A 70127-nucleotide genomic window follows, 5' to 3' on the forward strand; every position below is an offset into this window, starting at 1 on the left:
TTATTTTTTTAAAATATTATTATAATTTTCTTAAAAATGGAAATTAGATTATGCAAAAATAGTAAGAAATTGTCAAATTATTATGCCAAGATAACCTATAAAATGAATTATGACATGGGAGATGATTTTCTTTTTGAAGGTACCAGAGAGAGATGATTAACAATGACCATTTTATTTTAAGGGATATAACAATGATAGATTATACTTGTTTACGAATAAATAATAGATAAATGTTGGCTCAATGCAATCATATTTCGATATTGTATCGGTCTAAAATGATTACTGAATTACTGATCAAAGAAAAAGACAGATAATCACACAATTAATTAATAAAAAACAAATTCTTTTATGAAAATATAAATTATTGACTAATTAATAAAATAATTCACTGTGAACTGAGAAGATATTTAGAATTAACAAGTAGAAAGAAAAAAAATTTAAATTTTATAATTTTTATATTCCTTTCTGAATTTTTATATATTTAATTATTTCATATAATTTTTAATAAATTTTAAATTTAAAAATGATATTTTACAAATTTTTATAAGTTTCTTTTACCATTTTTATAGTAATATTGTTAATTTCAACTAATTTCTTTTCATTTATTATATATTTTTATAGTTTACATGTTCTTTTTCTAGATTTTTATATTTTCTAAAAAAATTATTTCTATTTTTATATTTTATAATTTTTATATATTTTTTGATAAAAAAATCTATATGATTGAGCTCCTAAACCTTAAGGGTTAGTTCTTCATTGCTTAAAAAAAACACTTCTGACTCCAAAAGTACTTTTGAAAGAAAAGTTGTAAAGAACAATCTGTTTTTGGCTAAAATTTTTAGCTTTTCAGAAGTATTTTTCAAAAGCATTTTTGAAAAGAAACTGTAACTTAAAAGAATAAACTAAAAATTTTAGCTTTTCCTCTCTTAAAAGCACTTTTAGTGTTTAATTACTTTTTCGCCCCTTCAATAACATAATATTTTTCTTTTTTTTGTGCTTAATTACAATTGTGTTAAAATCATTAATTAAAAATAAAAAAATATTTTTTATAATATTAATTACAAATATTTAATAGTAATATTTAAATATTTAAAATATAGTTTATATATTCTAATTAAAATTTATAAATAATTAATATTTATTGCTTAAAAATATTTACAATTTATATTTCATATATTAAAATATTAACAACAAGTTATAATAATTTTTTTATATTATTACTAAAATATAATAATATTAACTAATTTAAATAATAAATTTAAATGCATATTTGTTACTTAATAATAACATGTTTAAAATAAACATTTTATTTCTCAAAAGTACTTTTTGACAGCAATACTAAAAACTCAAATTTTAAACCGGCTTCAATTTATATAGACGAACTAGAAATCTCTAGAGCTTTCTCTTGCCCTACTTCTTCTTAATTAAATCCTTGCCAATGAATGACTTCATTTCTTACGTTTTACTATTCGGCAGCTGGCACTTCTCTTCTCTACCTGTACTGCATGTGATTTTTCATTTACTCAGGTAAATTTCGTTTCATAATCGTTTAGAGTTTCGTTAGTTTATAATTTTTTATATTCATTGTTTGAAATAACGTTTCGGTGTTGTTGATTTACTTGTTCTTTATGTTTTTGATTTGATTATTTTTTATTCACCATCTGATCTGAGTTAAAATTCCCAGATCCGTACGAGATGTGGTGTCGTTGATTTACTTGTTCTTCATGTTTTCGATTCGATTGTTTTTTATTCATACCTGATCTGAGTTAAATTTCCCAGATCTGTACAAGACGTGGTGTCGACGATTTACTTGTTCTTTATGTTTTCGATTCAATTGTTTTTGATTCATCATCTGATCTGAGTTTAATTTCCCAGATCTGTACAAGATGATCAACAGCAACAATGGGGATTTTGTTACATATGCTATGATGGACCTCTAACAGCTTGAGAGCGTGACAATTTCACGCGAACGAATTTCTATTTTTACTCGATGATAACTGGGTGAACTCTATGTCGGATAAAGGCAAAATAATGTAACCGTGAAGATGTTTTCGATGAGTTCCTTTGCTTCTTTTCTGGCTTCGGCTAACATAGAGTTCACCTGGCTATCATCGGGTAACAATGGAGGTTGTTTAACTTTTTAAACAATGGGTCAATTCGTGTGGTTCAAATGTCACTCTCTCATGCTGTTTAAGGTACTTTATAGGTTGATCTAATCTCAAAGACATTGATCAAGAATTTCAAGGGTGAGTTAAAGGACACTTCTTTGCAGAAGCTGAGACAAAGCAGAGATTGCTCGAAAACACCCGAAGTTCGAACAATTCGATCAATAATAGAAGATAATGTTTACAAATCTAATTATTAGATTTGATTTTATGATCTAAATCTCAATTTAACTTTCTAACTTAGTTTATGCAGGTACTTTCTGCAGATCAGGGTTATCATTGATATGCAGGTATTATTATTTCATATCTCCTTTGTAAATCATATTATAATTATACTGTCTTTTCTCATGCACGGACCTGTTTTTAGACTTAACAAAGAAGCTGTTAAGCTTGTTAAGCCATTTTCAGCTATGGTACTTTTATTTGGTTGTTAGTTTTGAGTACAAAATTTTAGGCTTATATTTTGGATGGAGTTTAGTTAAGCATAAAGTGTGTTAACCTCTCGATATACCTATATATATTGCAGTGAACATCAATTGCCTTAAGTGGCGTTTGGGAACTCGGATTTCAAAACATGGATTTGGGTTTGCAAGCTTTATGAAATAATAATCAGATTACATGACTTGTTGTCTATAATTGTTGTTGTAGCTTTTTTCAGCATGTCCATGGATTGATATTGAAGAAACTACTGCAACTAATGATCTTGTTACTGTTAATCAAGATCATGTAAGTTTGCCAACTTGGGAAGTGTTAATGGTTAATTTTATTAGTATGAAAAGCAACAAAGTGGATCATGTAAGAACGCTTGAAAAAAATTGGTATAAGAATCCAAAAGGCTAACGGTAAAGCTATCTAGGATCTGGAGATTCGAGTTCTGGTCTATGCTGCAATCAAATAGATGGAAGATTTGTCGATTGAGGATTTCGATTGGAGTAAATTGAAAAATGGGGAGCAAAGAACTTGGTTTTCAAGTGGAATTTGCTGATAAACTATTGATGAAGAATTCGATTGCCTATTTTGCTTACTCAACAACGGTTGGATGATACTCGGGAAAAAAATTATTTCTAGTTTCTCTAAATTTCGATATTAAGAAACCAGAGCAATTTAATCTCTTTCAGTTTTGAAGAAGCGAGCAACTAAAGATAATATTTTTTATTAATTGTATATAATTTTGATTATTATATTAATAAATTTAGATTGCAGTATTTGTGTAAATGTTAAGAAAATCAAGGTTAAATTTATTAATTTTTTTCAAAATTAATGTCAATTTGACAAAATATGTAATTATTGAGATTTAAATTAGTTATAATATAATTAAAATTATATACAATTAATATAAGATATTAGCACCAACTGATAGTATTAAATTGATTATTTCGGTCACTTATTAGTTTTTCAAATTTTCAATCTACCCAACTGAAAAACCTGATTTAATTTAATATGTATTTTTAATTATTTATAATATAATGCAGTTTATAAATTTTAAAATAAATATATATATATATATTATTTATAAAAACGGTCAATTCCTTGGGGAGATGAGCACTCAAGACAAAGGGAAAACAACTTTCGATTAAAATCGAGAAAACTATTGAACAGTTTGAACCATTTGTCTTATCTTTTTTGTTAGGTAATTATTTCAATCAGTTATTGATTTTAAAATTTTCCTATTGACCCAATCGAAAAATTTGATTTAATTTAAAATATTTTTTATTATTTATAATATACTATAATTTATAATTTTAAAAACTCATAAATATATATTAATTATAAAATCTATTTTTTTTCTTTCTCCCTATTTATTCTAAATACTTTTTTATCACACTGAAAGTATTTCATTAATCAGTTAATAATTTATATTTTTATAAAAATTGTTATTTTTTTAAAAAATATATTAAAATTTTATTTTCTTAACTAAATTTATTCGTAAGTAAGTATAATCTATCATTGTTATGTCATTTAAAATGAAATGATCATTTTGGAAGGTAGAATTCTAGTTTGTGGTTGATCAGGTTATTTAGGGGATTTATTTTAATGTTTTTGTTACTCATCTCTCTCCGTCGTACCTTTAAAAAATTTCACCTCTCATTCCATAATCCCTTTTATAAATTATCTTGGCATGATATTTTGCAATTACTTCCTATTTTGGCATCTTCTAATTTATGTTTTTATTAAAATTTTAAAAATTATGATAATTTTTAAATTTTTTAATATTCATATATTTTTTACAATTTTTAATCATTTAAAAAAATAATGATTTTCACAAAATTTTAATAATTTTTACAAATTTAAATAGTTTTCTACAAACTTTATATTTTTTACCAGTTTTTTTAAAATTTTTTATAACAATAATATTAAATTCAATTAATTTTTAAATAAATTATATTTTTACAATGATACTTTTGTTCCCAATAAAAATTCAAAACAATTATAAGTTTAGGACCTAAATGGGATCCAAAAAATAAGTCCGTCTTCAAAAAGCGGTTTAATTCAAATAATAAATGAAAAGAAAATAGGCTTAAATACATATTAGGCACCAAACTTGGCATCTTCTCTTAATTTGATGTTTATGGTTTTTCGTCCCAGCTTGATACCCGAATAACTTTTCGATTTATTATTTTAGTGCTTGTTTGTAACTGCATTCATTTTCAATGACGCGATAATACCATATTGTGGCACATGAAAAATATTATTTGAAATTTTGAAAACTTCAATTTTCTATAAAAATTCAACTAGAAAGATCAAAAGTGATCATAGCTGTAATTGTATGTACTCGTAAAGAACTCAAACGCGACAACGGGATGATAATACGATATGATGACAATGCTGCCGTTGTCATTGATCAAGAAGGAAATCCAAAAGGAACTCGAATTTTTGGTGTGATCGCCCGGGAATTGAGACAGTTAAATTTCACTAAAATAGTTTCATTAGCTCCCGAGGTATTATAAATTTTAAAAAAAATTAATTTTGAAATTTATATAAAATTTAAAAAAAAATCTCAAATTTTAAAATATATGTAAAAATTGAAAAGAAAATTACAAAAAGAACATAATTTGAGAGTGTCAAGAGTTCTAAAATTAATGACGGCATTAAAAAATTTACAATTTCAAGTACAGAATAACTTATATATAAATTTACAATTTTAATTACTGAAAATCATAAAATTCAAGCCTAACAATATTAATCATCATGTGATACAAAATGAAATATGTAAAAATAACACCAACATAAAATATATCAATGTCTCAAAATCCATATAATGTTAAATATTAATCTTTCGAAGCCTATATTAGTATAAAGCATCTCAAATATGATTATAACACAACAAAATATATGAATACGGTGCAGATAAACAAATAAATATAGAAATAGATAAATTATAAAAATAATTATTTTTGTATTGAATTACATATATTAATCATTTAAATAATATCTTATTAATTTTAAAGTAAGTGCTAATCTAATATTCATCTAACATTAATCTTTAATTTATAATTTATTCGCAAATAATGGAAAGTTACATAATTTTTTAAAATATTTTAATAACTAAAGCAAAATAAAAAGAGTAAGAATCAAATTGACAAAAATTATAAAAATTGAGGGATTAATTGTACGTAATTTTTTAACAGAGTTAATAGAAATAGTTAATGGAGAAACTGAAAATGAACAAATAAAAATAAAAAATTAATTTTGAGCAAATAAAAATAGAAAAATTAACTCCTAAGTATAGGAAATTGCATGTCATTTGAGTCTAAATTTGTTCATTTCATAAACCAATTTTAGGACAACGACATCAACAAAGTGGAGTACAAAGAATTTCAAGGCTTAGAAGATGCATTAGCAAACACTGCCCGGGGGAAAGTTCTAGACTACCTCAAACCTATTGGGATCCAAATAGAAGATGCTGGTGGAAAAGCTACTGAGTTTTCTCATATTGGAATACAAATTTTGGTCTGCGCTGTAATTAAAGAGATGGAAGATATGTCACTTGAGGATTTGGATTGGGGTAGATTGAAAAAGTGGGCAGCTGCAGAGGATTTGCTAGTGAACATGGTTTTCAAGTAGGATTTGCCCATAATCTGTTGCAGGGATTTGCGTCAAGTATGTTTATGGTTTTCAATGTCTAAAATCGTGAGTTGTTGTATTGAACATGTTTTTGTAACATCTGCGTTTTAACTTGGGGTTAGGTACAATAATGGATCGGGTCAAGAATTAGTATAAAATTTTTAAAATATAATAAATAAGAATTTTGAGTATTAAATGAGGAAGTATATAGATTCAATAAGAAGATAGAAAAAAAATTACTCTTTAGATAGAAAATTTTAAAATAGATACATTAATTTAGTTGAAAGAATAAAAAATTGTTGTGGCCAAAGTAGAAAAAATATTAAGTTAGGAGATATATAATAGTAGAGGAAAGGAATGAAGGATTAAACAGAAATTTGACTAAAGTGATATACGAGTCATACTAGGAAATATGAAAGATGAGGATTTGAGGAAGGACAATTAGTTAAGTGGATATTTATTAGGTGATGCTGATGGGAACTTGGAAAGTCAAAAGATGGATCGCTTAAGGACTTAGTAGCAATTTAACCATTGTAAGAAATCATCCAACCGGGCCCTCACAAGTGCATCTTCTCCTTTTTAACTTCCATCTAACTTTTCTTTTAATTCCCTACATATCCTTCCATCATAGTTGAACCATCGAACCTTCAAACCTTTATTTTTTATTTTTTAAATTTACTTAGTAAAAATTAAATAGTTAAGACTTAATCGACTAATTTCTCAAAATTTTGAACTTCCATTATAAGCTTTTTATGAAATAATTTATTTTTCATTTAACTTTCATAATAAAATTCTATTAATTCTATATTTTTTGGTAAAAAACTTTTAAAATGTTATAATGAATATTAAGAATGGATGCAAAGTAACACAATTTTCAATTTTTCATTCATCACTTTTTATTTAGGCTCATGTTTTTGCTTTGTTCATTTGTAGTTTTCTACTGTTTTTGAATTCTCAAACTGATCATAATCTTATAATGACTAAAAAATTTAATACTAAATGTAAGCATACTAAGGGACTGAACTTGTAATTTTACCATCTTATTATGCGTTAACGTGTCACGCGTAAGCCTTCCTTTTGTATATATCACAATGGTTGTCGCTTTGTGTTTATTATGTGCTCAACCCATACATTAGTAACTAAATTGGATCCAAAAAAGTAATTCAGTCTTCAAAAAGTGGTTTAATTCAAAAAATAAATGAAAAGAAAATAGGTTCAAATACATATTAGGCACCAACTTGGCATCTTCTCTTAATTTGATGTTTATGATTTTTTGTTCTAATTTGATACCCGAATAACTTTTCGATCCATTATTTTAGTGCTTGTTTGTAACTGCATTCATTTTCAATGACGCAACAATACCATATTGTGGCACATGATAAATATTATTTGAAGATTTGAAAACTTTGAATTTCTATAAAAATTCAAATATATGTGTGTCTCATAACTTGAGAGTGTCACGAGTCTTAAAATTAATGACGTTACTGAAAATTTACGATTTCAAATACTGAAAATCATAAAATTCAAACCTAAGAATATTAGACATAACATGATACAAAATGAAACATGTAAAAATAACACCGACATAAAATATATCAATGCCTCAAAATCCATATAATGTTAAATATTAATCTTTCAAAGTCTATATTAGTATAAAGCATCTCAAATATGATTATAACACAACAAAATATATGAATACGATGCAAATAAACAAGTAAATATAGAAATAGGCAAATTATAAAAATAATTATTTTTGTATTGAATAATATATATTAATCATTTAAATAATATCTTATTAATTTTAAAGTAAGCTCTAATCTAATATTAATCTAACATTAATCTTTAATTTATAATTTATTTGCAAATAATGGAAAGTTATATTTTTTTAAAAATATTTTAATAATTAAAGTAAAATAAAAAGTGTAGGATTTAAATTGACAAAAATTATAAAAATTGAGGGATTAATTGTACCTAATTTTTTAACAAAGTTAATGGAGAAACTGAAAATGAACAAATAAAAATAAAAAATCAATTTTGAGAAAAATTAACTCCAAAGAGATTGCATGTCTTTAGAGTCTAAAATTGTTCATTTCATAAACCAATTTTAGGACCATAACAACAACAAAGTGGAGTACAATGATTTCTACGCCTAGAGGATGCATTAGAAAAAACTGCCTGGGAGAAAGTTCCAGATTACCTCAAACCTATTGGGATCCGAATAGAATATGCTCGTGGAAAAGCTACTGAGTTTTTTCATATTGGAATACAAATTCTAGGCTTCGCTGAATTACGGTAATGAACATGGTTTTCAGGTAGGATTTGCTAATAATCTGCTGCCGAGGAATGTGGTTGCCTACAATAAAAAAAGTAGCTCTATCAGCTCTTATAGTTTATATTTAATCCTGTATATAACATTCTGCTATGTTTTAATGTCTCATTTTGCGTCAAGTATGTTTATAGTTTTCAATGTCTAAAATTGTGACTTGTTGTATTGGGTATGTTTTTGTAACATTCGCGTTTTAATTAAGGGTTAGGTACAATGATAGATCGGGTCAAGAATTAGTATAAAATTTTTGAAATATAATAAATAAAAATTTTGAGTATTAAATTAGGAAGTATATAGATCCAATAAAAAATTTAAAAATATATTCTTTAGATAGAAAATTTTAAAACAATTATATTAATTTAGTTGAAAGAATAAAAAAATTGTTGTGACCTAAGTAGGAAAAATAGTAAGTTAAGAGATATACAAAGGATTAAAAAGAAATTTAACCAAAAGTGGTGGTTTGAATTATTCTAGGAAATATATGAAACTTGTAATATGACAGGTGACAAAGGGCAAAGTGCTCATTTTAATATGATATATGAAACTTGTAATATGACAGGTGGCAAAGGGCAAAAGTGTTCATTGTAATATGACACCGAAACACTGACATCATCAAGGGTCTTTATAAAAGTCCCAAACCCTCAGTCAGCACTTCCATCCAAGTTTTATTTAAATCCCCTTTCCTTACTACTTTTTATTCAATCCCCAAGTTGAAATTAAGTCATTATTTTCCCTTCAAGGCGTTGGCAGCCGGTGTTCTGCCCTCTTATCTTCACTGTAGACAAATCCAAGGAGTAGGTGCTACTTAATTTACCAGCTCATTTTCATTGCAGTCCATACATTTCTTGTTTTGATCTAGCAGAATTTCTTCTTTTATTACTTGAGGAAACTTCGTTTCGTAGGGCTTCGTTTTGATAATTTATATATCCGTGGTTTGATCTTTTTTTGTACCTCAGGTCTGTGCTAAATGAGTGAAAACCAGGACATCCCTAGCCCAGTTGGGTTTGTTTCGGGCGCTGAGAGTGATCCACTTGAAAATGAACCGGCTGATACCCAGATGCATTTGTCGATGTCGGCTGGAAGCAAGAAAAGAAGCCGGGAAATCGATGATTCAGTGGAAGCTAAAGGAAAAGCCCCCAAGAAATGGACATCGGGAAAAGAAGCTTCAACCTCCCAGCAACAGCCAAAACCGAAAAGTGAAAAGAACTGTGGGGAAGCTGTGCAAAACAGATTGAAAAATATCAACCATCAAATTGACAGACGAAGAAAGACGGTAAAGTGTCCTAATTGAACTAAGTATTTCATGTTAGATTCACATTAAAAACTAAGAATTTCATATTAGATTCACTTTTTTATTATCTTTTATGCATACGTTTTGAACATAAAAAGATCCCATGTCATCTGGTAAGTATTGGATTATTTTCTAAACAGACAATACACAACAATACATCAGAACTGTACAGTTTGGAAATCCTTGCATCAGCAATATCTTTATATCTTGTTTTTTAACACTTATTTTTTTGTATATATTTGGTGAAATGAAGGACAAAATGAGAGATTTGGAAGTTCTGACATGGGTAAAATCGAAATCCTTTCCTGTACCATTAAAAATTCCTGCCTCCTTCAAGCAAATCAAAACGCTGTGGCCAATGCGTCCTGATCTCCAAAGCATTCTCCAAAAGATCCAGGACATCAAGGCCAAATTAAAAGATCATCTTTTAACAGAAGATACGGTGAATGAGGAATTGGATACGGTAGAAGCTAAGTTAAAAGAATTATATCAAAAACGATCAGAGGTACACTAATGATTACAAATTTAATTACTAAGTTTGCTTTCATGATCTAAATCTCCAATTTAACTTTCTAAATTGATTTTTCAGGAACAAACAAGGGACCCTGATGCAGTCTTCTCTAACACTAAGGTATGCACATTTCTTATCATTGATATTAACTAGCATAGTGTTATTATTTCTGAAATAAGATAAACTTTTCTCGTTTGTAAATCACTCATGCACAGACCTGTTTTTTCAAAGGTTTTTTAACGTGTTTAGAGGAATCTTGGATGGTTATATTAAATACATGTATCTGAATGTGTCGGTACATGGACACCTCAAGCAAAAATGAAGAGTCTGAACAACCTAGATTTTAAGTATCAGACCACCTAATGTTTAGGACTCTCCCTGCTTCTCGTGTCCTGCATGGACTTTTGCATTGAAAACTATACATATTGTTGAATCTAAGCATTGTATACATACTTTTGCATGTATATATATGTTTGAAGCTACAAACTTGAATATGCATATCTTGATGTCTTTTTATTATTATTATTTTTTGGTAGTATATCATGTCTCAATGTATCAAATTCGTTCTTAGACTTACCCTTGTAAAGTTTACGTCTCTCCTTCTCAATCTTTTATTTATATTTCTCTTAAATTTCATCAGGACACCAACATGGGTACTGGGACTCTAATAAAAGAGGTATGATATATTCATACATACATATATTGCATTGGGAATCAGCTGTTTTAAGAAGCATTTGGAAACTGGGATTTCAAAAGTAGTGCAAGTTAAATGATATAATGTAAATAAAATGTATTGTTTGTAGTTATTTCTCAGATACATATATTTATTGAATGGGTGTTAGTAATGAATTTGAAATTCATGTTTTTTTAATTAAAAATATTCAAATACATAATCGCATTAGATCACAATGCTATGGAAGAAAATGTTGCTGCAAACTCTGATGTTATTCTGTTATTTTCTTATGCCTATTAGCCGTTGTTGATAAGCACCGTTTTGGTTCTATGAACCATTAATGAAACAGAGCGCTTTGCTGAAGCCTTCTCATTAGTGAAACAGTGCGAACTGGAGAGGGATTACAGCTGTCGAGTAACAGCCACAGTAACCACCTCTCCTAACTGTTGCCGAGTTTCCCATTCAGGGAGAATGGCTGGGGAAAAATGGTTACGCAGTTTTTGAATCGAAGAATTCTATTGTTCTCTTCTCTCACTCGATATTCTTCTTCTTCTTCCCCTCTCTTTCTCTGCTATTCTCTCTGGTTCTTGAGTGCATTCATGAAAGTCAACTGATTTATATATAATTATATACACATCATTTTCTGTAATTTATATGATAGATGAAATCAAAATCAAAATTTTGAAACTTCAACATGGCTACTACAAAATTATGACATTTATTCTATGTTTGTTGTTTTAGTTTTGTTCAGCATATCCATGGCTTTTTTCTCTTGATCAACATCCAGATCAAGATCATGGAAGTTTGTCAACTCTTGAAGGAATACAGTCTCTATTGAAGAGTTTGGAAAACCAACTTTATGACGAAAACAACAATAATGTGTCTGTCAAAGATTTCGAAGGATTAGAAGAGGCGTTGAAGAAAACTAATGCCTTGGAACTTCTTCCTGACTACCTCAGACCTATTGCGAACCAAATCGAAGAGGCTCGTGGGAAAGCTACTGGGATTGCCCACAGATCTGTTCAAGTTTTGGTCTGCGCTGCTATCAAGGAGATGCAAGATTTGGCACCCGTGGAGATGGATATGTTGAAAAAATGGGCAGCGGCGCTCAATTGTGCTAGGCAACATGGTTTTGAAGTGAGATTTGCTGATCATTTACTGAGGAATAATTTTGATGCCTACATTCATAATAAATTTGGGTTGGGTTGGTTCGGGATGTAAAATTTTCCAATTATTTTGGATTAGATCTGTCTCTGGATTTAGTCATTTTATGTTCTGGTTGTTTCAAGTTTAGATCGTCTTGATTTTGAGTTCAGGTCAGTTAGAGTTTGCTTCAATTTGGTTGTCCCAAAATATAGAAACTTTGTGGTTTGGTATGAAATTGTGTAGTTTGTTGTGTCATTTGTATTGTGTACGTGTGTGTATGTTGATGTTGTGTAATTGTCTTAATAAGACTTATTTTATGTTGGTGGTATTTTTCATGTTTCATTTTTGTACCAGTATTTGGAATTTGAAATATGTAATTGGGTTCATGTGTGTGTTTTGTTGGATCCAGAGGTGTTCATGGGTTTAGATTTGAGTTGGGTTTAAGTATAATATTAACGTACTTTATTTTTGTTCAAATTCGACTCGATTCAAAATTTAGGCTTAAAATTTTACTTAAGTCCATTTATATTTGTAAAAGACCAATTGAAACTCATTTTAGGTCTGTTTCAATTATTTTTAAAAAAATTTATATTATATTATTTTAATATTTAATAATTTTATACATTTTTTATTTATTAAATTTTTTATGTAGTGATCTTAACATCATTTTAATGGAGTAGTATTATATATTTAGTATAAGTTTATTTTTTTAATATGTTTTAAATTACATAATATATAAAAATAACATAATATAAAGTATCATAAACTTAAAATGGGTTGAGTTGGGTCAGGTCGGGCATTAAATATTCAAACTCGAGCTTAGCCCGTATTTTAAACGGGTTTAATTTTTTGTTCAAGTCCATTTTTCAGATCTAATAATTTTTTCAAACTCTCACAAATTTCGAACAAGCCTTTGAACCTATACGAGTAACCCAAACCATTAACAAGTCTATTCCCACCTGTGATGTATATGTGTTCAAAGGCAAATTTTGTTAGTTTGAACATGCAAATTCAATTCATGATTACGATATTATTACTCAATTGGGCTTAAAGTAAGAGGATTAGTTAGACTTTTTTTTATGCATGTGCGATAGACTCAAAAGAATTAGTATCGCAAGGTTAAAGTGGACGCTAAGTTGAAATTAAACATTTATTTTATTCTAGTTTAATATTACTTTTTAAAAGTACTTTTAAAAAGTACCATGGAAATATATTTTTAAAAAATTTGGTTTAAGATTTAGTGTTTAGTATTATTGTCAAAAAAGAACTTTTAAAAAAATAAAATATTCATTTTAGACATGTTATTATCAAATAACAAATATGCGTTTAAATAATGTTCAAATTAATTAATATTATTATATTTTAGTAAGAATATAAAAAATAATAATTTATTATAACTTATTGTTAATATTTTAATGTATGAAATATATATTTTAAATATTTTTAAGCAATAAATATTAATTATTTATAAAACTTAATTAGAATATATAAAATATATTTTAAATAATTAAATATGACCATTAAATATTTATAATTAAGCACTAAGAACAAAAAGAAAGAAAAAAAAATGGAAAAGTATCATGTTGTTGAAAAGGTGAAAAATTAATTAAGCACACTTTTGGTATTTCTTTTTCAAAAGCTAAAATTTTTAGCAAAAAAAAATTGTTTAGCACAAATTTTCTTTTAAAAATATTTTTTTAAGCAATACTAAACAAGGTCATACAAGATTTTGTTTCAAAGAATTTTCAAATAAAAAAATATTGTGATTGGAGGATCATCACTCAAGTAGAGAATGTTGATGCTTTTGGGTGATTTAGACATTTTTTTATTTATATGGTTGGGCTGTTCATCGCTTTAGATATAGCTTGAATTGAGTTGTGTTAGTTGAGTTATTATTAAAGCTTTGCTCTCATCTTATAATTCACCAAAAAGAAAAAAATTATATTTGAAAAAGTTTTAGATGTGTTTATTACGGGATTATTAGAAGATTAAATTTATTATTAGATCAATAAACAATTCAAACGAATCACGATGAATATTCAGTGATCAATGAATGTTCAGTGATCAAAATATTTGATTTTGTATAGTTTAATGACCAAAATGTAATTCTAAGCAAACATAAGAGACTAAACATGGAATTTAACCTCTACAAATTTTCACTTACATCTAATATCCCTATCCTCTTTTTCTCGCCCTAAAAATTGCGTAGCAGAGCCTGCAATCTCGATCTTCTCTTTTTCTCGAGCTTTCTTTAATGGCACTTGCCCATTCCTTTTTTTTTTAATAAAATTCTCACCGACGACTTTCTTGGTTTCATCCGCTTTAGTCTTTGGTAGTTGCCCCTTCTCTCCTCTTCGCCGCTGTAGACACATCAAATCGGTAAGCACGGCTGAATTTTTTTTCAACTGTTATTCGAACCCTGGGTTCACGGCTGAATTTATCAATTCATTATGTCTTGTTTTGATTTTGCTTTTATTTGCTAAATTTCCTTTCCTGTCGGTAAAACATCAAGCAGTAAAACCTTGAAAATAAACACCAAAATATCAAAATTAAGGGGCTCCAGATTTGGCCGAGGAATCTGCAGTCACATCCTCTGAGCATACGTGAAAGAGACCTCCCCCAATCTCCTTGTAAGCGTTTCGTTTTATTAGTTTTATATGTCTGTTGTTTGAAAGAACCCTTGTTCTGAATTGGGAAAAATATGTTGTTGTGATTTGCACCTTCAAAGTATCCAAAAAATTTGGATCTTGAAGAGACATGGTAAAATTAGGAAATAAAGTTACCATGATTAATCCAGAACCTAAAGTTGCTTCAACTGTCCCAATGCATGCATCTTCATACTCTTGATTCGATCCTGGCTACAACTGGTTTCCCTGACGTTCCATGGTAATTTAGAGCGAGTCTGATTGCTCCAAAATGGATATGGGTGTATCCATTTTCTAACCACGACATTTTATTTAAATTTCTCATATCCGTACAAGATAACTGGCAGAGGCAACAGTACAGATCCTACTGAAATGGACCCTCAACAGCTTCAGAATGATATACCATTAGAGAGATACAATGCTGAAAAGAACCGGTACCAGGAAAACTGTTATATTGGTGAATCATCCACTTCCCAGCAACAACCCGAACCAGAAATGAAAGAAGAGCATCACTTTCCAGAAGAGCATAGTTATTCCAGATCTGTATCGGAACGGATCGAAACTCTCATGGACAGGATTTACAGACAGAAAATGACCGTAAGTGTCATAATTGAATTTAGTAATTCATATTCAATTTGCATTATTGCTATTTACTATACATACATGTTGAAGGTAAAAAGATCCCTCATTGACTGACTTGCAAGGATTGGACCTTGCTTTATAAAGCACGGTTTATCCTTACCCTATTGTACCTTTTCTCTATGGACAATTACGTGAGAACGTTTGTCTCCAATCTAACACAGAATATTTTGTTTCTTAATACTTGTTTTGTGTGTATATTTGGTGAAATGAAGGACCAGGAGGCAGATATGAAATCTATATTATGGTTATATCATAGGGTGAAGACATTACCCCTAGTCAATACCCAAAATATCAAGACTAACGATGGCAAGTTCAAGGATGGCCATTTGGCAGAAAATGAAATGATGAAAAAGTTCCTTGAAACATATGAGTTAAAGCAAAATTTGCTATGCGAAAAATTAGACCTACAACTATCTGAGGTAATCTAATGTTTACGAATCTAATAACTAAGTTTGATTTTATGATCTAAATCTCCAATTTAATTTTCTAACTTGCTTTTTCAGGATTCGGGAAATGCGAGTTTACCAACTGAGCAAAATGAGGTAGGCTAATATTTACAAATCTAATTGCTAAGGGTCAGTTTAGCATTGCTTCTTAGAAACACTTTTTGGGACAAAAAACACTTTTGAGAAAAAAACCATTGCTAGACAAGATGCTTTGAGTTTTTGAAAAGCATTGCTAAACTAGCCCTAAGTTTGATTTCATCATCCAAATCTCCAATTTTAACTTTCAAACATGGTTTTTCCGGACTCAGAAAAAGCGAGTTTACCAACTGGGCTTCTTACGGTAGGTTTCAATATCCCAAGTAATTCTTAAACTTGCCCTTATTTTCATCTCTCCTTCACAATCATTTTTTTTTTCTCTCGTACATTTATGGATTAAATGTGAAGACTCTCAGAAAAGAGGTATAATACATATACATACTGCATTGAACATCAGCTGGCCTAACTAGCATTTGAGAACATGGATGGTATAAGGTATCTGATAGAACACACACATACACTACATTGAACATCACTGGGTCTAACTAGCGTTTGAGAGCATGGAGGGTATAGGCTATATGATAGAACACTTATAAATGTATCAAATCCATAAATTTGTTCAATGCATATTAGTAAATTCATATATTTTATATTGTTCAAATACATCACGTTAAATCTCCATCCTGCTCGTCGTTCTCATAATTTATACAGTAAATCAGATCCAAATCCAAAATTTTAAAAATTCATGTTTCTAATATGACCTTTTTTGTGTGTGTTTATTGTCTTAGTTTTCTTTGGCGTGTGCTCCTGCTCAAGATCGTGGAAGTTGCAAGTCTTTTGAGTCTAAATTTGTTCATTTCATAAACCAACTTTACGACAATGACAACAACGAAGTGGAGTACAAAGATTTTCAAGGCTTAGAAGATGCATTAGCAAACACTGCCTGGGGGGAAGTTCCAGACTACCTCAAATCTATTGGGATCCGAATAGAAGATGCTCGTGGAAAAGCTACGGAGTTTTCTCATACTGGAATACAAATTCTGGTCTGTGCTGTAATTAAAGAGATGGAAGATATGTCACTTGAGGATTTGGATTGGGGTACATTGAAAAAGTGGGTAGCTGCGCTGAATTACGCTAATGAACATGGTTTTCAAGTAGGATTTGCTGATAATCTGTTGCAGAGGAATGTGGTTGCCTACTTTCAGAAAAAGGAGCTCTCATAGTTTATATTTAATCCTGTATCTAACATTCTGCTATGTTTTAATGTCTCATTTTGCGTCAAGTATGTTTATGGTTTTCAATGTCTAAAATCGTGAGTTGTTGTATTGGGTATGTTTTTGAGTCATAACGGTATTTAATTTGTTTAATACATCAACCCCCCCCAAAAAAAATAAATAAATAAATGTTTTTCAATAAATTAAAATATATGTATTTAAATAACATTAAAATAAGTACAGGCTGAACTAGCAAATGTCTCTAGCAAATGTCTCTAAAGTCTAAAATAGTAGTAAAATTAATAATAAAACAAGAATTATGCGATATCAAAACAATAATAACAAAATTGATGTAATATAATAGTGAAATGACAGAAAAATAATAATAAAATAGTAAAAAATAGCAGTAATTTTTTTTATAAATTTGGGTTGGGTTGGATCGAGACCAAAAAAAGCTTACCTGAGACTCAAGCCGTGTAGAAAACATGTCTTATTTTTTTGGCCAAGCTCATTTTTTAGACTTAAATTTTTGCTCACACACTCACTTTTCGAACAAGCCTTTAGATTGAATCAGGTCTAATGTAAAGTAACACAGTCTTCAATTTTATTATTTTTATTTCTAGCTATTGTTCTGTATATACTAGTATGATTCCCATGCTTGCTTTGGGTTGATTATTATTTGTATCAAATTATAGAATGAAATTTGAAGGTTATAATATGATGTAAGTTCTTGTACACTTCATACATTTAAATGTTAGTCTATTTATTTCATTTTTCAGGAATATAATCCTACTTTTCAAACTAAAAAATCCAGGTTTAATCGTTATCGCCATTAAAATTATTCATTTAAATTCAATGTTGTGACATTTTAAAATTAAAAATTTTCACTCAGTAGTGATATAATAAAAAATTACGTTAAAAATGCTTATGTGGATTTTTTTCTTAAAAACACGCATTTGAACACGTCATGATAGAATAATTATTTTGTTGGAATAGTGTTCTTAAAAAAATGACTGCAACATTGCAATTGAAATAATTAGCAATGTTAGCTATTTAGACTAATTAATGACATTATAAAACTAGAAGAATAAAATTATGTAAAAAAATTAAAGCATATGAATTTAATCCAAGTTTTAGCATAGTGTAGGGGCCAAAATTAAAATTTGACTATCGTCTTATAATGTAAAAAAGAGTAAGACAAACCTAAAAGATGTGTCCGTTTCTAAGATTTTAAAGTATTCAATTTATATATAATAACATAACATTTTAATTATATTAACTATTTGAACTAAGTAATAATAATATGGAAATATAGGACCGAATTATGTTAAAAATTAAAATATAAAGATTAAAATTTTAATTTAAATATAATAGGAGGATTAAAATTAAAATTAAACTATTTTGTAAATTGCAAAAGAGAAAAAAAGAAGAGAAGCATGGGTGGGTGTCCATGTGTCAATAATAGAAGGACTTTCTTTTTAGATATAGGTACTGGTATAGTTTCTCAATAGTTAATTATTTATTTTGATAAATTATGGAGAAAAATTTGAAGGTTGAAATATACTGTAATTTTATGCACATTCTATAAATTTAGAATTTAGTCACAATTTTCTTTTTGGATATTTAGGTCTAAATTAGTCAGTGAAATATAAAAAGTTACAAAATGATTATTAACTATTTGATTTTGTCAATTTTAATCATTTATCGTTAAATAGCTAACCAAAAAATGACATGACATGACATGATAACTTTTAAAATTAACATAATAGTAAATTTAACCCTCAAAATTTATACATTCTATCAATTTTAATATTAAGTTCTAAAAATTTTAATTCTTAACATTTACACATGGTGTAATTTAATCATTTTTGTTGTTTTACTTTTCTTTGTGATCATTTTGCCTAAAAAACAAAGAAAAAAAAAGAAAAACATATTTATCACTTACATTTAATTGAAAATATCTCCAAAATTCTAATATAATAAATTTCATCATTTATCATTCTTTAAAATTAATCCTCAATGATATAAAAGAAAGTAAATTTGAGAAAAAAAACTAAATTATTATTATGGATAAATATTAAGTGTCGAAACATTTTTTTGAAAACAAAAATTTAGTTGTCGACTAAACAAAAATTAGAGTCACCACCGATCCTTTATTGAGGTGTGATCGGATCACCTCAAAAACTATTTTGGTCTACGAATTTTGAAAAAACAGGTTCGGGAGTCAGTTACACACGAGGAAGGGTTAGCACCCTCGTAACGCCCAAAATCGGTACCGAATTTATTATTTAATGTCTTGATGTCAAAAGTTTGAAAAGATTTTTAAAATATGATCCTTGTATTTAAAAAACTTGTATAAATTAAATTACATATTAAAATCCTATTATTTATGGAATATTCGATTGTTTAAGTTAGATGAAGAAATCGAGACTCAATACGTTAAAGTACAATTTCTCAACATTCTCAAACTTTGAATATTACCTTTTTTATAGAAAAATTTTCATCTCAAGAAAACAATATGTCATACCCAATACATTAGGACACAACATGTTGAATTCCCAAAAATGATTTTTATTTATGCGTTTTGAAAAAAATATTCTCGATTATTTAGGGTTAACAAAAAAAATTAGAACCCAATACGTTAAGGCTTAATCTTCTCGAAAATCCCAAATATCGAATATTACATTGTCTTGAAAGCCTTTGAACAAAAATGGTTTTAATGCTTTAATGAAATCAAACACATTTTCTTTAAAAGTATAATAAAATGTTAATATACAACATGAAACAAATACTTTAATTTAAAATATATATGAGTAAATTTTGAAAATACGTACATGCATATATTAAAACATGTATATATAAGTATACATATATATAAAAACATGAACTACACACAAAAAAAAACTTATAATAATTCTAAAAAAGGTACGTATATACATATTATTGAAAATGCATGTATATCTGCATGGATTATGAAATATAAAAGATGTATATGTATTATAAATTGTCAATGCATATATATATACATGAATACAAAAGTTATGAAAATAAAAAAATATATAAAATATGTACATGTATTAGTAAATTATGAAAATATGTATATATATAAAATATGCGGAAAATATATTTATAATAATTTTGAATAGTGTACGAATATATATATTATAAAAAAATGTATAGATATGTATGGATTATAAAATATGGAAAATGTATAAATATTATAAAATGTATACGTACATATATATATTTGTGAAGAAAAAAAGAGAATATTTAGATATATATAGATACGTATATAAATTGTAAAATATATATAAAAAAATGTAAATACGTGTATATATATAAATTATAAAAAATAATATACATATATTTTAAAATTTTTTACATAAATAAATGGTTATAATAATAAATAATGATAATACTATTGAAGTTAACTAATTTAATAGCAAAAAGGACAAAAATGACTAATTTAAAACTTAAAACAGTAATTTGAGGCGAATCCGCAATTAAATAAAAAATTAAAACAGAAATAGGATCAAAATGAATGTGCAGACAATAAAAAGGGACCAAAAAGAAAAATATTTCTGCCCTTCAAAACGCAGCATTTTGCGCAAGACTTAAATGAAATCAAAGCAAAATTTTTGGGCAAAATTGAAAAATAAAAAAACTTGATTACAAAGTGATAGAAAATCGGAAGGGCTAAAAGTGAAATTAGCCCCTACATTAGGAAATGCGCGGATCTTGGGACCGGGTCGGGTCGACGCGCGGATCCTCCCTCACAAAACGGCGCCGTTTTGCTTTAATATTAAAATTTCCTTTTTTATTTTTTATTTAAATAAACAGAGGGGAGAAGGGGGAAAATTTCTCTGACCCTAGCACCTCCACGCCGCTGCCGTCATGCCCACCGTGAAGCCACCACGACCGGCGCTCGGCACCAGTTAAAGCGCTTTTTCCTTTTTTTTTATTATTTTTTCTTTAAAAAAAAGTATGAACAAATATCAGAGGGAAAAAAAACTCGGAAAAAAAAAGAAAAAAAAAACAAATCAACCTCAAAATTGCTGTCTTTCTCTGTTTTTTAATAGTTTTTTACATAATCCCCACAATCCATTTCCAATCGGCCTTTTATACCGAAATAAATAATAACAATAATAATAATAATAATAATAAAATCCTATATCTTGCTTGTTTGCTGTGGTTCGTGGTTTGTTTGCAGGAACAACGTGCGTGGTGCGGGGCGACGTTCTGCGACGTTCGCGGAGTTGCTGTGCGTGGGGTGAGGGGCAGTTGCTGCGACAGAGGCGGCTGCTAAAGGGTTTCAGAAACCCTAAGTTTCTGGGATGTTCTTCCAAATCGGGCTAGGGTTTGGGCCTAGTGTATTGGGCCAAGGGTATTTGGGTAATGTAATTTTTGGATTTTGGACTGTTTTATTGTTTTGTTTTTTTATATCTATTTGTTTGGGCCCGGGCCTAAAATTGTGTATTTACATTATGGATTAAAATTATTATTATGTTAATTTTAAAATTAATTAATAATTTAATCACCAATGATAAAAAAGAAATAGTTAAATTACCATTTTATAATTTTATAATTTTATTGACTGAATAATTGGGTCACTAATCCTACAGTTTACCTATTTTTTAATCAGTTCAGCCGCACTAACTATCTTTTAGTTAAAACCCTACCGATAAATTGCATCATTTTCAGCTTTACTATTCAGCGGTGGCTGCCCCTTTACTTCTCTACCCGTGAGAGCTACTGAAATTTGCAGACTTTCTTTTCTTCATTTCGTAGTCGTTTCGAGTTTCCTTAGTTTATAATTTTCTATCAGTTGTTTGAAGAAAACATTTCGGTGTTGTTGATTTGCTTGCTCTTTTTGTTTTTTATTTGATTTTTTTAACGACTCATCATCTGATCTGAGTTAAAATTTTCAGATCTGTACAGTTTTTTTTGAATAGTCTCCAAGCAACGATGGACCTTCAACAGCTTGCGAGGGAGACATCTTAAGCACAATATGACTAAACGAACCTCCATTGTTGGCAGGAAGCAAGAAAAGAAGTCGGGAGAGAATTTTCGATCGGTTCCCTTTAGCTTCTCAAAACTTATCCGAAATCCTTTCCCGGCTTCTTTTCTTGCTTTCGTTTAATTGTTCGTTTGCGTTGTGCTTCAGATGTCTCAATTCCAGGCTGTTTGAAGTTGTTTGTAGGCTAACCTAATCTCCATGGAAGAAATCCAGTAGCCGAAGTTGAGGTGAAGTGGAGATTGTTCTAAATAACACTATAAGTTCGAACAATTCGATCAGCAACGATCAGATCTACGCCAATATTTACAAATCTAATTATCAAGTTTGATTTCATTATCTAAATCTTAATTTAACTTTTTAACTTGTGGACTTTGTTGCATCCTTCAGTAATAATATGGTATCCACATTTTTTTGTCATTGAAATTAACCATTACATAGAATATTTCTTATGTATAGATCGCATTATAATTATGTTGTCCTTTTTCATACACAGATTTGATTTTAGACCTAATACAAAGACTTTGATTTGATTTGGTTGTGAGTTTTGAACAATGGTTCACTTTTCAAATTTTGTTAGATGAATCTTCGATCTTATACTTGTATCCGAATGTGTCATTTATAAATATAATGTCTTTCCTCATTCACTAGACTTGCAAAAAAGTCATTTTCAACTTTGATTCGGATGTTAATGTCGAATACATGTTTGCATCTAACATGGGTATATTTAACTTCTTGTAAGGTTTTTTATATGTTGAAAATGGACACTTCTAGCAAAATGTAGAATCCGAAACGGGCCAGAAATCTAATGTTTAGGACTTTCCCTGCTTCTCCAGTCTTGCATGGATTTTTGCATTGAAAACTATAAATATTGTTGAATCTTTGTAAGCACTGTATACTTACTTTTGCATGGTTATACCATTGGAGCTACAAACTTGAAAATGCATATATTGACCTCTGTTTCCTTTTTGCTGTATATATCATATGCTTCAATGTCTCAAGTCATTTTTAGATCTTCACATTGATCGTTTATTCATATTTCTTTTAAAGTTCTTAAATTTCAGGTGGTAGCAACGAGAGATTAGGAAAAGAGGTATGGGTATTATTTCTCTGTTGCAATATATGACAATAACTTGGAACATTCTTCTCTGTTTTTTTTTGTCAACCGAAGTGGATGTTTCAGATTTCAAGTGCTTAAAAAAGCACTGAAAAACTAATCGCTGTAAGATTCGAGCGGGCTCGTGGAAAAGCTACTGAGGTTTCTCATACCGGCATCTGAATTCTGGTCTGTGCAGCAATGCAAGAGATGGAAAATGTGTCTCGGAAAATTCGGGCCACGTTGAAGAATTGGGGAGTGCAATCAACAAGGTAATGATTGCTGATCTCTTTTGGCTTTAGCTTTGTGAATTCCTTTTGTTAAAAAAAAAACAAAGAACGTAAAAAAATAAAATGAAATTAAAACCCAACAAAAAAGCGGTATTCCAAAAAAAGAAGGCATGAATTTAAGAGTCCGGGTTTATAATCGAGCTAAGCTAAGACTCCTTTTGAATGGACTGCGGTCACACCTACAATTGTTACACCTACAATAATTAATTTCATTTCTTATCTCACACCTACAATTATCTTATTGAGTTATATAAATAATAAATTATATCTCATTAAAAGTATTTTATGTCATTCTTGTTAAATTTTTTTAACGGTATTTTCATTAAATCTATTAAAAAAATAGATACATGTTCCTCTCAGATTGTGAAATAACAATAATTTATTATTTTTGTAATTTTTTTTTAAGTTTGGACAAAAAAATCTTGAGTAGTAAATTAAACCTACTTCCTTTAAATTTATTATTTGGGTAACCTATTTTTGGGCTTTAAATTTATTTTTTTTATATTAAGGCTTGAATTTTCTTTTTATCTAAGTTGGGTCATGAACTAATTAATTGTTGTCACATTAAGGCCTGAACTTTTTTTGTGCTCAAGTTAGACCTCGAATTAGTTGAATTTAGTAATGTCATTATAATAAATGTAAAAATGAAACTTGTAAAGTAAACTATTTAAATATTTTAAAATTTATTAAAAATTATGCAAATATAAATAATATTTGTAAGTTGCCAAGTTATTATGCTAAGATAACCTATAAAATGGATAATGACATGAGAGATGATTAACAAGAACATTAAAACAAATCTCATAAACAACTTGTTCAACCACAAAATAGAAATCTTGCTTCCAAAATGATCATTTTATTTTAAGTGACATGTCAATGATACATTGTATCTGTTTATGAATAAATAACAGATAAATGTCAGCCCAAAGCAATCATATTTCGATATTGTATTTGTCTAAATCGATTACTGAACGACTAATCAAAGAAAATGGTAGATAATCACATAATTAATTAAAAAATATTATTAATAAGATGTTTTTTAACCAAAAAATAACAATTTTTTAAAGAAAAATAAATTATTGATTAATTAATAAAACAATCTCAGTGTGATCCAAGAAGATATTTAGAACCGACAAGAGAAGAAAAAAAATAGATGTGGTGTCGTTGATTTACTTGTCAGTTCTATTGTTTTTGATTCATCATCTGATCTGAGTTAAATTTTCCAGATCTTTACAAGATGATCAACAGCAACAATGGGGATTTGTTACATATGCTATGATGGACCTCTAACAGCTTGAGAGCGTGACAATTCCACGTGAGTGAATCTCTATTGTTACTCGATGATAACTGGGTGAACTCTATGTCGGATAAAGGCAAAAATAATGTGACCGTGAAGATGTTTCAGATAAGTTCCTTTGCTTCTTTTCTGGCTTCGGCTAACATAAAGTTCACCTGGTTATCATCGGGTAACAATGGTGGTTGTTTAACTTTAAACAATAAACAATCGGATGATTCGCGTGGTTCAAATGTCACTCTCTCATGCTGTTTAAGGTACTTTATAGGTTGATCTAATCTCAAAGACATTAATCCAGAATTTCAAGGGTGAGTTCAAGGACACTTCTTTAGCAGAAGCTGAGACAAAGCAGAGATTGCTCGAAAATACCCGAAAGTTCGGACAATTCTATCAACAATAATAGAAGATAATGTTTACAAATCTAATTATTAGATTTGATTTTATGACCTAAATCCCAATTTAACTTTCTAACCTAGTTTATGCAAGTACTTTATGCAAACCAGGGTTATCATTTCTTTTGCACGTACCTGTTTTTGGACTTATGAAAGAAGTTGTTAAGCCATTTTCAGCTATAGTACTTTTATTTGGTTGTTAGTTTTGAATACAAGTTCATGCCATATGCATGTATGTTAATTTTTTTTTTTAGTTTTCTTAACGTATTTAGTTTTGAATACAAAATTTTAGGCCTTTATTTTGAATTGAGCTTAGTCAAGCATAAAGTGTGTTATCCTCTAGATATACCTATATAAATTGCATTGAACATCAACTGCCTTAAGTAGCTTTTGGGAACTTGGATCTCAAAACATGAATTTGGGCTGTCAAGCTTTATGACAAAACATGTAAATGTAGCATTTATGATTATTTCACGAATAATAATCCGATTCTATTGGCACCGTGGCCATTGAGGCATCTCGTGACGGCTTTAAGCTTTTTGTAAGCGAATTCTTTCGGCATTTTGATTATCACCTAAGTAAAAGACTGTCCTAGTTTCTTGAATTTATCTTGAATTAAGCAGTTGTGTGGACAGTGAATTAGAGGGGTTGAATTGATTTTGAGTCGGATTAATTTGAGGATTAAAAATTTTGATTTATTTTTATTCTAATTTGAGGTTCCATTTAAGCTTCATATTGCTCCATGGCAAAATAAGAGGCAAGAGACAAAAGAACCGTACAAAGTACCGCGCTGTGATTACCTGTTCTAGGAGAAGTAAATCAAGAATCGGTACACAGATGCAGATTCCAAACAAGAAACGAAGCTAGGGAAGCTAAATTCACATGCCTTGTTGAATGATACGAACGCCACTGTTTCTACCAAGAAGCAGAACACGAGATCCTTTGCTAAGTAAAAAACGAGGACTAGCTGCAGTATAAACTGAGGCAAAAAGGAAATGAGCTTTTCCAGAACCGAAAGATGGCGTTCTTAGTTGAGGTAGATATGGTAGAAATAGATGGAAAAAATCATGTCTTGGATCAATGCGAGTAAGATGGTACCCCAACTCCCAACTTTCTCAATCGAAATGAAGCAGGCAGTCCGATATATTCTTCCGAAAAGTGAAATTACAGAATAGGTTAAATTAGAGACGGTAAAAGTACTACAAAACTCCCTATACTATTTCTTAAACTGCATTTCAACTCCTCTACTGGAAAATGGGTAAATTACGATTGAAATTTATCTAGAATGTTCTTGAATTTGGTATTATGTTTATTTTTTGTTGAGTTATAATCGTATTTTAGATGTTTAATATTTGTATAAAAATTTGATATGGATTTTGAGACAGTGATATGTCTTATGTTTGGTGTTATTTTTTCATGTTTCATTTTGTATCACGTGATGTTTAATATTGTTGGGTTTTAACTTTATATTCATTTTGTATATTTTTATGGGTTATAATTGTATTTAAAATGCTTTTATATTCATAAAAGCGTGATAGGTTTGATAATAGAGATAATATAATTTTGTTCTTTTGAAACTTGTCAATTAGGTTAATTTTGGTCATTGAATTTAGCAATTAGATTTATTTTGGTCTATGAGTTTGGATTATGTCAAGATTTAATAATGCGATCAATGTTACTTGAGCAAGATTAGATTGAACGACAAAATCAGATTGAACGGATTGAGAATTGATCGATATAACGAGTTGAATAAAATGGATAGATTGAATTTAGTCAAGCATAAAATGTGTTAACCTCTAGATATACCTATATATATTGCATTGAACATCACATCTGCCTTAAGTAGCATTTGGGAACTTGGATTTCAGAACATGGATTTGGGTTTGCAAGCTTTATGACAAAACAAGTAAATGTAACATTTATGATTATTTCACAAACAATAATCAGATTCTATTGGCACTGTCGCCCATGATTCTATTGGCATCAAGCTCTTTGTAAATGTATTCTTTCGGTATTTTGATTATCTCCGATGTAAATGATTGTCTTATTCCTTTTCATGCTTCAACTTTTTAGAGTAAACCCATATTAAAGCACCAGCAAATTAGGGCTAAAAAAAAGTGCCCTTCAAGGGCAAATCTAAAAGTTCCTTTTAGGATGGTCAAAAATTAATTATGAATTTTTTAAAAGTCAAAACATAAGTGACTTTGAAGGGATTGATTTTTAATAAAAAATTAGTTATAATTAAGTTCTTATAATTAATTAAAAATTTATTGACTTCCTCTATTAATGTTTAAAATTAACGTTAAAATTAGTTCACAAATTAATCAGACGACGACATTTGACAGACTCATAATTAATCTTGTACTTTTTTTAATAAAAAACATTAAAAATTATAAAAATGAAAAAATTAATTAAAATCAGCTTACTTAAAAATTTTTATTAACAGCAAAGGTTTAATTAAAATTTCTTTTTTAAGGGCTTTTTGTCCTTTAGAACCTAATTTTTTTGTATTTAATACTTGCATCAATTTTATTATTATTATTATCACATAGTTAAATTTAAATGAAGTCAAATTAAAATTTTAAATAAGAATAAAACTCTGTCGATGTTATTTTAATTTTTAAAATTTAATCTAAAATTTTTATTTAAAAAAGATAGAAACTAATAATAGGCGATATGGTACATAGGAGGGTTTAGGAAATAGGACAACCCCACCCTCCCACCCAAATAGTAAGGGACATTGTTGTCATATTGGAACATAGGACAACATAAAAGAGAAATACATCCACGGATTCGTCCTAGTCATTTCTCCTTTCACCTTGGCCCCAGTTGGGCAAATTTGAAGCTGCTTATTGGGAGTTTTAACACTACTACATTATTTTAAGGGTCCAATCCCAAGACAGACAAAATCCCTATGATGGAGAGCCAATTATCCTCATTAATGCTCTTTTATTATGGTCTTGTCAAAATGCTTTGTCAGAAGTAATCATTCTCTTTGAATATAAAGGAGTTTCGTCTCGCTTCCAAATTACAAGCAGAAAAATGAGTCTCGAGCTTGTTTCATCCTCTTCCTTTTTATTTAATCCCTAAAAGCTTGTCTTACTTTGAACTACTTATGGGTTGGGTTCGACTCAAAATCTGGTATGGAAAGTAGAAAATTTCAGGTAAAAATATAAATTTAAAAAAGATTTGGACAAAAAAATAATGTCAGTTTAGAAAATAAGTCGTGTAATACCCCTAACCCGTATCCTTCTCTAGAATAGGGTTATAGAGCATTACCAGAATTTACAAATTAATTTTCAGACATTTTATTTCATCAAGCATTCATATTTATAACCAATCAAAATCAAAACATTTATGAGTTATCATTAACCAATTTAACTTATACAAGTCATTATAATCAGAATCAAATCATCCAAAATTACTAATAGAACCAATGGATAATGTGATATATCTCCAACAAGCTTCCAACCTAATCGAGCTTCTGATAATCATTTTAAAACATATAATAATTATACCTATTACCAATAATAATTCAATTCCAATAATAAAACACACATATATATATAATATTCATTATCAAATAGCATTCACTTCTATTAAAATTAAACAAAATATAGTTCATACGAACTAGCCAGGCTAAATTGCAGAAATAGAAAAATTCAGGGACATTTTGGAAAATTTATATTTTTCTCGAATTTCCACCCAATCTTGATCTAAATTAATATTTCATTCAATTTACTAATTTAAATAATAAAACAATTCATTTCATGCAATTTGGTCACTTTTTGATATTTTTACAAATTTACCCTTAAAGTTTCACATTTGTTCAATTTAGTCTCTGAACTTAAAATAGGTAAATTGGCCATTTTCAATGAAAACTAATACTAGTTGAATAATCATATATTTTCCTCCTCCTTCTCTCCATTCCACATCCTTAATGTATATAACATGCTTATATGTAACATTATCTATAATTTCACCATTTATTTATATATTCATTCAAACCTATTCACTTGAGTAATAATCACTAAATTATTCATATCTTGAGCTACGGAACTCCAAATTAAGATCCGCTAATTTTTTCCAAAACTAGACTCACATTTATTCTTACCATAAAATTTTCAGAATTTTTAGTTTATCCAATAAGTAGAGTTTATTCTTTAAAGTCATCCCTGTTCTGCTGTCTGACAGTTTCGACCCTTCTTCACTAAAAATTAATTATCTCCTCGTACAGGATTTGGATGATGTTTCCATTTGTTTCTATTAGAAATGGACTCATTAAGAATTTTAATCATGTAAATTTTAACCCCTAATTATTTTTATGAATTTTTTTATAATTTTCCAAAGTCAGAACAGGGGAACCCAAATTCATTCTGACATTGTCTCACAAAATTCATTATATATCATGATTTACAATTCCATTACTTACACCATTTCTTCTATGAGAAACTAGACTCAATAATATTTAATTCCATATTTTTCTCATCCTCTAATTCGATTTCCTTGATTTATGGCGATTTTTCAAAGTTAACCTACTGCTGCTGTCCAAAACTGTTTTAGTGCAAAATGTTGATTACTAAATTTATAACACCCTTATTCCCTTTCTCTATAGCATTTCCCATCACTTTCTCTTATTTTTCTTCACTAACATATCAATAACATAGAAACTTATATAATAAAATCCTACATTAACATCAATTTCATACTTTTTCAATAATATTAAACTCAAAAATATATTAAAATCTTGACGTTCTTGCCTTGCTCTATTGATTTCAATCTTTATCTTGATTTTCTCTCTCCTCCAGCCTCTATTTCTTGAATCTAACTTGATATTCTAGCTCCCTATAGTTTCCTTATCAATTTTCTCTCTTGGTGGTTATGGAAATTTCTTTGAATTCTAAGTGAAAATGGTAGATTTTTGGTAAAGGACCAAATTGTAAAGAAAATAAAACTTTCTTTCTTCTTCTTCTCACGTTGGTGCATGGGGAGGATGATGAATTCTCTTCATCTTTCCTCCCTTTTATATTAATCATTTAATAATAAAATAATACTAAAAATCTTAATAAAATATTAATTAAATAACATTTATCTAATTAATTAATTAAAAATATCACCAACATCATCATTACCTTCTAGAATTTTCTCTCTCTAATTGACCATTTTGCCCTTTATAATCTTTTAAAATTCCATCCTTAGTCATCATTTAGTTTGGTAAAATTGCAATTTAGTCCCTCACAATTCTTCACCTTTTTCAAATTGGTCCTAATCCATCCATTTTACTTAGTTTCTATATCATTCCACTCTTAAAATATTTACACCATTGGTCCTTTAACTTTTTCATATTTACACTTTAACCCCTCAAATTTTGAGTATTTACTCTTAGACAACAAAACTTTTCTCACTTTTACGATTTAATCCTTTTTTGAACTAATATGTCATAAGATACTTCCCAATGTTGACATAGCTCCAAAAATTTCCCCTTTTTCTTTTTCACTTTATTTCCTTATTTATTATATCAAAAATAATATCTTATTGTAAAAATTTTTGGGGTATTACAGGTCGAACCTCAGATAACCCGAATATGCAAAAAAAAGTTATTTTATCACTGTTTTGTTGCTATTTTCTTCTTTTTTTTTACTATTTTACGACCATTTAACTATTATATTGTTATTATATAACTCTGTTTTATTGTTAATTTTATTATTATTTTAGAGGTATTTGTTTGTTAAGTTACATTTATCTTACTTTTATTTAAGTATATATATTAATCTATTTTCAATTTGTTGGAAAATATTTATTTTAATATTTTAAGTATTTTTGTTGTATTATATTTTTTTTTAAAAATGTATATAAAAAAGCAATATAAAAAAGAATAATACGGTCGAGCCAAACTCGAGTTTTATCATTTTTATCTAGGCCTATTTTTCAGGCTAAGTCGAGTTTGGGCCTAAAATTTTGATTGAGCTTTTCTTGAACTTGGTCCGATTTGACTCATGAGCACCTCTAATTAGACCCTGACCCTTGTCATTCATTTGATTTAATCCCAAAATAAAATTAATTTCATTAAAATTATTTTATATAGTCTTCAGTTTTTTTATTTTTATATTTTTTTAAAAATATAAAATTTAGAATTTTTTATAAATATTTTAAAATTTAAAAGTTATTTTAATTTTATTATTATTTATTGACAGGAATCAATATTCTTCATTTCTAAAATCGACAAAAATAAAAAAAAGTACTTAACACTTGATTTCTAAATTCAATTTACCTGTTTGGTTCCACCACAAAAATTGAAATAACTCAATTTGATTAAGTTTGCCGACGCCTAATTATGGCCACGGGGAGTATCGCTCTTTTTGTCAAACTATTCATCCTCTTTGAAGAATAAGGAGTATCTCCTCTCGCTCCAAATTAAAAGCAGAAAGTGAATCTCGAGCTTGCCTGACCCTTGTCCTTCTTTGCTATTTAATCCCCAAATGAGTTCATTATTTTCCCAACGCTTTGGCAGCCGGTCTTCTCCCCTCTTCTCTTCAGTGTAGACAAATCTAAGGAGTAAGTACTATTTAATTTACCATCTCATTTTCATCGCAGTCCATACATTTCCTGCTTTGATCTTGCAGAATTTCTTCTTTAATTACGTGGAAATTTCGTTTCATAGGGTCTGGTCTTGATAGTTCATTTATTCTTTGATAGAACAATTTGGTCTCGTTTGTTCTGAATTGGAAAAAATAAATAAAGTTTTTTTTTCAATGATCTAATTTGATCTGAGTTAAATTTTCCCAGATCTGTGCTAAATGACTGAAAACCAGGACGCCCCTAGCTCAATTAGGGTTTTTTCGGAAGCTGAGAGTGATGCACCTGGAAATGAATCCGAACCCGATAATACCCCAGGTGAACGAGTCGATGTGGACTGGAACCAAGAAAAGAAAACGGGAAGCCGATAATTCAGTGGAACAAAAAGGAAAAGCCCCAATAAACAGACATCGGGAAATGAAGCTTCAACTTCCCGACAACAACCAAAACAGAAAGAGACGAAAGATGAGGGAAACAGAGTGAAAAATACGCACTTTAAATTTGCTAGACTGAAAAAGGCGGTAAAGTGTCCTAATCGAACTAAGAGTTTCATATTAGATTAACATTATTGTTATTTATTATGCATAAATTTTGAAGATAAAAAAGATCTTTTGATTTTTAATGATTTCTTAAGATTGGGACTCGAATAACTATGAGATTGCTGGATCTATTGTAAGTTCTTTGATCTATCGGTTATTTGAAGATGCAAGGTAGATTCAAAAAGATTAATTTATTTGTGTTATTTATAATATTAATGATATTATTAGTATTTTCGTAATATTATTATTAATAATGTTCTTTACTTTTAGTTTTTTTTATTAGAATTGAAAATGTTTAATTGGAATAGAAAAGTATAATAAAATTTTATAAAGATAAAAAATATTGCATTCTGACAATCATATAATATGGTCACGTCATCTTGTAAGGATTTGACTGTTTTCTAAACAGACAATACCCCTCCAAAGAGAACAATACATCATATTTGTACAGTTTGAAAATCAGACACTTGCTTTGTGTATATATTTGGTGTAATGAAGGACAAAATGACAGATATGGAAGTTCTGTTTTGGAAGAACCAGGTGGCCTTTCCTGTCTCGTTACAAACTCCTGCCTCCTTCGATGCCAATGCATCCTGATCTTCAAGAAATTCTCAAAAAGATGGAGGACATCAGGGCCAAATCCGATAATGATGTGACATTAGATGAACTAAATCGGGAGTTAGATTCATTAGGGAAACAATGAAAGGTACACTAATGATTACAAATCTAATTACTAAGTTTGTTTTCATGATCTAAATCTCCAATTTAACTTCCTAAATTGACACATGTTGAACTTGGCCATAACACTGCTCAAGTTCTGGTTTGTGCTGCAATAAAAGAAATGGAAGGTTTTTCAGTTGAGAAATTGGACATGGAGACGTTGAAAAAATGGGGGGCGACACTCAACAACGCCAAGGAACTTGGTTTTCAAGTGGGATTTGCTGATGATTTGTTAAGGAAGAATTTGTATGCCTACTTTGCTTACAGAACAGTCTTAGACGAGGCTAAAGAAAAGGAGATTTGAGAAATTAAAGGTGGCTTAGCTCGCATGGTTGCGAATCAAAGGGTGTTTTCCATTTGCAGGAAAATTCACTGAACTTATTTGGTTTGATAGACTTTGGGTTTCTATATTTACTTTTATCTATTTGAACTATATGGTTTTGGGTGTCTTGCATGGACTTGGTGTTTTGCAATATAATTTATACTATATAGTTTTTGAGACATTGATATATTTCATCACCATGTGCTAATCTATGAAATAATTGTGTTAGTCATTTTACCTAGTTTATTAGACTAAATAGGTAGTTTTTGAAGAGAGTGTGTGAAAGCGCGTTTAGCTAAATGAATTTTCTACTGACATGTCAAGAAAAACACGTCCAACTAGATATACTTTCCTTGACATTGGAAAGCTCCTACCCCTATTTATAGAGTTTAGTGGCCATTGGATTGTTGATACATGTCAACATCCTTACCATTACTATTACAAATATCTAATAACTAGAATGTTCATGTATAATATCTAGTCTTCTAGATAATATCCTAAATATATATATATTAATTTTTATATTCTAGAATATTCCAAAGAAACTATCTCATAAAAGTTAAGTTTTGACTTTTATCTAGAAGTTGCATTGGCTTTCAACATCTATTTATGAATTTTCTTGCCTATTTTACTCATTCAGAAACTGTTCGAAAGGGCTGGCTAAAGAAAAAAAAATTGTGAAATCAGGTTATGAGTGGAAGAGTGTGTTGTTGTTGCAATTACTGTCGGAGATGAGCTTCAATTTAGTTGTCGTCCTGTATTTGGGTTTCTAAGGATACTTTTGTTTGAACTCACAATGGTTTTGGTACTTGAACTCAGTCAACAATACTTAACATTTATCCCTCAACATTACATATTGCACTGAAGGTGGTTGTCATGAGAAAATAAAAACTTGTTAGGCAACACCTTACCACCTTGTGTATAGCATCAATAGCCATATTCGTTGTTCGTGGTACATGTCGAATCTCCACTTGCCAATACCTCGTCATCTAGTTGCGAATATGGCTATTGATTTGAAATTAAATAGTAATTTAATTGTTCTAATTCCGATAAAAAAATCAAAGTTATATTCAATTTTGACTTCAACTTGAATTGATATGACACATTTTTCTTTATGTATTTCTATTAAAATAAAAAAAAAATTTAACTTTAATTATTTTTAATGATGCTATGAATTGTTTTTTAGGTAAAATTATATTAGAGCAAATATTAATATAAATTTTATTTTCATATATCTTAAGTTAATATTATATACTAGAAATTCTACCACGTATATATTATTCTTAAGTTAAATATTATTCTTCTTCAACAGATTATCAGCAAATCTCACTTGAAAACCAAATTTCAACAGATTTGTTCGTTATTTATTTTTGTTCGTTTATTCGATAGTTTGTATGTCATTGTTTCTATCATTTATATTAATTTTGTTTATTTACTATTTGTATTATTGTTGTATTTGTTATTGCGATATTTATACTTACATTCAATGTAGCATCACATCATTTTTTACTCGATTTTAAATTTCAAAATTGAGATAACACTCGTATTTAGGATTTTCAAGGAAATTGAGCCCTAACGTATTGGGTTTCGATTTTCTTCGTTAAATCCAACGATCGAGAGTTGCTCATTAATCAAAAAATAATAAAATGAAAGCTTGTTGTTGGGAATTTAATATGTTGTATCCTAACGTGTTGGATGTGATGTATTGTTTTCTCGAGACACAGATTTTTTAAAAAATAATGACAAAGGAAAATTCCAAGTTTAGGATTTTGAGGAATTGTGCCCTAACGTATTGGGCCGCGATTTCTTAAATCTTAAACGAGTGAATATTCTTTTAAATTTTATCACACGAGTATTTTGGCCTAATTCATTTTAGAGAAAATTAGAATGTCGTGCCCTAACATATTGGGTGTGACATTTTCTTTCTCTGAAATGGTAAGGGTTTTAATAAGTAACATTTTAAGTTTTGCTAAGGATTATATTTTTAAAATTTTCAACATTAAGACACTAATTAATTAACTAGGTACCAATTTTGGGCATTACGAGGGTGCTAACCCTTCCTCGTACGTAACCGACTCCCGGATCCATTTTTTTCTAAAACTCATAGACCAAAGCCATTTTTTAGGTGATCCAATCACACCTCAATAAAAAATTGGTGGCGACTCCCAATTTTCATTTTTAAAAAAGTCGACAACCAAAATTTTTGTTTTTCAATAAAATGGTTTCGACAAGCATAATATATATACGTACACTACATTGAACATCACTCGGTCTAACTAGCATTTGAGAGCAGAGATGGTATAGGCGATATGATAGAACATATAAATGTATTAAACTATGAATTTGTTCAATGCATATTAGTAAATTCATATCTTTTATGTTTTTCAAATACATCACATTAAATCTCAATCCTATACAATCAGATCCAAATCCAAAATTTGAAAAAATTCACGTTTCTAATATGACTCTTTTTTGTGTGTTTATTGTCTTAGTTTTCTTTGGCGTATACTCTTCCTGAAGATCATAAAAGTAGTATGTCTTTTAGGTCTACAATTACTAATTTGATGAAACAACTTCATGACAAAGACAACAACAAAGTGGAGTACGAAGACTTTCCAGGCTTAAAGGATGCATTACAAAGGACTGCCAGGGGGAAATTCCAGACTACCTCAAACCTATTGGGATCAGAATAGAAAATGCTCGTAGAAAAGCTACTGAGTTTTCCCATACTAGAATACAAATTCTGGTCTCCGCTGCAATTAAAACGATGGAAGATATGCCACTTGAGGATTTGGACTAGGGTACATTGAAAAAGTGGGCAGCAGCGCTCAATTACGCTAATGAACATTGTTTTCAAGTAGGAATTGTTGATGATCTGTTGCGGAAGAAGATGGGTTGACTACTTTCTGAGCTGCCATGGTTGTTAGATGAATCTTGTTAGATGAATCTTCGATCTTATACTTGTATCCGAATGTGTCATTTATAAATATAATGTCTTTCCTCATTCACTAGACTTGCAAAAACGGTTATATCATTGATATGCAGGTATTGTCATTTCTCATTCACAGACCTGTTTTTAGACTTAACAAAGAAGTTGTGAAGGTGAAGCCATTTTCAGCTATAGTACTTTTATTTGGTTGTTAGTTTTGAATACAAGTTCATGCCCTATGCTTGTATGGTAATTTTTTTTTATAGTTTTCTTAATGTGTTTAGTTTTGAATACAAAATTTTAGGCCCATAATTTAGATCGAGTGTGTTAACCTCTAGATATACCTATATATATATGCATTGAACATCAACTGCCTTAAGTAGCTTTTGGGAACTTGGATTTCAAAACATGGATTTGGTTGTCAAGCTTTATGGCAAAACACTAAATGTAGCATTTATGATTATTTCACAAACAATAATCAGATTCAACTGGCATTGTCGTCTATGATTCTATTGGCATCTAGGCATCTCGTTACGGCTAGGGGTGAGCATTCGATCGAATCGAATCGAAAATTTTCGAGTTAATCGAGTTTTCGAATCTCATTTTATCATCCTAATTTTATTTGAAGTTTTCTCGAATCGAGTCGAGTGAGATGGAATTCGAATTGAATCGAATCGAATATATTTGTTCGAGTTAAATTTTAAAAAATAATTTTGGGTGCTTGTAACCATTGTCACCCATCGTAATAAAATTTGTTCACATTAATCAAATTTTTATTAACTTTCATCACTTCATAATTTATTTATTAATTTTTTATATATTGGTTAGCTTCTTTGTTTGCTTAGTTGTTTCAATTATCTTCAGATTCTTGTCACTATTTATTTTAGTATTAAAAATATATTAAATGTAAAAATATAATTTTTTAATAAAAGTTATTTTAAAAATAAAATATGAAATTGATACAAATATAAAATTTTAACACGAATATTTTATGGCATAATTAATAATTCAATTTTAATATAAATATTCAATATGACTAAACAATTCAATAATATAAATAATATAAAATGTGAAATTTAATTTAATAATATAAATAGTAGATATAAATAAAATTATTACTATTTATGTTTAGTGATTTTTTTTGGATAATTTTGATTTTTTATTTGAGAGTAAAGGGTGAGAAGTAAAAGTTTAGGGAAAAAATAAAAAGTTTTGGGGAATAAAAGTTTGAGGGAAAGTAAATAGGGGGAGTAAAATTTTGGAGAGAAAATATTAAAAAAAATTGGAGGGGGGAGGGTTTGAGAAAGATGGGAGGTGGGATGGGAAGAGAATAAAAGTTTTAAGGGAAAAGTGGGATAGAGTAAAAATTTTGGGGGAAAATAAAATGTTTTGAGGGTTTTTGGGAGTAAAATTTTGAGAAAAATAAATGGGAGAGTAAAATTTTGGTGGGAAATGGATTTTGGGTAGATTGGGGGTTGGGAGGGGAGGGGAGTAAAAGTTTTGGGGGAAAGTGGGAAGGAGTAAAAGTTTTGAGGGAAAAGTAAAAAGGTTTGGGAGTTGAGGGTAAAAATGTCAAATATTATAGTTCGATATTCGGATTATTCGAATTATTCGAGTTATTCGAATTCGAAAACTCAACTCGATTCGAACTCAAAATTCGAAAAAAAAATTCGAGTTGATTCGAATAACTCGATTAACTCGAATAACTCAATTCGTTTAACTCGAAATTCGAGTTTTTTCGATTTTTTCGAGTCGAATCAAGTTTTGCTCACCCTTAGTTACGTCTTTAAGCTCTTTGTAAATGAATTCTTTCGACTTTTTGATTATCTCCGATGTAAGAGATTGTCCTAATTCCTCTTCATGCTTGAACTTTTTAGGGTAAACCCATAGTAAAGCACAAGCAAATTAGGGCTAAAAAAAAATGCCGGCCACGGGCAAATCTAAAAATTCTTTTTAGAGGGTCCAAAACATAAGTATCTTTGAAGGGATTGATTTTTTTTTTCTTTTTGGGAGTTAAATGCAAAATTTCACCATGCATTATTTTATCATTTCATTATTTATGATGGGATTGAAATAAAAAGTTTTCATTTTGGATCCTGCTTGCTCCTTAATACGCCCCTGGCTTCGGCAGTTACCACCCTGCAACAGCTCCTTGACCTTTTCCTTAAAGCTGGTTATGGCATGATGAAGGAGGCAGCGGAAGCGGCAATAGTGATTTGACAGAATTGGCGGTTGGAGGCGTGGAGATGATCAGATGATGTTGACTCTGATCCTGGCCTTGAAAATCCACTACTGCCACGAAACCCAATGCTTGGCCCTTATCATCAAGGAGTCCCAATGAGCCCTCGGAGGCGCTGACAAAATCACTGTCCGGTGAAGTTACGAAGGCTAAATTGCCACCGATAGAAGATAGGTTGAGGTTACTGATAGAGAATGAGAACAAAGTGGAGAAACTACAAGGTTTGCGAGTTCCGAGTTGTTGGAATCTCACCGGTTTTGAATATAAAGCTCTGCCGGCTTTAAAATCCAGTACTTGAAGGTCGTGAGTGAGCCTCATTCTCCTGTTGCTTAAGTGAGCATCGCCGAGCTATTTCAAACCGCCACAAGATGCTTCAATGCCAATAGAATTATCGGCCACGGTGCATTTGAGACTACTACGTTAGAAACTGACACCGGAGGCTTACAAATGCTAATGTCTCAATTTTTTTAAGGCCTCATTTAAATTGAATTAAAAGTTCTGTTTTAAACTGTTTCATTAAAATAAGTACATTAAAGTTGTGGTTTTTGAGTAAACTATTTGTTTACAAATGAATGTTACCTTTCATTATGGAAATTTAAACTAATTAAAATTTGGTTAAAATAACTATAAAAAGTAATCATACATGATTTTTTTTAGAAATTGAACAAAAAAAAAAAGCATTTAGGGTTGCTTAAAGGTGAATTTTATAAATCACATTATTTTTTCAAATTTTTTCAATCACATTATTTTTATATATCACATTATTTTATCTATTATAATTTTAATATTACGCTTTATATTGAAGATTAATTTTTTGAGATTCATAATTATTTTTTTCGATAATGTTTTGAATTATAAGAGTAATATATCTTATAGTTGTAGTCGATATTTGTTGGTGATCTTTCTGTATTTAATAGTTATCTTTCGATTTTTTTTCTATCCACAATACTAAAAAACTAAAACTTTAAATATTGAACTTTCTATCACTCGATACTATTTCAGATGGTATGATGAGCAATGTTGAGGGCTAAAAAAGTTATTTTACCTTTGACATTGTTAACATCGGAAAAATCAAAAATTTTAAATAAAAAAATACAAAAAAACTTGATGTTATATAAGGATTAAATTTCAACTTTCGAAGTATAAAAACTTTTGACATATTTAAACCGAAAAATAACATCAGCATGAAACATATCAATGTCTCCAAATCTATGTAACAGAAATTATTAACCTATCAAAGTTTCATGCAAATACACAACCTCTCAAAATATGGTTATAACACAACAAAATATCCAAACACAACACAATTATATTACTTGAATTTAGGTGCGAGTTTTGGATATGGATATATATCTGTCATGGGTGTGATTAGCTTTTCTAAGTTTTTCTATTTACTTAAAAGAATATTCAGACAGTCGTATCCACGTACATAACTGTGTGTTGAACATGGGTACTTCATGAAAAATGAAGACTGCAAGCAACAAAGCAACACAGACACATGGATTCAAATATCATAAAATTTTGACTTGAGTCACAATTTAACCCTTAACCCTTAAATTATACCTTTTTTTCAGTCGCATCGCATCTAATAGTTTTTGAGTAGCAAAGTAGGCAAGCAACTTGGTCTTCAACAGATTATCAGCAAATCCCACTTGAAAACCAAGTTGCTTAGCCATATTGAGAGTTGCCCCCCACTTTTCAATGTATCCCACTCTAAATCTTCGATCGGAAAATCTTCCATCTCTTTGATTGCGGCGCAAACCAGAACTTGAATACCGACATGAGAAACTTCGGTAGCTTTTCCACGAGCCTTTTTGATTCGGATTGCAATAAGTTCGAGGTAGTCCGGAGGTTTTCCCCAGGCTATAGTGTTATCCAATGCTTGTTGTAAGCCATGGAAGTCTTGAACAGAAACTTTGTTGTTGTCTTTGCCGTAAAGTTGGTTTTTCAAATCATTAAATGAAGAAGGTAATTCTTCAGGAGTCGGCAGACTTCCCCGATCATCAGTAGCAGCAACTTCTTTCATCAATGGATATGTAGAATAATGCTAAAATAACATGGAAATACATTAGTGTTACCTTTTGAAAATAAGAATTTCGAAGTTTCGGATTTTATTTACTGCATAAATTGCCATTATATGATTATGTAAAAGTTTCAGAATAAATCAATTCGTGTTCGACATGAGTTTGGACATCGGTTTGGAATATGACCCTCCAAGTTTCTTAAAATATATGAAAAATATAAAAAAATATTGAACATATTCATGCTAGATATGAACCCAGACCCGAAGCGCATACCTAGATCCAACTAATATAGTTGAAAATGGCGTTTTGCTAGTTCAATAGAAAAGTCTAGTGCATGAGGAAGAAAATTTTTAAAAGAAAGTTCAATATATTCATCCGTAGACTCATTTATGAGTTGGACTATCCACCCAATCCAAAAACTTACTTGAAATTTAGAAAGATTTAGATAAAAATATTATGTCACAAAATGAGCTCGATTAAAAGAATTAAACCCATTTAAAATATGGGATGGACTTCGACTTGAATATTCACGGCTTAAGTCCAGTCCAGCCTAGCCCAACCCATTTTTCATGTTTATAATATAATATATTATATAATTTATAACACATAAAACTAAATTTATAGTAACATATAATACTATAATCTACATATTAACAAACAATATAAATATACTTTTAAATTTTAATAAATGAAAAAAAAATATAAATATATCTTTAAAAAAGTAAAAAAATAATTTTTAAATCAAAAGAAAGTGTGTTTATATCATATTTAAACCCGAATCTAGGAAGAAAAACAGCTCTAGTGCATATAGAGTCAAAGATTATAATTATAATGATATGATTTGTCAAAAGAAAATGTTCTATCTTTTGCAAGAAATAATAATACTATAACAGTCAATATTGATGTCAAGAGAGACAAATGCCACAAACATCTTTGACTTGTTCAAAGTCCTGTAAAACCAAGTCAAATTAGAAATTGAGATCATGAAATTGCAAACTTTGTAATTATGTCTGCAAATCATTATACCTCTAGGTGTTGATCTAATTGCTCGATTTCCTTTCCTACTTCGAGCAATTTCTGCTTAGCCTCGGCTTCTGTTAATCGGTTTCCTTTGTAATCTTTCTGTATTTTCGTGATATTTTCCTTAAATTTTTTGAGATTAGAACGTAATGATTGCGCTTCGAATCGGTCGAAGGAGGCGAAAACTTGCGGTAAGAGATGAGAGGCTCTCATGGCCATCATCTTGTATACCAATTCCGCATCTGCTATCTTGACCTTTATGTCACCAAATAAACACAAATAACAAGTGTTAAAACAAACATATATGCATAAGAAACAACAATAAGCTCTTTCGGTCGATTTGATCGATTCGATCAATTAGAGTTTACTTTGTTTACTCTTCGGTCGATTCGATCCATTAAAATTTTAGCGGCTTTCCTTACAGTTTTCACCACAATAAGCTCTTTCAAATTATCTTCTCTCGTTTTCGGTTGTTGCCCGGAGGTTGATGATTCGCCGGTTCTCCAGTGCCGGGTCCCTTTTCTCTCAGCTTCCAATAAGTTATCGGAAACTAATTCTCGGTTTCGCTTCTTGCTTCTGCTCGACATCGAGCTCGTCGAGTTCACGTGATTATCATCGGACGGCGATGGTGGTCCGGTCGGACAATATTGTGCTATAGGCTCGACACCAGAATCGCAATTTTCGCCGGGATACCAATCTAGAAAAATGTCGGTGAAAAAACTGTCTTCGTTGCTCATGTTGAACGGATCTGTGAAATTTGAATCAGATCAGATCAAAATCATTCCTAAATTAGAACAAAAAATAGAAAGAAACAAAGAAACCTCCAAATTCAGCAAAATCAAAGAAAAAACAGAGTATAGAAATTAAGTAAAAATAAATTTAACTCAGATCAGATCAAATAATTAAAATACCAACGGTTTTTCTTTTTCCAATTTAGACCAAAAATAGAAGGAAATAAGCAAGTCAACCAGCAATGAAATGTTCTTTGAAACAACGAAAATTTCCTCAATTAATTATAGAAATCGCCATTAAAAAGAGGAAATTCAGCAAAATCAAAGGAAAAAAAGTATAGAAATTAAGTAAAATAAATTAGAAATTTCTGTAACAACTTACTATTTCGATGAAGTGAAGAGAAGAGAGGAGAAAAAAGGGCTACCGAAGTGTTTAAAAAGAAAAGAAAGGGAAGAATGTCATTGGTGGACAATTTAATTAAAAAAGAAAATATGGCTAAGCGCCATTAGAGAAAGCGCGCGATTAGTCGTTCGCGTATGTAGATGAAGTTTTCGGAATTCATCCAACCCATTAAATTTTCTATTTTTTATTCCATTGATTTTTTCCGATTTGATTTAATAAAATAAAATTTTATTAAGAATAAAAAATTTTGCTTGAACCCATTGGATTGCAATTCAACAGATTCAATTGCTTGATTCAACTAATTCGATCAATTTATGAGTCAATCATTTGACCTCTTTTTCTAAATCAATATCTCGATCTAATTGATCCGATTGACGAATCTAATCCAGTTCTGAAAACAATGATTGCAAAACTCAAATATTTAACTATGTTACTTGAATACAAATATAGATATGAAATATAAAAATTTATGTCTAGCATATACTTGTTCATTTTTTCTAATTTTTTTAATGCATTTAGAAGAATTTGCAAGGCCATATTTGATACCTAAATTTGCATATGTATTGCTACATTATAATCATAATTTCTTTTTCACTATAGTTGTTTTCTTAGACTTAGAAATAAGATATTGGATATGGGTTCATGTATGTTTATCTTTTTTTTCTTTTCTTTTGTCAATTAAATTTTAGCTCGATTAGTATGGATATTGTTGTCAATGTAAGAGAATGTGATTTTGAGTGTGTTGAAGTGCATTATCCTCCTATTTATGGGTTAGGAGTGGCTATGAATAGTTCTAGATATTATTTAAAAAAAAATAGATATGATCAGAACTTATAATGAGATTGTTAAAAAAAAATTTTATTTTTCTTTTATCTGAATGTCTCATGTCATTCTTGAACTTACCTTCTTGCATCTTTCCAGTTGAATTTTAGAATAACATCATAAATACTTTAAATTTATATTTCCTTTAAATTTCAGGATAACATCAAGGAGACACTAAAGAAACATGTATGATTTTTACATACACACATACATACATACATATATATAATGCATTAGACATCAGCTGACCCAAGTATTTGAGAACCACCAACCAAAAACATTTGGTGACATTATTTAGGTTTAAAAAAATTTTATTGTTGCTAATTGAGTTTTAGTTCGATTGGTATCGATATTATTGTTGATGTAAATCTTGTTCTTAAAAACAAACTTGTTTCAACCTCAAAATTCCGAAACCAAATAAAAACATTTTATTTTTGAAAATTCTATGTAAATATTTTGAAATTTAAACCCTCAAAAGTTACCTTACGAAACAAAAATCTCTTCTACTATTAGGATCACTGGACATTTGTTGTATTGTGCTAGAGGTGTCCATGTATAAGGTTGGGCCGCCTAATCCAAAAAAAAATTCAAAACTAAACTTGTTTTCGAGCAAGCTTGGGCCGTCTAAAAAAACCCATTTTACTATTTAAAACTTAATAAAATAATAAAAATATATTTTAGATGATAATTTATATATTTTATTAATAAACATAACCATCTTGCAATATCCATCATCTATGATTATTTATTAGATCCATGAATTTGTTGAATACGCATTGATAATGTATTTACCTTTTAAGTACATCGCATTAAATCTCAATTAATACATGAAAAAGAATTGTATGAACCAGGATTATTATTCATTTCTCGTAGTTTAATGTTACTTAAGTAATTTCGTCTTGAATTTCAAAATTTTCATTTGGATTTGATTTTTTTATGATGAAAATGCTAATGTAGCATTAAACTATTAAGAAAAAAGACATAGATGACATGTCGTCTTTGTTTAATACAATCAGATTTTCCTAAAAAAATCAAATCTAACTGAAAATACTAAAAATCAAGAAAAAAATTTGATTTATCATTCTCTTAGAAAAATATATGGATAATGTGGAATCAAAATTTCATATCATCCTTTCTCGTATAATCATATACATGCCATTCTCATACATTAGCTTTCTTCAGGGCCTATTACTGTTGATCAAGATTTTGATCTTGATAATTGTTTAGATTTTGGAAGCCTCCCAAATATTTATTTTGATACATGTTTCCGACCTCCTGATAATCTCCGGTATGCTTTTACTGATTGTGAAACCCAACTTTATGAAAAAGGGAACAACCACGTGGGGGTAGAACATTTCCCAGGCTTAGCAGAAGAGTTGCAGAAAATTGATTGGGGAAAAACTCCGAGCTCCTTTGGATCTATTGCGACTTGAATCGAAAAGGATCGTGGAAAAGTTACTGAACTTGGCCATAACACTGCTCAAGTTCTGGTTTGTGCTGCAGTAAAAGAGATGGAAGATTTTTCAGTTGAGAAATTGGACATGGAGACGTTGAAAAAGTGGGGGGCGACACTCAACACCAAGGAACCTAGTTTTCAGGTGGGATTTGCTGATGATTTGTTAAGGAAGAATTTGTATGCCTACTTTGCTTACAGAACAATCTTGGACGAGGCTAAAGAAAAGGAGGTTTGAGAAATCAAAGGTGGCTTAGCTCGCATGGCTGAGAATCAAAGGGTGTTTTCAATTGGCAGCAAAACTCATTGAACTTATTTGGTTTGATGGACTTTGGGTTTTTATATTTACTTCCCTCTATTTGAACTACATGGTTTTGGGTGTCTTGCATGGACTTGGTGTTTTGCAATATAATTTATATTTATGGTTTTTGAGACATTGATATATTTCATCCCCGTGTGCTAATCTATGAAATTGTGTTAGTTATTTTACCTAGTTTATTAGACTAAATAGGTAGGTTTTGAAGAGGGTTTGTGGAAAATCGTTCAATTGGACGAATTTTTTATTGACATGTTAAGAAAAGTACATCCAACTTTAGAGATTCCAAAAAGAACACGTCTAGCTAGATACACTTTCCTTGACATATCAGCAAAAAGCGCGTCTAACTCTCTTCAAAAATCAATCTATTTTCCTAAATCTTGAAAAAGAAAGACCTATTTGACTAATTAATAAAATTAGCATATATTACCTATTTAGCCTGTTTATTATGTTAAAATGTTTTATGTTTGTGCACATTTTCATAGGTTAATAATTTATCATATAGATTCCAAGACATTGATATAATTCATGTACTTATTATTATTATTTAATATTAGTTAATATACTAAACAAAATTTATTATTTAAATTCAACCCTTAATTTTTTGCAAAATGGAATTACTGAAACACTTAGTAAAATTAATATGATGCTATAGCCGGTCCAATCCTAAATAAACAAGTATTGCCTCTAGATGGAAGAATATTTTCTTTGAAAAGCAGTTTTGTTCCATTTGCTAGCGCTTGAAGAATGTCCAAAGGATTGGCATATTCAAGCTCAATACGTTGTTGTATTCTTGCATATGTTTCTCTTTCTAACCGTACAATTACTAGTACACCTATTATGATTCCGAATACAAGAGTCAAAATAGGGACCAACATCCATATGATTCCATAGATCTCTTTTAAAGATTTCAATGTGTAAAAGGAATTAATATCTTCTATTTCTGTCAGATAAATTATCATTTCAACGATTCATTTCTCCCATAATGATATCTATGCTACCTAGTATCGTCATAATATCAGTCAATTTCATTCTTTTAACTAATTGAGGGAGAATTTGCAAGTTGATAAAACTGGGCGGATGAATTTTCCATCTCCAAGAAAAACTGCTTTGATCCCCTATCAAAAAAAATTCTTAATTCTCCCTTTGGGGCTTCCATTCTTATTTTTTCAATACTTAATTTTCCAATTTATTAAACATAGCATTAGTTTCAAATACCACAAACATCACACATGTAGAAAAGTAAATATAGAAAACTCAAAGGACAAACACATTACACATTAAAGGCATGCAAGACAAACACATTACACATTAAAGGCAATCTTATGGTAGACTTAACAGCAAGCTAGAACAGCGACACAAACATTTGTTTTTGGGAAGCTAATTTTTTGCGGTCGATTTGGGCAGATTTTGAATAACCAAATAGGCAAGCAAATTCTTCTTCAACAGATTATCAGCAAATCCCACTTGAAAACCATATTTCTTAGCGTAATTAAGCGTAGCGCCCCACTTTTTCAATGTATCCCAGTCCAAATCCTCAACCGGAAAATCTTCCATCTCTTTGATCGCAGCGCAGACTGGAACTTGAGCGGGGATATGAAAAACATCAGTAGCTTTTCCTCGAGCTTTTTCAATTCGGATCGCAATAGTTTGTAGGTAGTCTGGAGTTTTCCCCCAAGCAGTTTTCTTTAAGGCCTGTTCCAAGCCTAGGAAATCTTTGTATTCCACTTTGTTGTTGTCCTCGTCGTGAAGTTGGTTTTCCAAATCACGCAATTTAGATAGTACTTCTTCACCAGTTAGCATAATTGGACGATAATCGGTTGCAGTCACTTTTTCCGACCATCGAGGTGCAAAATAAAACTAAAACAAACAAACATGGAAAACAAGTCATAAATTCAGAGCAATGAAATAAATACAACATGAATTGTGAGAATGTTGTCTACATCATTAGGGGTGTAAATTAGATATTATTGCTCACAAACTACTCGAGTTTGAGTAAAAAAATTTCGAATTTGATTCGGTAATTTTCGAGCCGAGTTTAAACTTGAGCAGCTTGAGTTATCAATATCGAGTTGAATTCGAGATTAGTAATACTTGACTCAAACAACTCGTGAGTCATATTGAGTTTTTTTATATTTTTATATTACAAAATTATGTTATTGCCCTTATTATATTATTAACCTTAAGTTTAATTATTGAGCCAATATCAGGCTCAAATAACTCAATTATATCTCAAGTCGAGTATTAAATTTCAAATTTCGAATTGAGCTTGAGCTTGAGCTTAAAGCTTAACACTATTCAGACTCGCTTGGCTTAGTTATGCCCCTATACATGACTACATAGAACTCAATTGAGAATTGATGTCTTGATATGTATTTGAAATTTCATGTTTGTTTTATCCAAGTCCTCAAAAACCAAGTTGGAGAATTAAATTAGACATTTAGATCATGTAATTAAACTTAGTAAATAGATTCTAATCATTGACGTACCTCTGATTGTTGTTGATCAAGTTCTTCAATCTTCTCTCCGACTAGAAGCAGTCGCCACTTCGCCTCGTCTTCTGCTAATACAGCATCCTTGTACTTGCGGTCAATTTCTTGGATCTCTTGCTTAATCGCTAGAGGATCAGATTGCAGCCATTGCTTTTTGATCGTTTTCTTCCTCCTCATCTCCATGCTTTCCAACTTCCTTTCCCAATATATTAGCTCACCAATCTTTTCACACAAAACAGGTATTAAGAGAGAATCTACAGCATTGTCAATGCAAGGATTTTTGGACCAACTGTTAAGAGGTATTACCATTTCCAAGGATTTTTGGACTAGACAGGGACCATTTCGGAAATAAAAACTTGATTTTGAGGCTAAGTTTATTAAATTAACTGAACACAAACAAATTTTAAGAATAAAACAAACATGAATAGAAACTAGTTCATTCAAGTTCGATTCATCACCGCCCTACTTGCATCCTATGTTGGCACATAATTAAATTAACCTTGCACAAATAAATTATGAAAAGTTAGAAGAGTGAAGAGACTTGAATATGAAAAGTGAAAAAACTTGAATATGAATAGTGAAGAGACTTGAAGATGAAAAGTTAAGAGGCTTGAATATGAAAAGATACACACATGCATGAATAGTCACAACTCCTAGCATTTAGTGATATAGATGAATAGTCACTTACAACTCCTATATAAAGAGTTGTATGTGATGAAGAATATTATTGAGTGAGTGAAATAAAAATTAATCAAAAGGGTGTTTTCTTTCTTCCATAAAAATTATTTCTCTTTTCATTATATTCTTTATTATATTCTTTGTTTTATTTCTCCAAATTTTGATCAATTTTCTACAAATTGGTATCAAAGCCAGGTTCGATCAAAATGAACAATTCTATTCCTCTTTCTTCCGTTCCCCAATTAACCAAAGAAAATTATGGCAAATGGAGTATCCAAATGAAGGCTCTTCTTGGATCTCTAGAAGTTTGGGAGATTGTTGAAAAAGGTTATAATGAAGTTGAGGCTGAAGAGGAGGAAGGATTAACACAAGTTCAAAAAAAGAGTCTAAGAAAATCAAGGAAGAAAAATCAGCAAGCCTTATTTTGGATATATCAAGGAGTTCAATCATATGAAGCGGCTTGGGAAAAAATAGCTTGTGCCACCACGGCAAAACAAGCATGGGAATTTTTACAAAATTCATTCAAAGGAGATGAAAATGTGAAAAGAGTTCGGTTGCAAACTCTTCGAAGAGAGTTTGAAAGATTGCAAAAAACAGAGTCAGAATCAGTTTCTGATTACTGTTCACGGGTTTTGTCCATAGTCAATCAATTAAAAAGAAATGGTGAAACTATGGATGATATTCGTGGTGTTGAGAAAATCCTCCGTTCTTTAGATTCCAGATTTGACTACATTGTGGTTGCCATTGAAGAATCAAATGACTTGAGTACCATGACTATTGATGAACTCACAGGTTCGTTGCAAGCCCATGAAGAAAAATTAAACAAGAAGAAAAAGGAAGTAGATCTAGATCAAGCACTCCAGTCAAAGTTGTCTCTAAATGAGAAGAAGGGAGATTTTAAAAATCAAAGAGGGAGAAATCGTGGTCGTGGAAGAGGAAGAAATTTTAGAGGAAGAGGCTCAAATGCTCGTGAAAGAGGTGAAGATGCAAGCACGGAGAATGGATGGAAAGAAGCCAACCAAAGTCAAAATTTTAGAGGATCACAAAGAGGACATGGACGTGGAAATCAAAGAGGAAGAGATCGTGGCTATTTTGAATGTTATAATTGTTGCAAACCTGGTCATTTGGCAAGTGAATGCTGGTACAAAAAAGAAGAGAAAAATGAAACTAATATAGTACAAAAGCAAAAGCAAGAAACTTTGTTGCTCGTATCTCATGGTGGAGAGATTGATGATGTCTGGTACATAGACAGTGGTGCTAGCAAGCATATGACAGGTAACAAAAATTTATTTTCAAAGTTCTTTGAATCTGATTGTGGAGAAGTAAAAGTAGGAGATGGCAAAGCTTACAAAGTTAGCGGTGTTGGTGAGTTGGAGTTCAAAACAAAGCAAGGAAGGGTAGAGAAAATGTCTGAAGTTTATTTTGTTCCTGGTCTTAAAAATAATCTGCTTAGCGTTGGGCATCTTTTGAAGAAGGGGTATGATATTCATTTCCGTGACATGGTTTGCTATTTATCAAAGAAAAATCAGGTTGTTGCTAGAGTTAGAGTGGCATCAAATAATCTTTTCTCTCTTACCCTTCAAAGTCAGAATATGTCTTGTTTTATTGGTGCTCATAAAGGAATTTCAAAGTTATGGCATGATAGATATGGACATTTAAACTATGGAAATTTGAAGATGCTTTCAAGGAAGATGATGGTTAGAGGTTTACCAAAAATCGATCGGCTTGATGATGTTTGTGAAGCATGTCAACTTGGAAAGCAACACAAAATTGCTTTTCCTCCTCAATCCTCGTGGAAAGCAAGAAGACCATTGCAACTTATTCACTCAGATCTTTGTGGTCCAATGACAGTTTCATCTTTGGGAGGTAATCGTTACTTTATCTCTTTCATTGATGATTACTCAAGAAAGATATGGGTGTATTGTGTCCAAGAAAAATCAGAGGCTTTTCAGAGATTCCAAGATTTCAAGGCAAAAGTGGAGAACTTTACTGGGCTAAAAATTAACACCTTGCGTACAGATCGTGGAGGTGAATATTTTTCAAAAAAATTTGAGAAATATTGTCGAGATAGTGGCATCCGGCATGAAATGACAGTTCGCCATACACCTCAGCAAAATGGTGTGTGTGAAAGAAAGAACAGAACAATTATGGAAATGGCTAGATGTCTTCTTAAGAAGAAGAGGTTATCAAGAAGATTTTGGGCTGAAGCTGTTTCTTGTGCAGTTTATCTTATAAATAGATCACCGACAAGAAGCTTGGAGAATTGCACACCACATGAGGCGTGGTATGGTATAAAGCCTAGTGTTAGTCATCTTAGAGTATTTGGGAGTGTTGCCTACTCTCATATTCCAGATGCAATGAGAAGCAAGTTGGATGACAAGTCAGAGAAATGCATTTTCATTGGCTATAGTGAAAGAAGTAAGGCATACAAGTTGTACAATCCGGTGAAAAAGAAGATTGTGATAAGCCGAGATGTTCGGTTTGATGAAAATTCCATGTTTGAAGATATGGAAGTTGAAAAGGAAAATTTGCCAATTTTCCTTTTGAACTTGAAGAAGAAGAAGAGGCAGTAATTGAGAATGCTGAAGATGATGCTCAAGTAGGAAATCCTCCTGCTTCCGCAAGTTATTCATCAAATTCTTCTTCATCTAGCCCGATCCGAAAAACGAGAAGCATCAAAGAGTTATATGATGTAACGGATGAAGTTGTGCAAAATGATGTTGTATTCTTTGCCTTCTTTGCAGGAGAAGATCCAATTTCTTTTGATGATGCATATCAAGAAGAAATATGGAGGAAAGCCATGAAAGAAGAGATTTGCTCAATTGAAAACAATGATACATGGGAACTCACAGATTTACCGCCGCACAAGAATTCAATTGGAGTCAAATGGGTGTACAAGACAAAGATGAATCCGAATGGCTCTATCAACAAGTACAAGGCAAGACTGGTTGCAAAAGGATACAAGCAAAAGGAAGGAGAAGATTTTACAGAGGTATTTGCTCCAGTTTCAAGACTTGAGACAGTTCGGTTACTTATTTCTCTTGCTGCCCAAAAAAATTGGAAAATGTTCCAAATGGACGTAAAATCTGCGTTTTTGAATGGTGTTCTCAAAGAAGAAGTCTATGTTGATCAACCACCAGGGTTTGTCAAAAAAGGAGAAGAAGAAAAAGTTTACAAGTTGAAGAAAGCTTTGTACGGGTTGAAGCAATCACCCAGAGCATGGTACAGCCGCATCGATTCTTATTTTCAGAAGTGTGGATTCAAGAAATCTCCATATGAGCATACTCTCTACATCAAAGGCAATTATCAAGGAAGATTCATGGTTGTAAGTCTCTACGTTGATGATCTTATTTTCACAGGAAATGATGTGAAGATGTTGAAAGAATTTCAGCACTCAATGATGGCAGAATTTAAGATGACAGATTTGGGAGAACTTCATCATTTTCTTGGCATTGAAGTTCATCAATCCGAGAAAGGAATTTTTATTTCACAAGAGAGCTACGCAAAGGAAGTTCTAAAAAAATTCATGATGGAAAATGCGAATCCAGTCTCTATTCCATGCATTACAGGTCTGAAGTTATCTAAAGAGGGTGAAGGAAAGCTTGTCAATTCCACCATATTCAGAAGTTTGGTTGGGAAGTTGATGTATCTGACTTCGACAAGGCCTGATATCGTGTATGCTGTTAGCTTGGTAAGTAGATTCATGGAGAAACCTTACTCCAATCACTGGGAGGCTGCCAAGAGAATATTGAGATATGTGAAGGGAACCATTGATTATGGAATTTTCTATAAAGCTAATACATTAGTTGATCTCATTGGTTATACGGATAGTGATTTAGCAGGAAGCATTGATGATAGCAGAAGCACTTCTGGTTATGTTTTCACCTTGGTAGTGGTGCAGTTTCATGGAGTTCAAAGAAACAATCAATTGTGGCGCTTTCGACTACAGAAGCTGAATATATCGCTACATCTTATGCAGGATGTCAATTGATTTGGTTACGTGGAATTTTGGAAAGTCTTAAGCAGAAGCAAAGCAAGTCAACAATTTTGTTTTGTGACAATAGTTCTACTATTTCGGTCACAAAAGATCCAGTTCTTCATAGAAGGACAAAACACATTCGCATTCGATATCACTTCTTGAGGGAACTAGTGAATAATGGTGATGTTCAAGTTGAATATTGCAAGACGGAAGATCAGATGGCTGATATCTTTACAAAGCCTCTAAGTGGACAAGTCTTCAAGAAAAATGTTGAAAGGTTGGGAGTTCAAAGCAAGTTTAATTTAAGGGAGGCATTGTTGGCACATAATTAAATTAACCTTGCACAAATAAATTATGAAAAGTTAGAAGAGTGAAGAGACTTGAATATGAAAACTGAAAAAACTTGAATATGAATAGTGAAGAGACTTGAAGATGAAAAGTTAAGAGGCTTGAATATGAAAAGATACACACATGCATGAATAGTCACAACTCCTAGCATTTAGTGATATAAATGAATAGTCACTTACAACTCCTATATAAAGAGTTGTATGTGATGAGGAATATTATTGAGTGAGTGAAATAAAAATTAATCAAAAGGGTGTTTTCTTTCTTCCATAAAAATTATTTCTCTTTTCATTATATTCTTTGTTTTATTTCTCCAAATTTTGATCAATTTTCTACATCCTAATCCTTTTACTGGGATTATTTTAGGTTTATAATAATTAAAAAAAATTACCAATTGAATATGAATTAGTAAGTTCGATTAAGAGACTTACCTTATTTGTCTTTCTTTTGGTTCGATCTATTTCTTGCGCAGATCCCCCCTTGATAAAAAAATTTAAAGCGCATTCTTTTCTTTTTGATTTTCGTTGTGGCTGGGAAGTTAATGATTCTTCCGGGTACGGGAGCTGCCACTGTTTCTTTGTTCTTTTTCTTTCTTGTCTCAATAAGTCATCGGAAACAAATTTCCGATTGCTTTTCTTGCTTTCATTCGACATAAAGCTCAACCAGTTCCGTTTACGACAAAGACGCCCGAATTCTGCTGTGTCATAATGCATCTTCTCGAACGGAGCTGAGAAATTTAACTCAGATTTCCCAATTCAGAACAACAGAAAAATTATAAAGAGGGATATGATAATGAATTAGTAGATTTAGGAGTACTTACAGGTTTCAACTCTCTATAGCGGTGAGAAGAAGACACAGTAAAGTCCGCCGCCGCCGAAGAGTAAAGCAGGAGAAACAGAGGAATTCGTTGGTCAGAGAAAGTACATCTTTATTTCGAGATTTTGAATAGAATTTAATTATCTTAATTTGACAACATTTTGAGATTGAAAGTAAACTGATTTGAGACGTACCTTTTTCACCATATCTCTCCAAAGCGAACAAGCTGCTTGCGAAAGTGGGCTAATCGAATCAACGGGCATGTTTTCTAAATCTTTCTGCACTTTAAGCCGTCCTTGAAAAGAAGAGTCCTTCACGGATTGCTCTTCATCTTTATGCACAAAAAAGTGCCCTTGTTGCCTCGTTCCAGCCATGAAAATGATTTCGAAGTGCCATTGTTGCCTCGTTCCAGCCATGAAAAGGATTTTTAACTCACTTTCAAGAGAAGTTAACCTCTTATTAACGGCCTGAATTTGAGCGCACATTTTGGCCAAAAAAAGACTGAATAGGCAACCGATTAATAACTCCTCGAGCAAGAAAGCCATAGATAACTCCTCGAGCAAGAAACTGGCATCGCAAAGTGCATCTTTCAGCTTTTTAAGCCAAGCTGTGAAATTGCTGGTCCCAGATCGCTCTCCGGCGTCAAGAAGCTTAGCTTTGATTGCAGAGACGATGCTTCTAAGGTCGTCGACGTAATCTCTGAGATTCAACCACGGTTCAGTTTCAGGGAAAGTAAGGGAGCTGGATTTGCCTATGATCGAATCGGCCAAGTTGAAGACAGATGCTTCCGCCATTGATGGTTCAAACTAAAATCAAGGAAAGTGAAATAGTGAGTCGAAGGAGATGAAAATTCAGGTTTGTAGAGACCACCAAACAATATAATATGATAAAAATAATGTTGATTGATGAGAAATGGTCCCACCATGGACTTTTATATTTTCTCGCGCGCATATTACAATGGCTTCTCGCGATGGGTGCAAGCATATTCAACTCCAACATAACTTTCTCGCGATGGGCTCGAGCATATTCAACTTTAATGATATTAATTGTTTTATCCATTACTGTCGAAATGAACTAAAATAGTCGTCCTCAACAATATGGTGACTTCTAAATAAATTATTATCTCCACTAAATACTGACCTTTTTAACCTACTGCGCACGCGTTTTCTTTGAAGCATATGGCGCCATGTTTGCCTCCTAACTTTCCAGTAGTATTCTCGCTTCAATTTTACATACAGGAAGTTATCTCGAGCTTTCTGTGATGGAAGTTGACATTATTTTTAATTCCATTTCATTAAAGATCTGTTTCGTTTCTTCCGTTTTACTCTTCCACACCCCAACCTGCTCCCTTTTTTCTTTACTGCAGTAGAAGTAAGTACAGATCACATCTTGCTTTGATTTTGCATAATTTCTTTACTTTGATTCATCATCGTTTCATATGGTTTTGTTTTGCTGATTTAAAAGAAGATTTTGATGCTGTTGACCTGCAACTTGTTTGTGTTTTTTCTGTTCTTTTCATTTCAATGATTTGATTTAATCTCAGATCTGTGTCAAGATGAGCATCTCTAACATATCATTCCCCGAAGATAAGTATAGAGAGATTCCAGACTTGTCACAGCATGAGAGGGTGACACCCGCAACCGATCCGAACTTTCAAGAGAGAGGTATCTCAGATGAAAACTCGCTGAGTGCAGGCATGAAAAGATGCTTACCGGGAGCTGAAGAACAAGTCACAAAGAAACAGCACCTATCCCAACATCAACCACGGTCCAAAAGTAAAAAATTAAGCTTGGAAGACCTTATAAAAGGCAAAACCGTGCAGGAAATAGTGAAAATATTGACTGATCGGGTTAACAGGTTGATTAAGAAAGTAAGGTCTGCTAATTGAATTTAATTCACGTTATTGTTATTTATTTTTTATATATATGTTGAAGGTAAAAAAAAATTGCCACTAGCAATGACTAGGACAAAGTGGACTTTGCATTTTAGATAAAATTGATCATGAGTTGGGTAAAAATATAGGCTTGAAAATAGATTTAGATAAAAAATAAAGCCCATTTTTTAAATAGGTCGAGCCTCGAACAAGACTTTTTTGGCCTGGGCTTAGTCCAGCCCGAATTTGACTTGAAATTTTTTTTTCTGTTGCTATTTTGCTGTGATTTTGCTGTTATATTACTATTATTTTGTTGTTATTATTGTGATATTGTATAACTCTTATTTTATTGTTAATTTTACTATTATTTGAGGCATTTACTTATTAAATTACAATTATCTTAGTGCGTGTAAAAACATTTTTTAAATATATTTTCAATTTATCGGGAAACATTATTGTTTAAAAAGCTAGTTGTTTATCCAATTTTTTTGTTTGAAATTATTTTTTGGATTGAAAAATACTTTTCTAACTTCAATAGTAAACAAAATTTAATTAAGATTTGTGAACTGTTTTTACTTTCAAAGTTGACAATATATTGTAGGAGATGATCCAAAAATCCTTGTAATGACAATGTAAATATATTTCTTTCTTTTAACACCTATTTTGTGTGTATATTTTGGGGAAGGAAGGACATGGAGACAGACATGGAATCAGTGCTTGGCCAGCAATGGCCAGTGCGACAGGATCTCCTGGGCATTAAGGAAAAGTTTGGAGCAATAGCTAAAGCCAAATTATCTATAAAAGAGGCAAAGAAAAGATTGCTAGTAGCAGGACGCGAGTTTGAAACGTTAGAAAATCAACGTAAAAAAGTATCTTTAATTTTTACAAATTTAATTACTCAATTTAAGAGTGGGTCTGGATAGAAGGTGCGTTTACCCATGATTAATGTAAAAATAATGGTGACGGTGAAATTAGATACTGTAGCAAAACTGTAGCATGAGACAAAAAGTAAATTAAACACACCGCACCATCCATCCAAATTCACCTTTAGTCTCCAATCTAACTTTAACTTTTTAATTTGGTTTTTCAGCCCTCAACAACAGCTGAGAACTCTGATCCTCACATGGTATGCGTAATCTTTTGTTTAATTTAATGATGATGTGTAATGTTATGATTTATTGATGATGTATGAAATTTATATATCGACGGTACAGTAAGTATTATTCCTTATAAGAATTCTCTTTTCTTATACACTAGAATTATTTTTAGACGTTGCAAAAGTCAAATTTTTAATTATGTTACTTGAATACGAATATAGATATCAAATACAAAATTTTATGTCCAGCATATACTTGTTCATTTTTTCTAATTTTTTAATGCATTTAGAAGAATTTGGAAGGCCATATTTGATACCTAAATTTGCATATGTATTGCTACATTATAATCATAATTTCCTTTTCACTATAGTTGTTTTCTTAGACTTAGAAATAAGACATTGGATATGGGTTCATGTATATTTATCTTTTTTAAGTTTTCTTTTTTTTTGTTGATTGAATTTTAGTTCGATTAGTATGGATATTGTTGTCAATGTAAGAGAATGTGAGTTCTAGTGTGTTAAAGTGCATTATCCCCCTATTTATGGATTAGGAGTCGCTATGGGTAGTTCTAGATATTATTTTAAAAAAAATAAATATGATCAGAACTTATAACGATATTGTTAAAAAAAACTTTTATTTTTCTTTTACCTTAATGTCTCATGTCATTCTTAAATTGCCTTCCTGTATCTTTCCAGTTAAATTTCAGAATAACATCATAAATACTTTAAATTTATATTTCTTTTAAATTTCAGGATAACATCAAGGAGACAATAAAGAAAAAGGTATGATTTACATGCATACATACATACATACATACATATATATATGTATAATGCATTAGGCATCAGCTGACTCAAGTAGCATTTGAGAACCACCAACCAAAAATATTTGGTAATATAATTTAGGTTTCAAAAAATTTTATTGTTGCTAATTGAGTTTTACTTCGATTGGTATCGATATTATTATTGATGTAAATCTTGTTCTTAAAAACAAACTTGTTTCAACCTCCAAATCCCGAAACCAAATAGAAACTTTTTATTTTTGAAAATATTATGTAAATATTTTGAAATTTAAACCCTCAAAAGTTAGCTTATGAAACAAAATCTTTTCTACTATTAGGATCACAAGACATTTGTGGTATTTATGCTAGAGGTGCCCATGTATCAGCTTGGGCCACCTAATCCCAAAAAAATTTCAAACCTAAACTTGTTTTCGAGTAAGCTTGGGCCGTCTAAAAAGACCCATTTTACTATTTAAAAATTAATAAAATAATAAAAATATATTTTAGATGATATAATATATATTTTATTAATGAACATAATCATCTTGCAATATCCATCATCTATGATTATTTATTAGATCCATGAATTTGTTGAATACTCATTGATAATGTATTTACCTTTTAAGTACATCGCATTAAATCTCAATTAATACATGAAAAAGAATTGTATGAAGCAGGATTATTATTCATTTCTCGTAGTTTAATGTTACTTAAGTAATTTCATCTTGAATTTTAAAATTTTTATTTGAATTTGATTTTTTCAAGATGAAAATGCTAATGTAGCACTAAACTATTGAAATTTGAAAAAAAGGATATAGATGACATGTCGTCTTTGTTTCATACAATCAGATTTTCCTAAAAAAAAATTAAATCTAACTGAAAATACTAAAAATCAGGAAAAAAATTGATTTATCATTCTCTTAGAAAAATATATGGATAACATAGAATCACAATTTTATACCATGCTTTCTCGTATAATCATATACATGCCACCATCCTTTCTCGTATAATCATATACATGCCATTCTCATACTTTATCGTTTTCTATGTATATTGTTTCAGGTTTCTCCTACTACTGTTGATCAAGATTTTGATCTTGATAATTTAGATTTTGGAAGCTTCTCAAATACTGATTTTGATACAATTTTCCGACCTCCTAATAATCTCCGGTCTGCTTTTACTGATTGTGAAACCCAACTTTATGAAAAAGACAACAACCACGTGGGGGTAGAACATTTCCCAGGCTTAGCAGAAGAGTTGCAGAAAACTGATTGGGAAAAACTCCGAGCTCCTTTGAATCTATTGCTACTAGAATCGAAAAGGATCGTGGAAAAGTTACTGAACTTGGCCATAACACTGCTCAAGTTCTGGTTTGTGCTGCAGTAAAAGAGATGGAAGCTTTTTCAGTTGAGAAATTGGACATGGAAACGTTGAAAAAGTGGGGGGCGACACTCAACAACGCCAAGGAACTTGGTTTTCAGGTGGGATTTGCTGATGATTTGTTAAGGAAGAATTTGTATGTCTACTTTGCTTACAGAACAATCTTGGACGAGGCTAAAGAAAATGAGGTTTGAGAAATCAAAGGTGGCTTAGCTCGCATGGCTGAGAATCAAAGGGTGTTTTCCATTTGCAGCAAAATTCACTGAACTTATTTGGTTTGATGGACTTTGGGTTTCTATATTTACTTCCCTCTATTTGAACTATATGGTTTTGGGTGTCTTGCATGGACTTGGTGTTTTGCAATATAATTTATACTATATGGTTTTTGAGACATTGATATATTTCATCACCATGTGCTAATCTATGAAATTGTGTTAGTTATTTTACCTAGTTTATTAGACTAAATAGGTAGGTTTTGAAGAGGGTGTGCGGAAACGAGTTCAGCTGGACGAATTTTTTATTGACATGTCAAGAAAAGTACGTCTAACTTTAGAAATTTCAAAAAGAACACATCTAGCTAGATACACTTTTCTTGACATATTAGCAAAAGGAGCGTCCAACTCTCTTCAAAATCAATCTATTTTCCTAAATCTTGAAAAATAACAACGTGTTGGACTAATTAATAAAATTAGCATATATTACCTATTTAGCCTGTTTATTATGTTAAAATAATGTTTTATGTTTGTGCACATTTTCATAGGTTAATAATTTATCATATAGATTCCGAGACATTGATATAATTCATGTAGTTATTATTATTATTTTCATGTCTTATTTTTATTGTGTTATAATAATGTATTTATATGTATTTTATGTTTATATAATTTTTAAAAGAGATGAAAGATTTTGCAGTTGAGAAATTGGGAGACGTTGAAAACGTTGGGCCACACTCAACAAGGCTAAGTTGGAGAAATCAAATGGTGTTTTGCATTTGCAACAAAATACACGAAACTATATTTGCATGAACTTGGTATTTTGCAACAATTTATTTGTTATTTTACCTAGTTTGTTAAGTGTTAGTAGGAGTGCTCAAACTTTGGTTAAAATCTATCAAATTGACCTTATTCGGTTAATCAGTTGATTAATTGATCTAATTCGATAAGAGGTTGATTAACGACTTTTTTAGAATTTCGATTACGGTTAATTAAATTCGAAATTGTATAATTAACCAAATTAACTGAATTTAATAAATAATGTTATATATTATATGTATTAGGCTATTCGGTTAATTTGATTAATTTAATTAATTTGGTTAATTCGGTCAAATAAACATTATTAATTTATTTTTTTGATATGTTTTATATTTGTTTTAAAATATATATATTAATTCGGTTAACCGACCGAATAAACCGAGAAATTTCGGGTCGATTATTTTTAAAAAATTTAGTTCTATTAATGGTTACATGATTAAAAAGTTTAATTAATTTAGTTAATGCTAGTTCGATTCAATTAATTGTTTAAACACTCCTAAGTGTCAGACTTGAGTGTGAGTGTCAATATGTGTATGTATCCGATTTGGTATACTTAGTTCTTTTTAAAAACTTTCATATATTTAAACGATCCTTTATGACTAAGACATGAGTACTAGAGGTGTCCATGGGCCGGGCCTGAAAAAAATTTCAGCCTGCCTCCTAGGCCCGGGCCCAGCCCGGCCCGAAATATGGGCCTGATATTTTGTCCAGGCTCGGCTCGGGGAAAAATATGGGGCCCGAGCATGCCCTTTTTAATTAAAATTAAAATTAATTGTTAGTAAAATTATCAAATTATTAATTTTTAATTGTATTAATTGTTGTAACAAAATCTAACATTTGATTAATAAAATTATCAAATTATTAATTGTATTAATTGTTAATTATATTAATTGTATTAATTGTTGTAACAAAATCTAACATTTGATTAGTAAAACAAACTTGATATTTTATTATTATTATTTTGTAACAAACTTGATTGTCTTAATTGTTAGTAAGCTGAGTGGGTCTCTTTCTTTCTTAATAAGCAAATCTGTTCTATTTCTTATTTATACATAAATTAGTTGGACAAATAAAATAAAAAACTATTAGTTGGATAAATTAGTTGGCCAATAAGGAAATGAAAGTAAATGAAACTTAAAATAAAAAACTATTATATTTAAAATATATATATATTTAAAAAATATATATATAAAATTAGTTGGCCAAAAAAATTTTCCCGGGGCCCGGCCCGTTTTCTAAATGGGCCTCAATTTTTATCCAAGCCCATGAAAACGGGCCTCAATTTTTACCCAAGCCCATATTTCGGGCCTACATTTTTACACGAACTCTCCCATATTTCGGGCTGGCCATCGAGCATGGCCGGGTCGCCCGGCCCATGGACAGGTCTAATGAGTACTTCATGAAAAATAAAAAAATCTGAGCAACATTGTGACACAACAAGTGAATTCAAATGCCATAAAGTTTTCACTTAATTCATGATTTAACCCTTAAATTATATTCCTTTTTTAATCACATCCATCAATTGTTGAGTAGCAAAGTAGGCAAGCAACTTGGTCTTCAACATATTATCAACAAATCCCACTTGAAAATCAATTTCTTTAGCCATAACAAGAGTTGCCACCTACTTTTTCAATGTATACCACTCTAGATCCTCACCCAGAAAATCTTCCATTTCTTGGATTGTAGTGCAAACCAGAACTTGAATACCTATATAAGAAACCTCAGTACCTTTTCCATGAGCTTTTTGGATTCGGATCGCAATAGGTTTGAGGTAGTCCAAAAAAACAGGAAAAGTTCAAAATTTCAGTGAGTATTTGAGTTTTCCGATCACCGGAACATAAAGGACAAAGAGGAAAAAGAAAAGGTTTTGGAAATTGTTTTAAGAAAATTGACAAAAAGCAGTGGCTTTTATGTTACTTAAAAGAGGGGATCCGTCCGTTGACCCGTTTGTGTCCCCCTGGATCTACACGTTTTTGTTGGAAGGCTTAATATCTATTTTGGTCCTCCATTGTTTGTCAGACGTGTGATTTGGTCCTTAGTTCAGTTTTAATTAATATAATTTGATTCTGATTTAATTTTAATTTAGTCTGTTTTACTGATTCGAATATTTTGTGTGTGTATATTTTGTGAAAAGAGGAAAGCCTCTGATTTTGTTCTCATTCTCAATTGTCACGACCGAATTGAATCGCTTGAATGGCTCGTGCGAACTGATATCCGAGACATTATGAAAAAGTACCAAGAAATCAAGAGTGAGCATGAGGGTGAAAAATTAACAGAAGATGAGGTGAAGCGGAGATTACTCGAATTAGTAGAGAAGCTAAAGAAACTAGAACAACGGTCAAAGAGGTACATCAATGTTTGAAACTCAAAGAAAATGCTAAGTTTGATTTCAAGATCTTAAATTTTTTTGTTTTTTCAGACTTGGATAAAGTAAGGGAACTTGATCCAACCATTGTTAAAAATATAGTATCTGCACACTTCTCATTCATATTAACCTATATAGTCCCTTTGGCTAGATGGGAAAATATTCTTTTATAACCTCTCATAAATTAAAACATTAAATTTAAGTCCTTTTAGCCTTTAATTAAATAGAAAAATTCACTTTTTAGACCTATGAAAAGTTAATAATTTAATCTAAGCTTTTTTTTAACACAATTTTTTTAGCATTGGCCCTTCCAAAATTTTATAATTTTATCTCGCCCCCTAAAATTTCTGGCTTCGAATAATTTATTTACGGCTCAAAATTTCTGGCTTTGTATAATTTATTTATGGCTCAATTAAATAAATTTCAGGAATTCATCACAGAACTCTAGTAAAAAAGGTATGATACATACATACAATATTGGTAGATAGAGGTGCTCATAGGCCAAGTTGAGCCTAAGTATGATATTAGCACATTTTATTTTTATTCAAGCTTGGCTCAACCTGAAATATGAACTTAAAATTTTACCCAAACATGTTAATATTTTAAATAGACTTAATTTTTTTATCCAAACCCGTCTAAATTCTGAGTAGATAACCCGACCCATGAAGTTAATGAAAGGTAACGGTTTGTCCAAATAGCAATTGATAAGTTGAATTCCGAAAATTGTATAACTCATAAATGTGATTATTTTCCAAATCTAAGAATTTATTGGATGGTTGTTTAGTAATGGATTTGAGATTTCATGTTTTTTTTTTTAGGATGAAGAATTAGTATTACAACTAAACTTATTGATTTGAAGAATCAAGTTTATGACAAAAACAACAACAACAAAGTGGAGTTCAAAGATTTCCAAGGCTTAGAACAAGCATTAAACAACACTGCTCGGGGGGAAATTCCAGACTACCTCGAACCTATTGCAATATGTATCGAAAATGTTCGAAGAAAAAAAAAGCTATTGAGATTCGAAATCGAAACTCGAATTCTGGTTTCCACTGTAACCGAAGAGATCCTTAATCAAAGGTTGTTTTGCAGTTGCAGACTTGCTGCAAAATCTTCAGTAAAATCAGCATTAGTGAATGGCTTTTAATTCGTTTTGTCATTGACTTTGAGGGTTTCCTATACGAGTTTATGGCTTTCAATATAATTGTATTCGAGATTAAGATTAAATTACTCGAGTTGGTTTGATTAGGTTATTTTCTCCAATGATTTAAATAAAAAATTTTGAATAGTTTACCGATTACAGTTGTTTGATACTGAGTTTGTTGAGATGGGAAGTATCTAGGCAGCCTAAAATGGAAATTTTAACTTTTAGTCCCTTTATAATTTATAAAATTTAAGATTAATATATGATAAAATTACATTTTGGCACTTTAAAAATGATAAAAATTTAATTTAATCATTTAAAAATTATAAAGATATAAACTATTAAAATGATAAAATTGTATTTTTACTATCATAAAACTATATGATTTAATAATGCTTCTTCGCAAAATTTTTTTTATTATTTTGATAAACACTGGATCTTATGGGCGCCATCTTTCCATCATAATCTCTTAGCAGGTAAATTTCTTTCTATATCATCAATTTCCCTGAGGTATTCTCTTATGAAAACAACTGATTCATGTGAAGATTTTTTAATCCCTTCATGCATCTCTTTATTCCTTGTTGCCCGAATGACCTAAGGAGCACAGAATGTTGAAAAGACAAATTAAAAGGGGTGTTGAAAAGTCAAAAAAATGGGAGGTGCAAGTGGCACCGAAAGAAAAAAATGGTAGGCAAGTTGTTTAAAGTTGAATGGGATAATTGTAATTTTGGTCCCTAATTTTTTAGGCCATTTGCAAGTTAGTCCCTAAACCTCAACTATAAATAGGCCTAACCATTTCTCATTTACACCATCCCAACCAATCTTTCTCTCTTAGTTTTCTCTCTTCTCCCATTAGAGAATTCTTAAGGAATTCTATTTGCTTGTAATATTTTGGAGATAGTAAAGTTATCATCTGGTGTTAGTGCCCGAGGACGTAGGTATAATTTACCGGACCTCGTTAAAACTCTTATGTTCTTTTTGTCCTATTTTTCTTTCAATATTTGAGGGTATAATAGTAGTATTTAATTGTGCTACTAAATTACATTAGAAGGAATATTTTGACTAAGGAAAGACTTGGTATTTAAGAGATCCTTGTGATCCACCTCTCTTCCCTGGGAATTGAACTTTGTGTGATTTTTTAGTACAATAATTTACACGCTTCCGACCCTATTGGAACAACACAGAACACTGTTCTACATTTGCGTGCTGAAATGGTAGACACAATATCCATTAACCAGTCTCTAAATCCACTCTGTAATACATCCTGATTCCATGTTTTTTTCTAACTGCTGCCATATTTCTTTTACAGTGATAAAATCTTGGAAAGCATGCTCTGTCGTTTCAGTTCCATCTGAGCATCAAGGACAGACTGTTGACTTCGAAGCCTTCTGTAACGGAGATTACAATACGTTGGAATGTAGTTATTAAATAGCCTCCATATTGTAATCTTACTTTTTTATGGCAAATCTGTCTGCCACAACTTCTTGTAGAAAATGGTGTGATCATTATTGTAGTGTCTAGGCTCAGATGTATCCTCTCCCTGTAATAATCTTTTGTATCCACTCCTAACGATGTACTCACCAGTTGCCTCACCCCACCAGACCAGCCTGTCTTCCTGAGTGTGTTTTGATAGTGGAATACAAAGGATGCGCTCAGCTTCTTTTGAGGAAAAATGTTTGGTAATAAGATCTCTCTTCCAGCATCTTTGTTCTTGATCGATTAATTCCGAGACAACATTCAAATCACTCATCCTAACACTATTGTGAACTTTGAAGTCCACGGATCTCGGTAGTCACACATCCTCCCAAATTGAGATATTAGTCCCTGCCCCCACTTGCCAGCACATCCCCTCCTGCAGCACTCTCTGGGTGGCCCATGTACTCTTCTAGGTATATGATGGATTACTCCCTGAATTCGACCTCATAAAGATAGTCTCTAGGTAATATTTTGCCTTTTAGCATTCACGATAGTAGAGAATTTGGGTATTTTGCCAAATGCCACCCTCAACATTAAACTTAAGTTCTGCATCCCAAGCCCCCATCCTAAATTTAACTCAGAACAGATCAAATTATTGAAATACTAACTGTTTTTTTTTCCAATTTAGAACAAAAATAGAAAGAAATAAGCAAGTCAACCAGCATTGAAATGTTCTTTGAAACAACAAAAGTTTCCTCAATTAATTAAAGAAATTGCCATTAAAAAGAGGAAATTCAGCAAAATCAAAGAAAAAAAAAGAATAGAGATTAAATAAAATGAATTAGAGAATTGGGTAACACTTACTACTTCGATGGAGTGATGAGAAGAGAGGAGAAAAAGAGCAAGCAAGGGTATAAATCTCAAAATTATATATGAATTTTGATTTAATGTGTAATTATATACATGAATTTTAATATGGTGCAATTATACAGTAAAGCTCTAATTGTGGTTCTCATGTTTACTTCAAACTTTAATTTTAATTTAATCATGTATATTTAAAAAAATAAAAAAATAATTTATTTTTATATTGGATAAATATGGTTGTTTATGTATGCATTCTATAAACATAAAATGATGTTATATCAATAAGAATCTGATCAAATCAAAATTTCATATATAAAATTGCACAAAATTAAAGTTCATGTATAAAATTGCTCGTTAAATCATAGAGAAAAAAAAGAGGAAGAATGTAGATGAAGTTTTCATAATTGGTCCAACTGATAATATTATCTATTTCGGTTCGATTGAATAAAATAAAATTATATTAAGAATAAAAAATAGTTTATTTAGTTTGATTACAGTTCAACTGATTCATTGTCCGGTTAAACTAATCTGATCAATTTACAGGTCAATCGTCTAACCCCTTATTTTGAATCAATATCTTGATCGATTCTCGATTCAATTGATTCCACTGACGAGGTTAGTTCAATTCTGAAAACAATGATGTACATTTGACGTGCAAAGATGAAGGCAGCTTTGCGAATATAGATGTAATAGTGGTGGAGCGGATGGGTTTTCACCCCTTGACCTCGACTTGATATTATATACCCAACATAATTCGATTTTGACTTGATTTGAAATTAAATATTAATTTAATTGTTCTAATTCCGATAAAAAATTAAAGTTATATTCAATTTTGACTTCAACTTGAATTGATATGACACATTTTTTCTTTATGTATTTCTATTAAAATAAATAAATAATTTTTAACTTTAATTATTTTTAATGATGCTATGAATTGTTTTTTAGTTAAATTTATATTAGAGCAAATATTAATATAAATTTTATTTTCATATATTTTAAGTTAATATTATGTACTAGAAATTCTACCACGTATATATGTATTTAAAAATAACTTACGATAAATAAAAATGTATGGTTTGAAATTATTATTAATAATATATATATTATGTATATGGAACTAAAATAAAAATGTGGGTCAAAACTTTTGTGTAATAATATTAAAATACACAAAAATAAAACATTGATTAGAGTGGTAAAGTTGAGGTTTTCGGTTTGATAATAGTATAGGTTCAAACCTTCAAATTTGTAATTTTTTATTGATTTTATATAAGGGTAATTAGTAATTTCTCAAACCGAGTTGGTGTGGACGTGACACCAATTCAATTAGGAATTTAAATAACAAGATAGAAGTAAAAAGAAGCATCATTGTAAAAATGTAAAAAAAAAAAAACTTGTAAAACTAATTTTTTTTCAAATTTATTAAAATATAAATAATATTTAAAATTCATAAAAATTGTAAATATCATTAAAATTGTTAAATAATGATTAGAAATTGCAAAAATTATTCAAAAATGATAAGAATTTTTAAATTTTTAAAAATTATAGTAATTTTTACAATTTTTATTAAAATAAAATTTTTTAAAAAATCCCAAAATAGAGCCACGTATAAATCAAATTCAAACCTACTAATCTTTGACATCGACAACTTGGGACTTTAATTTTAATATTGAATATTTTAATTCAAACTCAAAATTGAGCTTAGACCTCATAATCAAACATAAATTAAATTAAATTCTTACGAAATTGATGAATTTAATCTTATACTCTATTTAGTATTTAGTTTTAATTAATATACCAAACAGAATTTATAACTTAAATTTAATCTTAAATTCAATCCTTAATTTATTTGGCGCTTAATTTTTTTATTTAACAAATATAAAATTAATCTCAAAATAAACTTCATATAGAAATCCAAAGTCTAAGGACAAACACATTAAAGCCAATACTATTGTAGACATTGCAGCAAGCCGCCGCCGCCGCCGCCAACAACAACACAACCATTTGCTTCTGCGAAGCTATTTTTTTTTCAGTCGATTTGGGAAGATTTTGAACAGCAAAATAGGCTAGCAAATTCTTCTTCAGCAGATTATCAGCAAATCTCACTTGAAAACCAAATTTCTCAGTGTAATTAAGTGTGGCGCCCCTTTCTCTCAAGGTATCCCAATCCAAATCCCCAACAGAGAAATCTTTCATCTCTTTGATCTTTTTCGATTTGGATTGCAATAGATTCGAGGTACTCTGGAATTTCCCCCCAAGCAGTGTTCTTGAATGCCTGTTCCAAGCCTGGGAAATCTTTGCATTCCACTTTGTCGTTGCCTTTGTCATAAAGTTGGTTCTCCTAATCACGGAATTTAGATTGTACTCCTTCACGAGTTAGATCATCGGTTGCAGAAACTTTTACCTTCCATTGGAGGTAGGAAAAAAAAAGTAATACTCGATTAGGTTAGTAATACTTAACTCAAACGGCCATTGCGAGTTTTTTTTATGTTTTCATATAATTAAATTACAATATTTCCTTTAATATATTATTAACTTTAAGCTTAATTATTAAACCGATCTCAGACTGAGTATCAAATTCCAAATTTAGAAATCGAGCTTGAACCTGATAGTATTTGAATTTAGCTTAGCTTGATTACACTACATAAAACTCAATTGAGATTTGATGTGTGGTTATGTATCGGAAAGACATAAAAGAAGCATGAAATCTCAAATTCATTACTCAACAAAGAGAAGGGAGGCTATTAGTGATGATAGTGGTGTGTTTCATTAAGTCTTATCACCTTTGCATAACTAAGTTTCCTTGCTTTTTCTAAGAGATATATATTACCACTAGACAGGGACCATTTTGGAAATAAAAACCAGATTTTGAGGCTCAGACAAACAAATTTTCCAAATAAATAAATGAATATTAATAGAAGGACTAAATTGAATATGAATTAGTAAGTTCGATTAAGAGACTTACATTATTTATCCCTCTTTTGGTTGGATCATCGTAAGTTTCCACTATTTCTGGCACGGATGACTTGATAAACTCTTCTTCATTTTTTGTTAATGATTCTAGTCGGTACCGGAGCTCCCTCGGTTTCCTTATTCCTTTTCTTTCTTGTCTCAATAAGTCATCGGAAACAAAAGTTCAGATTTCTTGTCTTGCTTCCATTCGACATAGACTGATGCTCGAATTCTGCCACGCCATAACCCATGTTCTTGTTCGGATCTGAGAAATTTAACTCAGATTTCCCAATCAGAACAACAGAAAAATTATAAAGGATATGATAGCGAATTAGTAGATTTAGGAGTACTTACAGGTTTCATGTATCTATATCGGTGAAGAGAAGGCAGAGAAACGGCCGCCGTCGACGAAGAGTAAAGCAGGAAAAACAAAGGAATTCGTTGGTTAGAGAAAGCTTGCAAGCTGGGTCTATGTGATTAACAAAAAGAAGAAAAAAAAGTTCATCGACGTGATTCATTGCTTCCACTCTTCATTTCATGCATGGTTTAAAACAAATCAATATTTTTTTCATATCAACTTTATCTTTATTTCGAGATTTTGAATAGAATTTAGTGATCTTAATTTGCCAAAGACTTACCTTTTCCGTCGTCTTCATCCTAGTGACCTGAATTTGAGAGCTCATTGTGGGAAGGTAAACATAATTGTTTGCCCTTGACCAGGGAAAGAGAAGCCTTCTAAAAACATCGAAAGATAACTCATGGAGCAAGTCATCGGCATCGTAAGGTGCATCTTTCAGCTTTCCAAGCCAAGCTGTTAAATTGCTGGTCGCAGATCGCTCTTCGGCGTCAGGCAGAGACGATGATTCTGAGGTCGTCGAGGTCATCTTTGACAAGCCGCAGCCTTTCAGAGAGAATAAGGGAGCTCAATTTGTCGCCCAAGGTGAACCCAGCTTCTTTCTCGCGCGCATTCGACATAACTTTCTCGCGATGGGCACGAGCATATTCAACTTCAACATAACTTTCTCGCGATGAGCGCGAGCGAGCATACTCTGACAATATTAATATTTTTATGGGTAAACTACACCCATGTCACTTTTGTTTACCTTATGTTAAGTTTTAGTCACTTATGTTTGAAATGTTACGTTTTAGTCATTTACATTATCATGTTGTAACATTTTAGTCACTGAGCCATTAATCGTTGTTAATGGTGTAACGGTAAGCTGACGTGGTACGTTAAATCATCATTTCAAACAAAATTTTAGGTTAAATTATACAATTAATCCCCATATTTTTTTCGTTTTAAGTAATTTATTTTTTTTTCTTTTATGTTCTTTAAACTTTCATTTTTTTTTCCATTCTCTTTTGTTTCTCCCTTTGTTTTCATACCTTTCCCATTTCTTTTAACATATTAGAAAGTCGAATTGGCAATGAAAAAAGAAGTAGGAAGTCGACTGTCATCATTTGCCTATAACCAAAACCCATAAACCCATACCATGCTTCTTTCTTCACTACCAATTCGACTTCCTGGTATGTTAAAAGAAATAAAGAATGTAGAAAAACAGAGGGAGAAGCAGGAG

General features: G+C 30.6%; 6 protein-coding genes and 3 long non-coding RNA genes across 30 annotated transcripts; 6 read left to right on the forward strand and 3 right to left on the reverse strand.

Annotated features, from left to right (window-relative positions):
• The first annotated feature begins 1360 nt into the window (after positions 1–1360).
• On the forward strand, positions 1361–3370 carry LOC107940430 (uncharacterized). 2 transcript variants are annotated; one of them, XR_001695441.2, is made up of 2 exons: positions 1361–1527; positions 1876–3370. It is a non-coding gene; the product is annotated as an uncharacterized lncRNA (long non-coding RNA). The 2 variants fall into 2 exon arrangements; XR_005920868.1 differs by having other exon boundaries at positions 1380–1527; positions 1685–3370.
• A 5803-nt stretch (positions 3371–9173) lies between these two features.
• Positions 9174–12505, forward strand: LOC107940450 (uncharacterized). 4 transcript variants are annotated; one of them, XM_016873876.2, is made up of 6 exons: positions 9174–9350; positions 9513–9829; positions 10101–10352; positions 10437–10478; positions 10999–11034; positions 11773–12505. In XM_016873876.2, the coding sequence occupies exons 2-6, from the start codon at positions 9524–9526 to the stop codon at positions 12250–12252; spliced, it is 1116 nt and encodes a 371-aa protein (XP_016729365.1). In that variant the 5' UTR covers positions 9174–9350; positions 9513–9523; the 3' UTR covers positions 12253–12505. The 4 variants fall into 4 exon arrangements, with proteins under 4 accessions (XP_016729365.1, XP_016729368.1, XP_016729367.1 ...); XM_016873878.2 differs by having other exon boundaries at positions 9211–9354; XM_016873879.2 differs by lacking the exon at positions 10999–11034 and having other exon boundaries at positions 9201–9350.
• Positions 12506–14333: 1828 nt separating this feature from the next.
• Positions 14334–17228, forward strand: LOC107940445 (uncharacterized). Of its 12 annotated transcripts, none has more exons than XM_041105260.1 (6): positions 14334–14556; positions 14732–14807; positions 15159–15419; positions 15677–15883; positions 15968–16006; positions 16735–17228. In XM_041105260.1, exons 3-6 carry the CDS (start codon positions 15195–15197, stop codon positions 17167–17169), a joined length of 906 nt encoding a protein of 301 aa, XP_040961194.1. In that variant the 5' UTR covers positions 14334–14556; positions 14732–14807; positions 15159–15194; the 3' UTR covers positions 17170–17228. The 12 variants fall into 12 exon arrangements, with proteins under 12 accessions (XP_040961194.1, XP_016729360.2, XP_040961192.1 ...); XM_016873871.2 differs by having other exon boundaries at positions 14336–14556; positions 14693–14807; XM_041105258.1 differs by having other exon boundaries at positions 14361–14556; positions 14690–14807; positions 14906–15419.
• A 3510-nt stretch (positions 17229–20738) lies between these two features.
• Positions 20739–25498, forward strand: LOC107940447 (uncharacterized). Of its 3 annotated transcripts, none has more exons than XR_001695448.2 (3): positions 20983–21094; positions 21371–23542; positions 24787–25498. It is a non-coding gene; the product is annotated as an uncharacterized lncRNA (long non-coding RNA). The 3 variants fall into 3 exon arrangements; XR_005920870.1 differs by having other exon boundaries at positions 20987–23542; positions 24787–24875; positions 25123–25498; XR_005920869.1 differs by having other exon boundaries at positions 20739–23542.
• A 5985-nt stretch (positions 25499–31483) lies between these two features.
• Positions 31484–32600, forward strand: LOC107940449 (uncharacterized). The gene is made up of 2 exons (XR_001695453.2): positions 31484–31801; positions 32033–32600. It is a non-coding gene; the product is annotated as an uncharacterized lncRNA (long non-coding RNA).
• A 7260-nt stretch (positions 32601–39860) lies between these two features.
• Positions 39861–42883, reverse strand: LOC107940429 (uncharacterized). 3 transcript variants are annotated; one of them, XR_005920871.1, is made up of 5 exons: positions 42729–42882; positions 41984–42363; positions 41622–41870; positions 40135–40618; positions 39861–40042 (listed from the first exon to the last, which is right to left on the reverse strand). XR_005920871.1 is itself a non-coding variant. In XM_041105264.1 (4 exons), the coding sequence occupies exons 2-4, from the start codon at positions 42350–42352 to the stop codon at positions 40199–40201; spliced, it is 984 nt and encodes a 327-aa protein (XP_040961198.1). In that variant the 5' UTR covers positions 42353–42363; positions 42729–42883; the 3' UTR covers positions 39861–40198. The 3 variants fall into 3 exon arrangements, 2 of the variants coding, with proteins under 2 accessions (XP_040961198.1, XP_040961197.1); XM_041105264.1 differs by having other exon boundaries at positions 39861–40618; positions 42038–42363; positions 42729–42883; XM_041105263.1 differs by having other exon boundaries at positions 39861–40618.
• Positions 42884–46469: 3586 nt separating this feature from the next.
• Positions 46470–54510, reverse strand: LOC107940451 (uncharacterized). Its single transcript, XM_016873880.2, has 5 exons — positions 53845–54510; positions 53655–53667; positions 53266–53561; positions 47830–48054; positions 46470–47200 (listed from the first exon to the last, which is right to left on the reverse strand). The coding sequence occupies exons 1-5, from the start codon at positions 54442–54444 to the stop codon at positions 46721–46723; spliced, it is 1614 nt and encodes a 537-aa protein (XP_016729369.2). The 5' UTR covers positions 54445–54510; the 3' UTR covers positions 46470–46720.
• Positions 54511–54738: 228 nt separating this feature from the next.
• LOC107940434 (uncharacterized) lies at positions 54739–59201 on the forward strand. 2 transcript variants are annotated; one of them, XM_016873854.2, is made up of 6 exons: positions 54739–55021; positions 55194–55520; positions 56213–56392; positions 56614–56649; positions 57373–57402; positions 58464–59201. In XM_016873854.2, the coding sequence occupies exons 2-6, from the start codon at positions 55206–55208 to the stop codon at positions 58785–58787; spliced, it is 885 nt and encodes a 294-aa protein (XP_016729343.2). In that variant the 5' UTR covers positions 54739–55021; positions 55194–55205; the 3' UTR covers positions 58788–59201. The 2 variants fall into 2 exon arrangements, with proteins under 2 accessions (XP_016729343.2, XP_016729344.2); XM_016873855.2 differs by lacking the exon at positions 56213–56392.
• An 8241-nt stretch (positions 59202–67442) lies between these two features.
• On the reverse strand, positions 67443–69580 carry LOC107940439 (uncharacterized). 2 transcript variants are annotated; one of them, XR_005920872.1, is made up of 4 exons: positions 69189–69580; positions 68905–68917; positions 68564–68815; positions 67443–68002 (listed from the first exon to the last, which is right to left on the reverse strand). XR_005920872.1 is itself a non-coding variant. In XM_041105265.1 (3 exons), exons 1-3 carry the CDS (start codon positions 69432–69434, stop codon positions 68718–68720), a joined length of 357 nt encoding a protein of 118 aa, XP_040961199.1. In that variant the 5' UTR covers positions 69435–69580; the 3' UTR covers positions 67456–68717. The 2 variants fall into 2 exon arrangements, 1 of the variants encoding a protein (XP_040961199.1); XM_041105265.1 differs by having other exon boundaries at positions 67456–68815.
• Positions 69581–70127: the final 547 nt, after the last annotated feature.

This window comes from Gossypium hirsutum, chromosome D11, assembly GCF_007990345.1.
Source record: "Gossypium hirsutum isolate 1008001.06 chromosome D11, Gossypium_hirsutum_v2.1, whole genome shotgun sequence".
Taxonomy (NCBI): domain Eukaryota; kingdom Viridiplantae; phylum Streptophyta; class Magnoliopsida; order Malvales; family Malvaceae; genus Gossypium; species Gossypium hirsutum.

What these genes read in the sequence shown, in the direction of transcription:
- LOC107940450 (XM_016873876.2), top strand. Translation starts at nt 9,524, where the DNA reads ATGAGTGAAAACCAGGACATCCCTAGCCCAGTTGGGTTTGTTTCGGGC. An exon ending in TTGACAGACGAAGAAAGACG is followed by an intron (nt 9,830 to 10,100) that starts GTAAAGTGTCCT and finishes GGTGAAATGAAG; the next exon opens with GACAAAATGAGAGATTTGGA. An exon ending in CAGTCTTCTCTAACACTAAG is followed by an intron (nt 10,479 to 10,998) that starts GTATGCACATTT and finishes AAATTTCATCAG; the next exon opens with GACACCAACATGGGTACTGG.
- LOC107940445 (XM_041105260.1), top strand. Translation starts at nt 15,195, where the DNA reads ATGGACCCTCAACAGCTTCAGAATGATATACCATTAGAGAGATACAAT. An exon ending in TTTACAGACAGAAAATGACC is followed by an intron (nt 15,420 to 15,676) that starts GTAAGTGTCATA and finishes GGTGAAATGAAG; the next exon opens with GACCAGGAGGCAGATATGAA. An exon ending in TAGACCTACAACTATCTGAG is followed by an intron (nt 15,884 to 15,967) that starts GTAATCTAATGT and finishes TTGCTTTTTCAG; the next exon opens with GATTCGGGAAATGCGAGTTT.
- LOC107940429 (XM_041105263.1), bottom strand. Translation starts at nt 42,352, where the DNA reads ATGAGCAACGAAGACAGTTTTTTCACCGACATTTTTCTAGATTGGTAT. An exon ending in TCGACCGAAGAGTAAACAAA is followed by an intron (nt 41,871 to 41,983) that starts GTAAACTCTAAT and finishes GGTGACATAAAG; the next exon opens with GTCAAGATAGCAGATGCGGA. An exon ending in AATTAGATCAACACCTAGAG is followed by an intron (nt 40,619 to 41,621) that starts GTATAATGATTT and finishes ATGTTATTTTAG; the next exon opens with CATTATTCTACATATCCATT.
- LOC107940451 (XM_016873880.2), bottom strand. Translation starts at nt 54,444, where the DNA reads ATGGCGGAAGCATCTGTCTTCAACTTGGCCGATTCGATCATAGGCAAA. An exon ending in CCAAAAGAAAGACAAATAAG is followed by an intron (nt 48,055 to 53,265) that starts GTAAGTCTCTTA and finishes TTGTGTGAAAAG; the next exon opens with ATTGGTGAGCTAATATATTG. An exon ending in TTGATCAACAACAATCAGAG is followed by an intron (nt 47,201 to 47,829) that starts GTACGTCAATGA and finishes TGTTTGTTTTAG; the next exon opens with TTTTATTTTGCACCTCGATG.
- LOC107940434 (XM_016873854.2), top strand. Translation starts at nt 55,206, where the DNA reads ATGAGCATCTCTAACATATCATTCCCCGAAGATAAGTATAGAGAGATT. An exon ending in TTAACAGGTTGATTAAGAAA is followed by an intron (nt 55,521 to 56,212) that starts GTAAGGTCTGCT and finishes TGGGGAAGGAAG; the next exon opens with GACATGGAGACAGACATGGA. An exon ending in AGAACTCTGATCCTCACATG is followed by an intron (nt 56,650 to 57,372) that starts GTATGCGTAATC and finishes TTTAAATTTCAG; the next exon opens with GATAACATCAAGGAGACAAT.
- LOC107940439 (XM_041105265.1), bottom strand. Translation starts at nt 69,434, where the DNA reads ATGACCTCGACGACCTCAGAATCATCGTCTCTGCCTGACGCCGAAGAG.